The 60,948-nt window shown below is 41.9% G+C and overlaps 2 protein-coding genes, 1 long non-coding RNA gene and 2 other non-coding genes across 6 annotated transcripts; 3 read left to right on the top strand and 2 right to left on the bottom strand.

Annotated features, from left to right (window-relative positions):
* Window positions 1-1,105: 1,105 nt before the first annotated feature.
* On the top strand, window positions 1,106-26,673 carry CFAP97 (cilia and flagella associated protein 97). Of its 2 annotated transcripts, none has more exons than XM_005225961.5 (5): window positions 1,106-1,313; window positions 7,955-9,006; window positions 17,288-17,553; window positions 22,229-22,379; window positions 23,493-26,673. In XM_005225961.5, the coding sequence occupies exons 2-5, from the start codon at window positions 7,971-7,973 to the stop codon at window positions 23,621-23,623; spliced, it is 1,584 nt and encodes a 527-aa protein (XP_005226018.1). In that variant the 5' UTR covers window positions 1,106-1,313; window positions 7,955-7,970; the 3' UTR covers window positions 23,624-26,673.
* LOC112444631 (uncharacterized) lies at window positions 7,934-14,313 on the bottom strand. The gene is made up of 2 exons (XR_003032994.2): window positions 13,307-14,313; window positions 7,934-8,088 (listed from the first exon to the last, which is right to left on the bottom strand). It is a non-coding gene; the product is annotated as an uncharacterized lncRNA (long non-coding RNA).
* Window positions 26,674-30,674: 4,001 nt separating the features above from the next.
* On the bottom strand, window positions 30,675-34,538 carry SLC25A4 (solute carrier family 25 member 4). Its single transcript, NM_174658.2, is given in 4 exon segments — window positions 30,675-31,118; window positions 31,999-32,139; window positions 32,645-33,131; window positions 34,419-34,538. Coding segments are annotated over 4 exon segments (897 nt in total). The 5' UTR covers window positions 34,530-34,538; the 3' UTR covers window positions 30,675-30,960.
* A 12,669-nt stretch (window positions 34,539-47,207) lies between these two features.
* Window positions 47,208-47,279, top strand: TRNAC-ACA (transfer RNA cysteine (anticodon ACA)). The gene has a single exon. It is a non-coding gene; the product is annotated as a tRNA-Cys (tRNA).
* A 2,228-nt stretch (window positions 47,280-49,507) lies between these two features.
* Window positions 49,508-49,580, top strand: TRNAE-UUC (transfer RNA glutamic acid (anticodon UUC)). The gene has a single exon. It is a non-coding gene; the product is annotated as a tRNA-Glu (tRNA).
* The last annotated feature ends 11,368 nt before the right edge of the window (window positions 49,581-60,948 follow it).

Here is a 60,948-nt window from a genome sequence, read left to right as displayed (position 1 = left end):
AAACACGACTGAAGTGACTGGGCATGCATGATATGGCTTACCAGGCGTTCCTTTCTCTATACTTTTACGTAAAAAATATTGGGTACCTATTGTATTAATTTCCTGTTGCTGCTATAACAAATTACTACAAACTTAGTGGTTTAAAACAACATGAATTCATCTTACCGTTCTGGAGGTCAAAACTAAAATTAAAGTGTGACCTGGGCTGCTTTTCTTCTGGAGGCTTCAAGGGGAGAATCCTTTTTCTTCCCTTTGTCAAGTTTCCAGTGCATGACAAGTTGCTTCATTGGTGTCGGACTCTTGGCAACCCTATGGACTGTAGCCCACCAGGCTCCTCTGTCCATGGGGAATCTCCAGCTTCTATCAAATATACAGCAGGGATTAACTGTAGTCACCACGGTGTATACTACAAGCTCTTGCTTCCATCCATGGCCATGTTTTGTTTTTATTACTGTCCTCAAATCTCCTGTCTCCCCTCTTATAAAGACCCTTGGGATTACATTGACCTCACCTGGGTTAACCTAGGTTGATGTTCCCACAGGTTTGGGATTAGCAGGCCGGCATCTGTGGGGTGCCACTGCTCTGTCGCACCTACTATGTGCTTGCGAGTTCAAACACGAAAAAGGGCTGCATTCCATACAGTGGACGGAGATCATTTTTCTCAGATTGTTTGAACTACCCATCTCATTTACCGGTAGTCAGAGGACTTTCTCACGTGTTTACCAGCCCCTGGGCCACAGGGCTGTTTAAACTGAACTTTGCTGATATAAGCATATTTATATTAGCTGCCTCCATATTTATTATTACAGTTGCTGTTTGGGTACAACATCACAAGACCATCAAAGCGGCTTTCCTCGTTAGCAGCGGAGGCGGCAGCAGTTAACACCTGGGCGGTGCAGGGCACAGCCGAGGGTCCGGAGGTCACTTTCTTCCCGCGTCCCTTTCCATCCGAGAGGGGGCCCGCTGGCCAGGCTCGGGGGCGCGGGGCGGGCCCGCCGCGCTCTGTGACGCCCGCCGCGAGGAGCCTCCGGCACCGCCCGGTTCCCGCGGGACCAGCGGCGCGGGCGCAGGCGATCTCCTTTCCCGTTCCGCTCTCTCCGCCTCCGGAAGCTCGGGCGGCCTCCGGGGCCGCGTGGAGGGGCTGCAGGAGCGCGCGCGCGGGCGCACGGCCGGGACGCCGGCGGCGCGAGGAGGTTGCGGCTGCGGCGCCGGGTGAGCTGCGCGCGAGCGACCCTTCCTCCGCGCCCCCCGCCCCCCGTTCGGGATCCGTTTCCCCTCTCCGGGGCCCAGGCCGCGGCGAGCGCACAGGATCGGTATGCGGAAGGCGGACTGGCCGGGCCGCCCCCCTCCCTTCCCCAGTCCTCCGGGCCCCGCCGCCTCTGCGGCCCTGGCAGCCGGTCGTTAAGCGGGTGTAACCCACACGGAGGCGTCCAGGGCTGGCGCGATCGCAGGGCCAGCGCCCCTCGTCGGCCGCTCTGGGATGGCCGGGCCTGACCTCGGGGCGCGTTTGCGGGTGGCGTGGGGTCGGGGTCGGCAGTGAATTAAGATGTGATAGCCCCCCGCCCCCCGTCCCGGGAGATCCTGACTCAGGTCTCCCCCGCTCACCTCCGCGGAACTTGACCCTGAACTCAGAGGAGGGAGGGGGATGTCAGTTATCCGCTACTTCGTGGGGTCCGGAGGGGGTAGTGTAAGGAACCTCAGATCCTGGAAGACAGGTGTTTCCTTTGGGCTGAGATTTTCGGGTATCCAATAGGTTACCTTCTTTGGACCAAATCATATGTCTTAACTACAGAAACGTCACGTCCCAGTATCTAAAATGACAGTTAAAAATGCCGGATTCCTCTGTGTGTTTTCCTGATGTAAGGCGAAAGCGTTGGTATTTGTATTGCTGGTTCTGCAAGGGCTCTACGAATCATGGGTGTGTAAATGACTCCTGGGCAGCTTTGGCAAGTTCTTGTCCTCATTGAGTATCAGCAGGGTTATTGCAGCCTAATGAACTGTCATTTGATTTTTACGCTTTCCCAATATGTTATAAAGAGAAACTTTACTATCTTATTAAGTCCATATTTTTATTACTCTTTAATGTAAATTGAATCTCACTAACTAAAGTGAAGGTTATCAAAAGGACTGCTTAGTGGTTGGGACAGTTGGATATTTTTTCCTTTCATTAAGTCACCTGAATGTTTCAGTTCAGTTGCTCAGTCATATCCCAACTCTTTGCAACCCCATGGACTGCAGCATACCAGGCTTCCTCTAGCTTACTCAAACTCATGTCCATCAAGTAAGTTGCTGATGCCATCCAACCATCTCATCCTCTGTCATCCCCTTCTCCTCCTGCCTTCAATCTTTCCCAGCATCAGGGTCTTTTCTAATGAGTCAGTTCCTCACATCAGGTGGCGAAAAAATTGGAGTTTCAGCTGCAGCATCAGTCCTTCCAGTGAACATTCAGGACTGATTTCCTTTAGGATGGACTGGTTGGATCTCCTTGCAGTCCAAGGGACTTTCAAGAGTCTTCTCCAACTCCACAGTTCAAAAACATCAATTTTTTGGCACTCAGCTTTCTTTATAGTCCAACTCTCACATCCATACATGACTACTAGAAAAACCTGAAGTTTAAGTCCTTACAATAACCCATGTGTTGGATGTTAGGAACCTAAATCTAAACCTGAAAAGTCTCCCAGACACTGATCTCTGCACCCCTTCTCATGAACTGTGACCATGTAGGGAGACAGATGCTTACAATTGTTGGGGACTACAGGAACCTTGTGGGGCTTCCCTGGTGGCTCAGATGGTAAAAAGTCTACCTGCAATGCAGACCTGAGTTTGATCCTTGGTTGGGAAGATCCCCTGGAGAAGGGAATGTCTACCCACTCCAGTATTCTTGCCTGGAGAATTCCATGGACAGAGGAGCCTGAAAGACTTCCGTCCAAGGGGTCGCAAAGAGTTGGACACAACTGAGTGACTTTCACACTCACAGGGATCTTGTAAATGCAGATAAGGGGATAGTTGCTTCTAGTGTGTGGGGTAGGAAGGGAATGAAGGACAACTATGGAAAACTATCCAGGAAAAAAACTCAGGTGAAAGAGGTGATTTTTCTGCTTACATAGTTGGCTGTGCTCAGTCATGTCCAACTTTGCAACCCCATGGACTGTAGCCTACTAGGCTTCTCGCTCCATGGAATTTTCCAGACAAAAATACTGGAGCAGGTTGCCATTTCCTCCTATAAAGGGATCTTCCCAACCCAAGAATTGAACCCATGTCTCCAGTGTCCCCTGCATAGGCAGGCAGATTCTTTACTGCTGCGCCACCTGGAAAGCCCTACATAGCTGGCTCAATCTTAAATCTCCTAACTCCAAACTCCTTCATCAGATAAACATTATTTGAATATCTAATATTTGTCAGGTCTGACTTTAGGCGCTAGGATATAAAGATGAGCAAGGTACCAGGAGTTCCCAGTTTGGTAAGAAGACAGGAAAGGTGGGAAACAGCTATGAAAAACAGATTTCGAAGAAGTATCTGTAGTCATTTGTTTTAGGGATAGACTTTGGGATTTAGACCTAGCTCATGTTAGGGTTGGAAAAGGTCATATCCTCCATACACACAAATTCCCTCTGCAGCACCCCAGCAAATAGCCATCTGGTCTTTGCTCCAACAATATCTAGTGACTTGTGGCTAGATGACTTATGGCTCATAATCCTTGAAGGGAGCTCATTCCATTTTTGAGCAATTCTAATGTTAAACCCAGAACAGCTTTCTTATGCATTCTATTTGTTGATGCAAGTTCTGCCTCTGGAGCTGCAAATAATAGCTCTCAAGTCTGTTTCATATCACTACTCTTCAAGTATCTGAACACACCCTTTCCCTTAGTTATTTCTTTTATTTCTGTGAGCCTTTGGTCGGTAAACCATTAATCATAACTCAGATTCTAGACTCTGCCATAGTACTCAAAGCTAAGTGCCATCCAAAAGGTGGTTTGACCAAGCAGAATATGATGCAAGTTGTACGTTGCTACCCCAGGTTTGTCAATCTCCTTGCCAGAAATACCTGGGAAACTCTTTACTGTCTTTGGAAAGGTGGTTTGATCACAAGCTCAGTTTGGGATAGAGAGTCACAAGTCAGTTCAAAGTTCTGAATCCTTATTACCTAGGTTAACACTTAAATTTACCTAAGGCTACTGGTTTATGGCAGAAAGTGAAGAAGAACTAAAGAGCCTCTTGATGAAAATGAAAGAAGAAAGTGAAAAAGTTGGCTTAAAGCTCAACATTCAGAAAACTAAGATCATGGCATCCAGTCCCATCACTTATGGGAAATAGATGGGGAAACAGTGGAAACAGTGGCTGACTTTATTTTTCTGGGCTCCAAAATCACTGCAGATGATGACTGCAGCCATGAAATTAAAAGACACTTACTCCTTGGAAGGAAAGTTATGACCAACCTAGACAGCATGTTCAAAAGCAGAGACATTACTTTGCCAACAAAGGTCCGTCTAGTCAAGGCTATGGTTTTTCCAGTGGTCATGTATGGATGTGAGAGTTGGACTATAAAGAAAGCTGAGCACTGAAGAATTGATACTTTTGAACTGTGGTGTTGGAGAAGACTCCTGAGAGTCCCTTGGACTGCAAGGAGATCCAGCCAGTCTATCCTAAAGGAGATCAGTCCTGGGTGTTCATTGGAAGGACTGATGTTAAAGCTGAAACTCCAATACTTTGGCCACCTGATGCGAAGAGCTGACTCATTTGAAAAGACTCTGCTGCTGAGAAAAATTGAGGGCAGGAGGAGAAGGGGATGACAGAGGATGAGATGCTTGGATGGCATCACCGACTTGATGGACATGGGTTTGGGTGGACTCAGGGAGTTGGTGATCAACAGGGAGGTCTGGCGTGCTGCGGATCATGGGATCGCAAAGTCAGACATGACTGAGCGACTGAACTGAACTGAACTGGTTTATTCAGTTTGTGATGCCAGTGAGATTTGTTCCAGATTATTTTGCTAGAGGAAAACTACTGCATGGCAAATATATCCAGCAAAATGTGTGGCAAACATTAGCATGTGTATCTAATTTTCACTGGGCAGGCCATCCTTTTTTGTAAAGAACTGTTTCTAAAGCCGAACTGCTAAACAAGTCCCACTTTCTCTTAAAACTCCCTACCACGGGAGGGATTATTTTACTATCTTGGCCCCTGTTTACTGTCAAATAAATCATAGATATCACAACGATGTGTTTTATAGTTCAAAGAAGGAAGGTCTCAGTTTTTTTTCTTTCCATAAGGCTAGGACCACATTTCTAAAGCAGAGTAGAACAGTGGTTAGTCACGTGATCCTCAAAGCTGCCCGCTTTAGAATCCTGGTAGGCCACGTAACTAGCTGCATGGCTTCAGGCACGTTCCCACGTACGAGAGAGTGACAAAATATCTTAAAAGTTGTTGTCAAGAGTCAGTGAGTTAGTACTTCTTTTACACTTAGAACAATCAACCCTGAATATTCATTAGAAGGACTGATGCTGAAGCCCCAATACTCTGGCCATATGATGTGAAGAGACTCATTGGAAAAGATGAGGGTAGAAGGAGAAGGGGACAACAGAGGATGAAATGGTGGGATGGCATCACTGACTCAATGCACATGAGTTTAAGCAAACTCCAGGAAATAGCAAAGGACAGGGAAGCCTGGTGTGCTACAGTCCATGGGGTCACAAAGAGTTGGATGTGACTTAGCGACTGAACAGCAACAACATATAAGTACTCAGTTAATGAGTACTAAGTTAATGTTTTAACTATTATTAGTAGTAGAATAACAACACTAATACAAATGAGACTTAGGTTAGTAATTTTATGCCCTGAAAAATGTAAACAAGTTTAGTAGAGGGGCAGAAGTTGGAATAATTTGGATGATTCGTTTTTTAAAAGATTTGTGTTTTAAACTGGCTAAGAAAATTTGCTCTGGGCTGTGCTATGAAACTGTTTGATTTTAGAATTTGAAAAAACTTGTTAAAAATTTTTTTAATCCTTAAAGGCATTAAATAGTGGGATAAAACGGCTACCACAGTTCTTTTATTCCTTGACGTTTTAAAGTGTGAATTATCTTACAGAAAAGGATAGCTTTGGGGAGAATTTAATGACTATTAATAAGCACTGTCCAGCATTCAATAGCTTATTTGCTGTTTTTCTCTTTGAACTCAGGTGGGCAGAATTAGATTGAAAACGATCAGTCATACCTTTTTATATTTGTGATGACCCATGATCACAGAAAACCGATTCTTAATTCTTCCCCTTTGTCCCCTTTCCCAACTTCATTCCTCCTCCCACCTTTTATAGGCTCATACTCTTAGACATTTAATGCATGTCTTCCCAGGCCAGGCTGGTAGCATTTTATGTATATGTTTGTCCGCTTGAAGAGTTTAGTGTTGTTTTGTTTGTGTGTGTGTATGTGTGTTAAGTTTTTCGTGATTATGTTGTCATTCAATTCCACTCTCTTGGTAGACATGATTTTTATGGCTCTCAGCTCATCATTTCTGACTGATACACAGTATATAATACACAACATTTCTCTTCTCTGTTTTCCTCTGACTGGACATTGAGTTTTTCCCTCAGTCAGCACTGTTGCAGACAGGGCTGTGAAGCACCTTCTTGTCCATGTGCCCAGGAACACACAACTGAGAAGCAGGTGCACCAAGTTTTGAGCCTGAGTATCTGACCAGTTGGTTCTTTTCACTGTGCAGACTCCCTGTCATCACTTCCTTGCTTAGTTGATTACATGAACACTATCACAATAACAGTAGTGGAAATATTAAAAATGCAGGGGGATTGTTGATTTTTCAACTCTTCATTTTTTTGTCCAAATGTCTAAATTGTATTATTAATCCAGTATAGCCAACAATTTTATATTAATGCATTTTTCACACTGATAATAGCACCAACATCAGGGGGCCACAAAGGATCCATTGGTAAATATTTTAGGCTGTATGGGCCCTGTGGTATCTGTCACAGCTACTTAACTCTGCAGATGCAGTGGGAAAGCTGTCAGAGACAGTTCTTCAACCTGGGAGTGGGGCTGTGTCCCAATAAAACTTTTTTTACAAAACAAGTGGTGGGCCAGATTTAGCCCATTCACAGCAGTTTGCTGACCTGTGATTTAAATAATGATTTTAATGGGCTCAAAATATTCCTCTATTCGTTTTTTTTTTTTTTTTTTCAGTATTAAAAGTAATGCTGTAATTGCACATTCATAGCCACTAACCATCAAGGAAATGATCTCTCTCTAAGACTGAACCTCAGAAAAGTGGAGAAGGGCATGACTGGCTTTAAGACTGTGAGCCTGAAGCTGTGACCTGTGACTGTCACACGGGTTAAGCAAAAACTCCATAATCTATGGATGCCACACAAAAGGACAACAAAAAGTTTAAGAACTTAAGAGCAGTAGCTGAGACTGTTGCTAAGGCCTTAGATTTTGATCACATCTCTCATCTTTTAAACTGAGTCCGATTGAAAACTGCAAGCTCCAGGTGGAGTTCTGACTGCTGGGCCATCCCACCGAACTGGGGCTTTCATAACTAACCTTGAAGCTTCAGCCTCCCCCAGAAATGTGAGTCTTTAACCGGCCAGTCTACCAGAATGATGTCTGTTTGGGCTGGCTTAGCATTCTAAACTCTAGCTGTACTTAATTTATGGAAGTCAGTTTTTCCCTGGCGTTCACCTACATATCCACGTTTGTAATATGCTTGCCTTGATGATCTCCTGTTATTGTTCAGATCATTGGTATAACTTGTTATTACCCCTGTAGCCCCCATTATCATTTCGCTGAGTTACTGTTTTTATGGTAGGTTTTTTCTTTTTCATATTTCTCTGTATATATTACCCAGACTTCTCAGTTTGGGAAAATTTGCAATTACTGTATAAAAATAAAAAGAGTAATTTGGAAAATACTCTTAGTCTGATGGTTACACTTTCCTCCTTTTCAGATATATTTTTACCATCATGGATCGGTTTGACGATATATCAGAAGGTGAAGTGGACCATTCTTTCTTTGACAGCGACTTCGAAGAAGCAAGGAAAGGTGACAGCAGCTCAGTTTTTGACAAGCAGGATGATGACGCTGAAGAGAGAACAGACAAAGATACGGAAAATGTAAACTTGAAACTTGGACTACAAAGAAAGGAAGATGATCTTACTGAGAAGGGAACGGAGAGCAGTGGGAAAACTCCTCCAGAGGAACACCCTGTAGAAGGTGATAATGCACAAACTGGAAATTCCTCGTCCTCAACCACTTCTTCAAGATCAAAACTGGGTAATGCTAGAGTAGAACATAAAATACACTTGCCCACTCCAAATAGCCTTCCCCAAACTGTGAAAGACGGTGAGCACGACTACTATACAGATGGAGAGGAGAGCACTGATGATGAGAAAAAGCATCATGTCAGGTCCAAGTCAGCTAAGCTGCCGAATAACTTCAAGAAAAGCCTAAGTAAAAAGTATTCCAGAAGCAGCTCCTCTTCGTCTTTGTCCCTCTCATCTTCAAGTTCCGATACAGGCTGTTCAGATACCGGATCTGATGTCGGCCTGTCTGATTCATCTCCATCACCGAAGAAGCATCTCCCTGGCGCCACCCACTTGTCACCCAAACTGAAATATAAACCAGGAGAAAAATCACCAGGAGCCCACGCTTCAGGTACAAAACCCAAGGTTGGTGATGACACCGAAGAATCGGAAGACACCGTGACGGACGTCACTCCTTTATCGACCCCGGACATCAGCCCGGTTCAGTCTTTCGAACTGGGTGCCTCAAGCGACCGAAAAATGAAAGTTAAAAGGCAAGAAAATGTGAGGCAAGAAGTATATGAAAATGTTGAGGATTTGAAAAATAACTCGAAATCTTTGAAATCAGCCAAAAAAGGGAAGGAGAAACATGAACCCAGTCTCACCTCAAAGTCAACAGCGTTGGATTCCAGTTTAGACCACAGATACAAACAAAAAGTCTTACATGACACAATGGACCTGAATCATCTTTTAAAAGGTAATTTTAAACACTGTGTTTGGAATTTATTTTTTAAATCACTGCATCTGGAGATAGGGCCTTTATTTTATAATTTACTTTTGGCTGCATGGTCTTACTCTAGCTGTGGCAAGTGGGGGTGGCTACCCTCTAGTTGGCGTGCACAAGCTTCTTATTTTGGTGGCTTCTCGTTGCACAGCACTGGTTCTAGGTGCCTGGGCTCAGTAGTTGCAGCACATGGGCTTAGTTACTCCATGGCATGTGGAATCCACCCAGACCAGGGATCGAAACCCTTTCCTCTACATTGGCAGGTGGCTTCTTATCCACTGTACCCCCAGGGAAGTCCTGTGTATTGAATTTAAATATTAAACCTAATATTATATTGAGCTTAATATTAAATGCTATGAATTTGCCTTGATTTTTCTAGTAGGTGTGTTTTATTATTTGAGATCATGGATATATTATTATAATGTAACCAAATTATTTCATTTAAAGATACCTGGAATATCATTATTTATATTACTGCAAAACTGATCAACTGGGACTAGAAAGTACTTCACAGTGATTCTTAGAAACTCAAAATGCCTGGAGACCAGATAAAATAAATGCAAGAAGGGGAGCAGATGTTTTCCTATGTTTGATGGAGACATGGGTGTAAGATATATTTCACTTTCTTTAAGAAAGAAAGCACGAGCACCAAGTTTAAGGGAAGGTGGCAGGAATGCTGGCAAATTAAGAGAGCTCAGAGTAAACTGTAGGAGACAATTCAGATTTTAAGTTAAGGCTAGAGAGAATTACTGGAAAATAATTACCAAGTTGATGAAATAACATGATTCAAGTTTTAGTTACTTTTAAGATAGAAGGATTTAAGAATTAAGATAATCCTGACTACTATATTTCTGTCTCAATTTATTTATACCCATTATTTAGTTTGAAAGGAACAATATATTCCAGGTGAAGAAAAAGCAACCTCAAACTTCATTTTTGACTAGTTAATATAAAATTAGAAATATTGAGCTTGCAGGTTAGGTTTTAGGGCAATTGAAGATAAAGTTTTTAAGTTGTAAGTAAGACTCTCTTGTCTTCATTTGTTTGAAATGTTAGTTGAAAGAATAAATCTTCAGCTACATAATTTACATATGGTGGCCTGATAGAAGGGCATAAATAAGTCCCTTATTTGGTCAAATGAGTCTCATAGATTAATAAAATGTATTTTGGAGCAACTTATACTTGTGAATGTCCCCTCTTTTATAGGTTTTCTTTGATTGTTACTCATTGATTGTTTAATTATTTAAAATATCAATAGTATAAGGAAGAATACTCAGAAAGTAAAGTCTTGAAAAAGATATGCCAGGCTGGTAAGAAAGAGAAAATAAAGTATCAATCTTGTTAGTACACAAAGTAGAATTCCCAGATTCTTGGCATTGCCTGTTACCACCTAGTGGCTAAGCCTCCACTCAGCATACCTTTCCTGATAAATGCTCATTCAATCTCTTAAAATTTTCAAGACTGAGTTTTCTATTCTTGCCCATCTGCTTCTTCCCCTAACAATGGGAATGATCTTTAAAAAAGTAGATCAGACCTACAAGTTTCCTTCTTAACTCTTCAGAAGTGGGCTGACTCTTAGGTTAAAAATAAATACCAAATTTCTTACCATAGGCTACAGACTATTTCTTCAGTGACTCTTCACCCCAGGGAGTATGTGAGCATCTCTTGGAGAGCTACTCAAATTATTAAAACAAACTATTAAGTACTGATGCTTGGGCTCTGCCGTGGAGAGCCTGGTGCACTTGTCTAATATCAGTTAAAGTTGATGAGCCATGGCTCACCATCATATGCTGACTGCCTTCAGCTCCTCTTCTCTCATTACCTCTCAGTCCAGTCACAGTACTTCCTTACTGTTCAGAGAATGTTAATACTTTGCACTCGTGGAGTATTTGCGCTTGAGGTTGGCCTCTCTCTCTGTAGAGGCTACTTCAGTCTTGCTCGGCCCTCAGCTTATCCATCACCTTCTCGGAAGTACTCTTCCGAACGTGCTGTGGAGAAGTTTCATACCCACCCCTGCCTCACGGTCACAAAAGCCCATTTCCTTTCAGGAGACTCTGGAGTTAGTGTAAGCAACATGAGGGCAGGAACTTATTCCTTGCTGAAATCCCCACAGTAGACACTATTTGTTACCTAAAGGACTGTGGGACACTTCCGTCCACAGCGCTAACGGTCAGGAAGTATGCATCTTACGTTTCACTGAAATTGGATTTTGTAGCAGTTACCCACTAGTCTTAGGTTTGCCATCTGAAATACATACAGTAAGTCTTTGCCTCCTGTTTCTACCATATAATCTTATCCCGTTTTGACTCGGAAACAGAGCTAAAATGGGGCTCAGTCTCGAGCACATGGACTAGAGCTTTATTCAGTCTGCTGCCCCCCGGGGATCCCTGACCCCAGGACCTGCCCACACGGTACGTGGTGCTCAGGGTTAATACAACCTCAAGAACAAAGCGGCACTTCTGCCCCTTGATGCATCCGTTGTTGGAGTCACCAATATAACCCACCAAAGATTCTTTATAGCAGTAGAGTGTGTTTTAAATACTAATTGTGGCGACCAGTCTATGTATATGGTGTTTCTTGAGGTTTCTCAAATTATTATTCCTGCTGAATTTGCCCAGTGAAGGCTTTCAGATCCAAGAATATTTTTGTTTTTCTTGTTTTCATTTTCCCCATAGAGCTAAGCCATGGACATGTGAGATGTGACGTGTACGTGGCCGAGCTGTGTTGCTCTGGCTGTCTTCTATTAAGGCAGGCGGTAAAAGATTGCAGAAATGTTCAACTCTGCTTCTCTTCTCACTATGTTATTTTTATAAAATGTGATATTTTCATAGCACTAGTTTATTATTTTCAGATGAATTCACAGGTATCTTTCAATTTTTTACCATTAATTTCTAACATGGTAAATATTGATAGATATAACCCACATAAACATTATTTGGGGTCCTCAGTAAACTTTTGGTGTGAGGTCTGTTTAAGAACTTCTATTCCTGAAGAATAATCTATTAGATTTATAATCTATTAGAGAAAAAATAAATTAGCATAGTCTTCAAAAAGGGGGAAAATGGGGGAAAAGAACAACAAAAAAGCATTTTTTTGTAGATATAAAATTGTGAGAAGAGATCAAACAATACAAGTAAATTGTTTTGACTTATCAGAAGGTATTATCAGAGGGGATAATTTTTTTTTATCAAATCCAACCTGCAAAGATGTTTAAAATATCAATAGTATAGGAAGAATGAAAATAAAGGCTTGAAAAAGTTATGCCAGGCAGATACCAAGGAGAAAATAGAAATATCAATTTATTAGTACACAAAATAGAATTTGAGATGTGAAAATCACTGAAAGGGACAAATAAGAGTATTTTACATGAACAAACTGACCAAGTACACTAAAAAGATTTAACAGCCATTGATTTGAAGTGTTTGATAAAAGCAAAACAGAGCTAAATGATGAAATTGATAAAGCCGTAATCACTGTGGAAGATTGGTAGATGTTAGACCAAAAAAAAAGTATGAACTACCCACTTACGGGCTGCACTTGGCCCATGGGTTTGTTTTTGTTTGTCTATTACATAATATATATTTTTAAGTGATGAGATAGCAGTTTCTATTGCTACATAACAAATTACCCCAGTACTTAGGGTATAGTCATAGTTGCTCAGTCGTGTCCAACTCTTTGCGATCCCATGGACTAATGTGGCCCACCAGGCTCCTCTGGTCCGTGCAATTCTCGAGGCAAGAATAGTGGAGTGGGTAGCCATTCCCTTTTCCAAGGGATCCTCCTGACCCAGGGATCGAACCCCGGTCTCCCACATTGGAGGCAGATTCTCTACCGTCTGAGCTACAACTACCCACTTACGGGCTGCACTTGGCCCATGGGTTTGTTTGTGGGGTTTTTTTTGTCTGTTGCATAATATATATTTTTAAGTGATGAGATAGCAGTTTCTATTGCTACATAACAAATTACCCCAGTACTTAGGGTATAGTCATAGTCGCCCAGTCGTGTCCAACTCTTTGCGATCCCATGGACTAATGTGGCCCACCAGACTCCTCTGGTCCGTGCAATTCTCGAGGCAAGAATAGTGGAGTGGGTAGCCATTCCCTTTTCAGGGGATCTTCCTGACCCAGGGATCGAACCCCGGTCTCCCACATTGGAGGCAGATTCTTTACCATCTGAGCCACCAGGGAAGCCCCTTAGGGTATAGAGAGAGGCTCAAAAGTGGGGGTGACTTGACAGGTGGGGCCTGGAATCATCTGAGTGCTGGTGTACTCACACATCAAGTGTCTGGGCTTGGGGTGACTTGGAGACCAGGACTTGCTGAGCAGAGGGCTCGTGCGTGGCCTCTCCCTGTGGTCTGGGCTTCAGGTACCGCAGCCTCAGTGCAGATGGTTTAGAGTTCCAAGGACAGCGTTCCAGGAAACAAGGCACAAACCTCACCACCTTTTATGACCTAACATTGGAAGCCACATGGCATCATTTCTTCCATGTTCTATTGGTTATACACCTTCCCAGATTTAAGAGCAGGGGCATAGACCCTCCTTCTTAATGGGAGGAGTGTCAAATAACACAGACACTCTGCAAAACTTCTTCAGTCCACCCTGTGGCCATACATTGATTTACATTCCTCCCAAGTGCAAAACTCTGTTCCCACTTTTCAAAGATCCTGCCCAGCTGGTGATCCAGGGTTAAAGCAAGTCCCAAGGGCAGCTGTGGCTCCTTGGGTGTGGTTCCTCAATTATAGCTCGAGTACTTTGAGAATCTTCTGCCAGGAGAGACTAGGAAGCCCAAGTAGTAATAATTTTGAAGCCCAAAAGTCCCAACTCTGATATTCTCTATAAATTCTGCTTGAAAACTGACCGATCCCTTTTTTAGTTCATCTGTTTTCTATCCTGTCTTCTTATGATGGTAAAATAAACTATTAATACTTTAAAGATTCTTCCTGGAGATCTGCTTAGCAAAATCCACCAATGGCAGAAGGTATGTTTTCCATTTTCCTTGCTGTCATAGCCAACAGTGTTGCTGAAATTCTGCCACTTGATCATCTTCACCAGCAGTCTCCTCCAACCCTTTCTAGCTCCACTTACTATCTGGTCTCAAAGCTAGTGCTCCAGATGTTAGGTTTTTGTTGCAGTAATACCCAACTCCTGGTACTCTGTTTTGTGTGTGAGTTACTATTGCTCTGATGACAGATCGCAATCTTAGATCTGTAAAGTGGCAGCCTAGGATGACCTGAAGGCTGGGATCACAGTGCCCCCGCCACACACAGCCCCTCTATGTGGTTTTGATGTCCTCACAGGGTAGTCAGCCTCACAGCCTCAGGGCAGCCAGACACAGGGTGGCCCAGGGCCCCAAGCACAAGGATTCCAGAGGCAAGGGGGAGGGCGTGGTGGCCTGCATCTGTCTCTATTTTTGCCCAGCCTTGGGCTGTATCGTGTTGGTCCGCGCCATCACAGACCTGCCCAGATGCAAAGGAAGGAGACCGAAAGAATGTCTCAGAAGTTCTCATCTGACAAGATGTTCATAAAGAAGATGAAGGAACTTAGTAAATTTAGTTATTATTCCTTGAATCATCACCTCTCAGTTACAAGAGTTGGGATTTAAAAAAAAAAAAAACAACCTTTGAAACATCATTTTAAAAAGCAAATATCATATATCATTGATTTTTTTAATCGGGATCGCGAATATGCCTACAGGGTGAATTTTTTTAAAGAAAAACTAATATTATGTAAATAAAGACATAATATGGCTTGGGATAAATTTTCCATTAATAGTATGCACATAAACATTTTAAATGCTGCCTGTATCCCAGTTTAGGTACAAGTTAAGCTGGTACTTCTAGTAAATGGTGTTACTGAGTCAAGAAGTGGCTCTAGTGATAATGGACATATTGAAATACTGTAAAGAGTTTGAGCAAAATTGTTTCATTAACGAAAATTAGGGAAAAGCAGTATTTCTTAAATGTGTCATTTAAATAATGTACATATTTATATTAATATATTTTTATCCCTGAAATTTTATTCAAATTAACATTTTTTGATCTTAATTGGAAGACAGTGGATCATATATTGGAGGTTGCCTCGTACTAAAGTGTATAGTAGCCACTTTAGAAAAATGTGCTAATGATACCTGGCATCAGTATGTAAGCACTCAACATATACTTTTCCCATCAAGGGAGGTTAGAATGCTTTTTCATTTTGTTTTTTTTAAATGAATTAGTTTGAAATCCTTCCTTTATTTTATTTTTAGCTGTTGCCTTATTTTACTTATAAAAGCTTTTTATAAATGACATTAGGAAAATAGCTTACTTTTAATTCCCTCTAGAATTTAATTTTAAAGGCTAAATTAATCTAGAAACCTTATTCAATTCTACAAAATGGATATTTCTTGGAAGTAAGATAAATCAATTATATATAGTCTCTATATATCTCCTTCTAAATGTGTTCCTATTCAGGTTTCGTCATAGTTTGGTGTGCTTTTCAACAAATTACCAGTCATTATTCCTAATTTTTCCTATCAGGAAGTCACTGTTAATAATTTTTTTTAAAGTTTCCTTAATCTCTGATCATCTTTGGTTTAAGCATTGAGACGTAGATTTACGGTTTTGTGACCTTGTTCCAAGGATTTAACTTTTCTGCACCAGTCACATTTTTAAATGGGGTTAAAAATGCTTTTAACAGCATAAAATATTAAGCAAGTAAAAGAGTGTACTTGCTTAGTACAAGATGGTTGTTGTTCAGTCGCTAAGTGCGTCTGACTCTTTGCAGCGCCATGGACTGCAGCACGCCAGGCTTCTCTGACCTTCACTATCTCCCGGAGTTTGCCCACATTCATGTCCGTTGAGTCCATGATGCTGTCTTAACGATCTCATGCTCTGTCATCCTCTTCTCCTTTTGCCTTCAGTCTTTCCCAGCATCAGGGTCTTTTCCAATGAGGAGGGAATGGCAAACAGCACCAGTATTCTTGCCATGAGAACCCCATGAACATAAAGGTGCTCTGATATAATGGAAGCAAATAATGGGGGCCTTCCAGTGGCTAAGACTCCACACTTCCAGTGCAGGGGGCCTGGGATCAATCCCTGGTCAGGGAACTAGATCCTGTATGCCTCAACTAAGACCCAGTGCAGCCAAATAAATGATTAATTTAAAACAAATAATGGTTACTTTAAAAAGATATTGTTAAAACAAATGTACCGTACTGTTAATCTGATATAATACATTCATTTGTAGCAGAAACTTCAGGTGAAACAAGCTTAATATGTTTAGAAATTTCTGATAACTGTTCAGTAATAATTGTGACTTGCTGAAAATTTTTCTAATAATATGAAATATTGATAATTTAGCATGTTGATAAAAATTTCATTTGATAATCATAGTATACAAAATATTTTTCTTGGTTAAAAGCTCTTTTTATATAAGGTATTCATCTGGCTTATGTCTAGTCAGGAATCATAGTTTGACTTTTGTAGTAGAAGTATTTGTTACAATGCCAGTATCAAGACCATAAATCTTGTATAGTAAAATTCTTTCAGGTTAAGTTGAAAGTTTCAGAATATTCTAGGTTTCTTTTTGCCATTTTCTGGCCATTGTTTGCATTGCTGAGAACATTTTATTTTTTGAATTATGTGTGTTGGTGTGCTCAGTCGTTCAATTGTATCCAATTCTTTGCTACCCCATGGACTGTAGCCGGCCAGGTTTCTCTGTCCATGGGATTTTCCAGGCAAGAAGACTGGAGTGGGTTGCCACTTCCTACTCCAGGGGATTTTCCCGACCCAGGGCTTGAACCCACATCTCCTGCATTGCAGATGGAATCTTGTGCACCACTTGGGATGCCTTTCTGACTACTAAAACCCATCTCAACTGAGTATTCTGTCAATGCAATCCACCAGAGGTTTCTAACTTCTAAGCTTTCTTTAGGAGAACATACAATGAACACGACAAAAGCAGTTTCCATAAATTATATCTGCAGTCTACAACCAGTGCCTTGTTCATTTCTTATTAAAGTATTTTCATGGTTTTGTGTATAGCATTTATTCCTAAAGAACCCAATGAGCATAAACCTCTAAGCTGCCTCTGAATTTTTTTTCTACCCGGTTGTAGTCTGGATGTCATTGAAATGATTCCATACATCCGTTACCATGAATTAATGTAGTTTCCGTTTATAAAAGTTAAAGCATATACCATTATGCCATCGTATTGCTGTTTATTTAGCCATTTTTCCTTTTTTTGTTCACTTTTTTTGTTGTTCACTTCTGTAGCTTTTCTGCAATTAGATAAAAAGAGACCACAAAAACATCACTTTGATCAGCCTTCAGTAGCACCTAGGAAAAACTACTCTTTCACAAGAGAGGAAGTGAGACAGATTGATCGAGAAAATCAGAGGCTTTTGAAAGAACTGTCCAGACAGGCTGAGAAACCAGGAAGCAAGAGTATGATTCCAAGATCAACTGGTCCTCCCCCTAAGTTGTATCATAGTGCTCTCAACAGACAGAGGGAACAACAAAGGATCGAAAGAGAGAATTTGGTAAGTGACTGATTTACATTTTAGTCATCAAATAAAGTGCATTTGTACTGATTTGTAAGCCCAACTTGCAGCAAACCCAATAAGCCAAATTTTCTAAATGATACAAAAGTAGGAATAGGTTTGTGTGGCATAAAATATAGGATGAGCCATGAGCCTGGAAGATAACAGTATGTGCTTTTTTATCCAGGAAACTATATTTTAAGGGAGTATTAAATGAAAATACTGCAAGGTCTGTTATTTATTTGACTAGATCTGTTAAATTACTACAGCAATACAGGAAATGGTGTCCAAGGATTAGATAGCTACATCTGCGAAGTACTTAGTCACTAGCTAAATCTATTTTACTTCATTTTATCCTCAAAAGCTAAAATAATTTATATATCATTTATTTTAAATAATACACACATTTCAGGGAGGTGCCCTGCTGCTTGATGTATGAAAGACATTATTAAAAATGATACAGTAATAGTCCTTTGATATCCTAAGAAATATATATATGGAAACTGTTGAAAATCTTCACATTAAAAAAACTACTATTCATAGCCTATCATTTTCTTTATAAAATGCAATTCATAATTGCTGATATTTATAGAGCTTTTTAATGCTGGGCATTGTTCCAAGTGTCTTCTAAATATTAGCTAATTGAATCCAGACAATAATTCTTTCAGGGACGTACTTTATTTTTATCCACATCTTACAGGTAGAATAACTGAGACCTAAAAGGGTTAAATAATTAACCCATGGACAAGGAGCTGCTAAGCAAGTGACTGAGCCAAGGTTTTAAACCCAGGTAGCATCTTCAACTAAAGTTAGACCCTTAATGAACACATACATTCAGAGTTAAAATAAGTGATAAAGCTGTTATTAAAATTACCAGAACAGTTCCCCAAATTCACCCTTATTATGTTTCATCATCAGTACAGTTCTACTTAACCTGAATTTGCAAGAGTAACTCTTATGAATTTATTACTATCACTAACACCAAGAGTTGGTGAGCTAGGGTAGTATATTTGCAAAAAATAGTAAAATATTGGTCAAGAGAGTTACCCTGAACATGGCAGGGAGTAGATTGCAGCAGAACAAGTTGAAATGAGCTTGGTGGGTGGTGAACTAGATGGTAACTTTCTACGTATCCCTCTAGCAAGTTCAGGATTCATTTACATTTTATGCATTTTCATAAACAGCTACAGCAGGTGGTAGAATCATATCCAGGTTTCCTCGCTTTGGGATTACTTTTTTCTTTTTAACATCTTTTTTGAGGTATAATTTACATGCCATACCCATCTAAAGTATATAGTTCAGTGGGTTCTGATAAATAACATGATTCATTTTTTTAAGTTATATATAAAAGTAACAAAATTTGCCACTTTAACTTTTTAAAAATTTCAATGTCTTCTTCATTATTATTTTGATATGTGCACACTGCCATGTTTATTTCTGATTCACTCCTGGCGGGGCTGTGTCTTTGTCGCAGCATGCAGGCTTTCTCTAGTTGCGGGGACCAGGGGCTCCTCTCTAGCTGTGGTGCTTGAGCTTCTCACTGTGGCAGCTTCTCTCGTTGCAGAGCACACGGGCTCTAGGGCACAGGGGCTCATCAGCTGTGGCTCACGGGCCGTAGAGCGTGCAGGCTTCCGTCGTTGTGGCGCACAAGCCCAGTTGCCCCACGGCCCGTGAAATCCTACTGGACCAGGGATCGAACCTGTGTCCTCTGCATTGGCAGGCAGGATTCTTATCCATGTGCCACCAGGGAAGTTCGCCATTTCAACTGTTTTGAGTGATTGGTTCAGTGACATTAATTACATTCACGATGTTGTGAATTGTGAGTAAATACTACTTATTTCCAAAACTTTTTTGATCACTCTGTACAGAAACACTGTGCCAGACAGTAACGCTCTGTTCTCCCTTCCCCTCAGCCTTTGGTAACCTCTACTCTACCTTCTGTCTCTATTTGTCTATTCTAGATATTTCATATTAGTAGAATAGTAGACTGTTTGGTCATTTTGTCTCTGGCTCATTTCACTCCATTATGTTTTCAAGGACCATCCATGTTGCAGCCTGTATCAGAACTTCATTCCTTTTTGTGGCGGAATAATAGTCCATGTGTGTATATATATATATATATATATATATATATATATATGCCACATTTGGATTCCCCATTCATCTGATGATGGACACTTGGATTGTTTGCACATTTTGGCTATTGTGAATAATGCTGCACTATAGGTGTCTCTTCCCTGGGTCAGCTTCCCTGGTGGCTCAGAGGTTAAAGTGTCTGCCTCTAATGCGGGAGACCTGGGTTCGATCCTTGGGTCAGGAAGATCCCCTGAAGAAGGAAATGGCAACCCACTCCAGTATTCCTGCCTGGAGAATCCCATGGATGGAGGAGCCTGGTGGGCTACAGTCCACAGGGTCGCAAAGAGTCGGACACAACTGAGCGACTTAACTTTAACTTTAACTAACAATAGGTATCTCTTCAGGTCCCAGCTTTCAGTTCCTTCAGCTGTGTACCTAAGAGTGGAATGGCTGTGTCGTATAGTAATTCTATATTTATTGTTTTGAGGAACTTGGGTTTACTTTTGAGAAGTTGAAACCATTAATGTCTAGGGACTATTCTAGATACAAATGAGATGAAAACTGGTAAGCAGCTTCTGTTATACTCCATATAAATTGTAAATTTCAGCTATTTTAATAAGCAGTGGGAAATTACCACTATTTTTTTTCTTTTTACTTTGTTACTTAGTAATTTGTATATGTGAGCAATATTTTTCTCCATTTCACAGTGGAATCTTGTTATACTCGAGAACAGTCGAACATAAAGTGAACCACATGTTTAATTCAAATTTTCCTAACAGTTATATTAGAAATATCAAAGAGGTGAAATTATTCTACTATAATATTTACCTGACTAAATAAAAAATATTACACTTTAACATGTAATAAATATAAAAAATTGTTGAGAGATATTTTACATTTTTTGATACTAAGTCTCTGAAGTCAGTTGTATATTTTATACTTAGAGCATATCTCAATTTGAACTAGCCACATTTTAAATGTTCTGTAACAATATGTGGCTTGTGGCCTTGGACAGTGCAGCTCTGGATCAAAAGCTTAATTCACAAGAAGTAGAAAAAGTAGCTTAAAGCTACATGGTGAAATAAGCATAATTTAGTATAAAAATTATGTTATTGTAAGGAATAGTAATTGTCCAGATTTATGCTTAACTCTTCTTTATTAAGCAAATATTTGCTTTATTAAGCAAAATAAAACTAATTCTATATATTGTAATATTTTTTTCTTGGCTGGTCCTTTGCATTTATTCTTCATAATAGCTAATTATTTTTTCTTTATAAATTTTTTAAATTAAATTTTTGTTGGAATTGTGTTGAATTTACATTTTAATTGCAGAGTGTTGGGCACTCTTAAAATATTACCTTTTAATCTAGAAATATGGTATGTCCTTCTGTTTACTCAAGCCTTCTTAACACTCGACTTTAGTAAGGTTTTGTAGTTTTCTTTAAAACTATATTTTTTATGTTATTGCCATGAAATTTTTCATTTTGTTTTCTGATTGGTTATTTTTGTAAACCATCAACTTTTGAGTATTCATTGTATAACCAGCCACGTACCAAACCCTTATATAGAGCTGCATTGACTCAAATGTTTCTTCAGTGTGAGATGATACACTTTTTAAGCTGTTTGCCAGATTGTTTGTAGTCAAAACACACACGCAAGGGTGCACACGTGCACACACACTTTTGTGTCCAATGTACTGCACAACCAGGGTCCATTACTTTGTAATTTTCATGATTCATAATCCTTCACTTGCTCAATCTCCAGTGATAGAGACCAGTTCACATGGCTCACAGGCATGATGACTAAAGCAATTCTGTTCTAGTTCCCTAACATCAGCTCCTTAGCAATCCAGAGGCTGCAAGCCTCCAGGCAAAAGGAGTGGTGCTGTGCAGAACAGGTGAAGAGGACAGCCCTCTCCAGTAGAGGGCGCACTTGCTACATACAGACCCAACTGTATTAGAACTTTTACTTCAAAAGGGGATAATTTTTTTTAATTCATAAAATTTGGAACTGTTCTTGTTAAACCATGTTTCCATATATTTATTTGGACACAATATGAATTCCGTTTTTAAGAAAAATTTCAAGAATAATCTTAGCAGAAGGAGAAGGGAAGAGGTCAAGGAGGGTACTTTATAGTTTCCCATAGTATGGTTTATAGTTTCACTTTACTCGCTGAAAGAAATGACATTATTTCATGCTCTTAAATGTATGTATGTCAGTTCCTCTCTAAGCATATGTTCACGGTCATTTCTAGGGTTGAACACTGGGCTCTTAGCATTATTACTCCCATAATATCATTTCTATGAGAAAATAAGGTTTAATGTTTTTCACCTTACAGCATCTTTTCTAAGATTGTAACCTGATAAACAAGAGAGCTGTGCCTACAATCAGTTGTTAAAATCATAGTGGTTTTGGTTAGCTATAGGACAGGTAGAAAATTTTAGGTTTTCCACATTATTATTGAAATAGTTTTTCCGCAGTGAGTTGAAGTCTTTTCTACTTTATTTTGTGAATTTCAGGTTCTAGAAAGTGTTTGCCTTTTAAAAAAACTATTGCGGTTTATCTAACGTTAGCTTTTAAATTGTTCATTTAAATGCAGGCTTTTCTGAAAAGGCTTGAAGCTGTGAAGCCAACAGTTGGCATGAAACGCTCAGAACAGCTGATGGATTATCACCGCAACATGGGTTATCTCAGCTCATCCCCGATCTCCAGACGAGTGAGGTCCACTCTCAGCCAGTACAGCTCGCTAAGTAAGCACACGCACACGGGTTTTGTACTTGTTTGTACCTTTTTCCCGTTTAAAAGTATATGACTTAGGTTCTTCTGACAGAGTTTTAGATGCTGACTTCTGGGATGCAGTCTGCTCTGTTTCACTGGCATGCCTTGCTTTGTGTTGGTTCACTTAATTTCAGGTTTCATTTTTTACAGTGTATAATGGCAACATAGGAAGGAAACCAGGAGGTTAAACAACTGAAAATATCAGTAGTCTCTTAGGTAATGGAGGGAGAGACTTTTAATTTCAGTGTGTTTATTAAAGGAAGAAATGGACAGATAGACTGTTTAAAAGTTGCCGAAGCAGTCTCTTCAGCCGGTGAAGAATTTTCAGTAGTATCTTCCGGCCCTAATGCATGCTGCTGCTTCTTCACTGGTAATTAAGACGAGAATTAGTGATCTGTAGTCCTCAGATCAATCCCTCTTAATGCTCAGTATATGATCCGTTACACACCCAGAGAATACAGGTGGGCGTGACCGCTGAGTGTTGGAGTGTACGACACACGGAAAGGCCAGACCGTTTTCCCTACAGAAGTCTGTGCTGTTACTTCATGTATATGTGCTAAGCTATAAAGTCTGTAAAAGCTAGTCCTAACAGAAACTTGGAACCACTTGTAGTCTTAAACACTCAGATAACTAGTTTAATTCCATTCATTCATCCGCCACACATCACTTCCTTGGTAGAGTAAGTGACTAAGACAGCGTCTTATTCCAATAACTCACACTTAATATCATGCCTTGACTGTGCAAAATTATTTGTTGAATAAATGTATAAATGGTTATACAAAGAGATTTTATTTTTCCCACTTGAATTCTTTGAGAGGCTTTTAAAAACACTTACTCCCACCCCAAATCTATTGCATCAAAATGCCCTTGTATAGAGTTTGGTTATGTTTGTTATTTTAAGTTCCACAGGGAATTCTGAAGTACATTCCTGGTTGAGAATAGAATTAGACTATTAAAAACACATGTGAGATAGAGAAGGCAGTTTTATTTTAATCTGGGCTTCAGATGAGGAAAGGAAGTGTATCAGATGATGATTTATGTATTTAGTGAGTTCAGATAATTTCTTGCTCTTTGTCTACTTTCAGAAGGCGCTTCCAGGACATCCAGCGCTACCAGTGGCCTCAGCTGTAAGAGTGAGCGATCTGCTTTTAACACAACTGGTGGTGGCCTGTTGCTAAGACCTAAGCCCCCGAATGTCCGTACAGCTTGGTTATAAAAACTCTTTTTACCTTAAGCATTGTTCATCCAGTTCTTAGTTGAAGTGCTCTTGTATAACGCTGTCATTCTCTGTGTAGACATCTAAATACTGGTTTAAGCAATTTAAGGTATTGTAATTAGATGCAAAATGGTTTTCAAAAAGACAATATAAAAATCAGTGTTTCCTGTGAGGAGGTGTTTATATGAGACGTGTATATATTTCATAGAGAAATGGTAGCATACCTGTGTCTTTTCTCAACATAGAAATCGGTTCAACTGTCGGACTGATGAGGCAGTTGTGATAGCATCCTGCACATTGGACCGAAATGTTAGCTATATGGTTCTCATTTAATGTGTTTTTTTGTTTTGTTTTCATTTTCTGTAAGTTTTATATAGTGAGCGTAGCTCCTGACTGACTTGGTTTTCTATTTGCTTCAGAACTTGGGTGGTGTGACTTATAACTTGATTGTAAGATAGTTATTATGAAACTAATCTTGAAATTTGTTCTCATTGGTGGCACTGATTTAGATTTGAGGAGAAGACAGAAGCTTGCTCTAGGGCAGTCCTTGTGATTCACCAGAGGTGCCTACTACCTCTGTAGAAGTGTGCACTGAGTTAGATCTTAAAAATTTTATCAACCATTCCAGACCATTTCAAATTGTGAGTCTGAGAAAGCTCAACTTAGAGACTCCTCTTTTGTGTTTTTCAGGGGAAGTAGGTAAGGATTCTGAGAAGTTGGGTTTCTTTAGAGCTCCTGTGTTGTGAATAGTTCATCCAAGGACCAGATCCTCATAAGCAAAAGCAAGTATTTGTTGAATTAGCAAACGAGCTCCACCAGCTTGAGGAACCAAGAAGCAGATCCCAAGTTGTGTCAGGACAGCGTTTTAAGGGGTGTTGTTAATGGGTTGTGCTGTATTCAGCGTTTATTGTTTTAAGTGAGAGGAAATGTAAGAAACAAATGCTTTGTTCTACCCCTTTAGAAGTTCTAGCTACTGTTTTTAAGGGCTGACAAAGAAAAACTAAAAATATGAATGATAAAGGAGGAAAAAAATCCCGTATTTGTTGAAGCTATTTTATAAATGTCAGCCAATTTTTTGGTTTTGTTTTGGCCTTTTGTATTGAATCCTGGAAGTACCATTTTTGCCAGTTTCACTTTCAAAGACCTTTTGAAATTAGTGATGTGTGTGTAGGGTGTAATAGAGTTGACTCTTGAAATCAGAGTATTTTTTCTGTCAATCTGTAGGCTCTTGTACAACGAAGTATATCTCAGTCATGTTGCTTCTGCTGTTCTAGTTATCACTGTTTTCATTACTGGCCTTTTATGCATACCTTAAAATGTATTGGTAAGTTTCTACACTAAATGCCAAATCTGTCCCCCCCCCCTTTTTTTTTTTTTTTTAGTGTGAATTTTTGATCTGTAAACACAGTAAGATTTGTTTTTTGCTTTTCTGGGTTGCTCAAGCTCTGTAGCGTGGACGCCAAACTTAACTTTTCTTAAACACCTCCGGTGGTAAGCCAAACTGCATTTTGCTGAACATCAATTCAGAATGTCTTGGTCTTAGTTTGTATTGATAGATTTTGTTTCGGGTAGGGCTTGAGAAGGGTGGGGAGAATGGGGTTAAAAAACTCATGGGAAAACAACCTGACCGTGAGATTTTTCTGCTGCTTTCCTTGAGTTATAATGTTCATTTGTTGTTGGATATTCTGGTGTATAGGTTTTTACATCACTTAGTGCTTTACTTCATACACTTTAGCTGTACTAAACCAAGATTTTGTTTTTTAACTTATTGCACTTTTCGATGTTTGTGTAACAACCTGTCTTTAAGGAGAGATAAGATAATGCTGAATTTAAAATTCAGCATTTGAATATATTCCCAGTAGTGAGTGAATTAGCCAATTTTTTAAAATTGGTTTTTAAGTTGTTAGGGGGAAAAAGAAACCTTTTATGTAATAGCATTAGTCTCTGAATGCATTTTATAGTCTTTGCTGCCATATGTCATATGCCATATGGTACAATTTTAATTTTATAGATAAAAGCTGTACTTTTTTTTTCTTTGATCTTTAAAAATTTTTTTTCTCTGTACTTTGATTTTAGATACTAAATTAACGCCTTCAGTTTCTACTACTTAGGCAGGGGAGTTTCGTTTAAGTATTACTGATAACAGGGATTCAGCATGAAGCAAAAGTCAGAACAACAATACTCATCTTTTCAAAGAGAAATTTACAACTGTTGTCATGATTAGTTTACACTGATCAGTATAAGCAGAGGGATAGGAGTTGAAAAATGTGATATTCTCCGATGTAAGTCAAGATGCCTTTTAAGTTGTTACGATTTAAAGGGTATTTTTATGAAGAAATCAGAAGTATATTATTTTCATTTTCAAGAACATAAAAAATATGAAGGACTGTCTAGCACTACTTTATATTTGGTTCACTTGTACCTAAGATATATATTTTTAAGATTTACATGTGCAATTAGAAAGGATACTCATCCAAGGTCAGCAATTACTAGGCAAGGTTCTTACTGAGAGTGACTTTCATGTCTGTTAAATGTTATACTGGTATTACATCCTTCTTGATAAGATCCTATGAAAAATTTTGAATTATTAAAGTTATTTCCTAAGGGTAGCAATTACTCTCATACTTCCCCTACTTCCTTTTCTTTCAGTCTCCATAAAAAGCTGCTTTCTTAGCTACTACCCCAAATAAAAGTTTTCTCGTTTGCTTGTAAATGTAGTGTGTAATGCAGTTGTTTTCAGCCCATTAACCCAAATGTCCAAAATGGATATCTAGGTAACTTTAAAAAGAGGTCACTGGGATAGATATCTGTGTGTACTTTCATCTTCAAATTCAAATCCTGCACACTATGAAAAGTATTATGACCAACGTAAAGTTGGGGACACAAGTTTAAGTTACTCTATTATTTTAATAATTAAATTCATAAAATGTTTAATATCTTAAATGCCAAAGTTGGAACCTATATAAATGATTGTAAACCATCCAAGAAAATGTGCTTCATGCTCATGACTACTTTATTTGTATGAATAAAGATAGTAAGAAACTTAAAAATCAACGTTCTTTTTTAATTTCCGAGTCTACCATAATGTCTTTTAGGCATGAAGAACTCATCCTGGGCACAGTGAAGAAAAGAATCAAAGATAACTGAGTTTTGATCCTGTGTCGGTCTCTCAAATGCACTGTCTTCCTGTTCCCATTGTAAAAATTAGAATAATAATTTTTACATGCCTCCATGACTAAGAATTAAGTGAGAATGAAATTGAAAAGAGGATATTAGTTATTTATATCTTTGGAAGTATGATGTTTATGTGGGAAAATGCTTAAAATTACACTCTCGATCATCTCTTTAAACCACATCATAATTGTTATGTTGCTACAAGTGTTGTTCAGTCGATAAGTCGTGTCCAACCCTCGGTGACCCCGTGGGCGGCAGCACGCCAGGCCCGCCCATCCTGCTCTATCTCCTGGAGTTCGCTCAGATTTATGTCCCATTGAGTCTGTGGTGCTATCTACCCATCTCATCCTCTGCTGCCCCCCTTTCCTTTTGTCTTCAGTCTTTCCCAGCATCAGGGTCTTTTCCAGTGAGTGGGCTCTTTGTATCAGGTGGCCAAAGTATTGGAGCTTCGGCAACAGTCCTTCAGGAAATCACTCTTTTATAGCTTGAATACAGTAGACACTTATAGCTTGAATGAGTGTTTTTTTTAAAGTTCACATCAACATTCCATATGTATGATGTGTATTATGAATGATAAGAAATACTCTGTTTAAAACTTGCTGCTAAACCATTATGAATTTTTTTGATAAGGGTTAAATAACAATAGTGCCATTGGAGTAAATCACTGAGTAGTTCCTGCTGGTAGTATATTTGAGCTCTAGCAAATCAGACTACATTACAGCAGAAATTTGTACTTGGTTTTAAAATTCTGCTGACTGTTTTAATCTACTTAGAGATATTTCTGGAACCACCATAATACAGTCTTAATGTTCTGTGTCTCTATTCAGAATCCAGTTTGTCGGTCTTTTCTTGCATGATTAGTACTTTTCTAAATGTTGGATTTTATAAATTTTCATTTACCTGAGGACTTGAAAAAATGCTGTTTTATTACCTTCTGGAAATTTTACCTTTCACACTTAGATATGCAGTTCACCTGGCATTGTTGGTTGCCTCTTTTTCACTAATTCTGTTATTTAAGTTATTTAGTTCCAGCTTTATTCTTTGGGCTTAATTTGGTGTCATTTTTTAAAACTTGGAACGGACGTATAGTTCACTGATTTTCAGCCCTTCTTTTCTAATGTTGTTGTTGTCTTTTCTAATAAATGCATCAAAGGCTGTAAGTTTCTTCTGAGCATAGCTTTAGCTGTTTACCACAAGTTTTGATAACATGGTATTTTTGTTGTTTAGTGATTAAGTCATGTCTGACTTTTGCAATCCCATGGAGTGTAGCCTGCCAGGCTCCTCTCTGTCCATGGGATTTCCCAGGCCAGAATACGACAGGATTGGGTTGCCATTTCCTCCTCCAAAGAATCTTCCCAACCCAGCAATCGAACCTGAGTCTCCTGCAATGGCAGGCAGATTCTTTACCACTGAACCACCAGGGAAGACCCCATTTTTATCAAGGTCAAAACATTTTTGAATATCTCTTCTGATTTTCACATTTTACTCTGTGGCTCTTTAGAATGTATTTTTATAGGCTGTTTTAAATTTAATTTGTGGTTTTGGTTATGTTTATATGAAAAATTGTAGGAAAAATGTGAAGCCCTAGATCAGGGTACAGAGAGTTACAGCCTGTTGGCCATATTCAGCAGCCCAGAGCCCATTTTTGTGGCCTTTACAAGTGTTTTTTTAAAATCAAAAGAATATTTTGTGACATGTCAGTACTCTAAGAAGTGCACAATTCAGTGTCTGTACATGAAGTTTTGCAGACCAGCCACCCTGGGTTCGTGTCTAGTCCAGGGCGCTGTCGCAATAGGGCAGAGCTGCCCTATCAAAGACCATCTGGTCGACACAGCCTGAACTATTTACTACCTTGCCCTTCAGAGAAAAAGTTTGTTGACCCCTGCTGTAGGTGGTATTTTCTTCCAGAGATTTACTTTTGCTTTTGACGGCAGGCAGCAGGGGTGCTCACAATCTCCAGTCTCCTATATCCAGCTAAAGGGATGAGGTAACTGAAAGCCGGCCTCCAGGACTGCAGGGGCTGCCCTGTCCCTGGTTCTCTCTTCCTGCTTCGGGAGGCTACCCAGAGGTGTGACCCTTCCCTCCCCACCCCCCAGACACTCTCAGAATCACTCTCCAATTCTCAGCCTTCCAGCTGCATCTCCACAACTTTCACACACCTCCTGGGAGAATGGACCCTCAGTGAGGGGATTGAAAAGACAAGGCAGTCCAGGGAGGTGCTGCCCATCCAAGGTTGAGGGGCCTGGGGGCTCCGGGTCGTAAAGGAGCTGGGGTGAAGGCTGACTGCACAGGCTCCTTATACATCCATTCCTGAGGGCACGGAGGTTAACACTCATGGGAGAGGCTGACTTGTGGGTCACACGAAAAAGGGAGATAATCACACCATTAAGTAAATGTTGAATCCCCTTCTCCACTTCCTGTTCCTGCCAGAGAGGGCCCAGGGGTCTTCCACTGCTCGCACTGCCCACCTGCTTCCATATCGGCCCCCAACACCCCCACCCTCCCTCCCCCTGCGCTAACTTAGGGCTGACCTTCTCTAGAGAGCCACTCCACAGAAGCATTTGTCCTACTAGCCTGCCCTCTTTTCTCTCCATCAGCAGCAGAGCTTGGACTTTTCAAATCACCTTTAGGATAGAAAGCCAATGAGACATGTATCTAAAGGCCCCTAATGACCCATACTTGCGACTTGGCTTTGATGCGCTTGAGAGGCTCTCTGTTGGCCTTTTCTGTTGGCAGAGACAACTGCTAGATTAAGATGGATGTAACCTTGGACGTGGCAAAACTCAGACCTTAGCTACTGGAGGAGAACAAGGCAGCCAATTTTTTTTTTTTTTAAACCGGGGAGGCAGGAATGAGAAGGTGGGAGAACTTGGGGAGGAGGCGGGTCAAGAACAGAGCATGCAGAGGCACCCCTCAGCCACCTGTCAGGACCGCGAAGGCACGTGCCTGCCCTTCAGGCTTCACCCGACACGTAGGGGTTTGTGTACGCAGGTCACTCCCAGCAAGCGAGGACCCTATGAACCGTGTGGTCTTCTGGACGCAAAATGCTTACTTTCCATTGTGTAATTGTCCTTGTTTTCCTCTGGCTCACAGACTTACCAGAGTGAAGTCCCAAACTGACTTTTCCTCCAGGTCTTGATAAATTGTTGCAGAAAAGAAGTGCTGGCAGAGATTTTCTACACCCATGTATCTGAGTCTAGTTATTTTCTCTCAAGGCCTATTCTATCCTTCAGCCCAGCTCCCTCTGGCTTCTAGTTCTCCTCAGCCAAGATTCATTGTACTGCTATTAAATGTTACACTATGTAACAATGCCAAGTCCCACCTCTCTCCTAACCCCACTTAAGCTTTTTTTTCCCAATGGACTTCTGCCTTTTTTCCCAATGGACTTCTGCCTTTTTGTATCTTCCACAGGATCCAACAGATTTCAGTGCTAGCTTGCTAACTGATTTCAATGACTACTGTCCACCTGTCATAAAATTCCAAGTATCACAGTTCTCTAAAGGCACTGATAGCACTTCCTAACCATGCAAAGCTCCTGAAACTGTGATTTAAAGCTTTTAGTGGAATCTCAGAATTCCTGAAGACTGTGTGAAAATTGCATAAAATATGGTGAGATTATGGAAGCCACAATCCATGTTACCACTAAGAGGCTGTGCAGTATGGTGTAAGGTAAAGAGAAAGAACATAACCTATTTCAGTTTTAAAACCATAACTCTGAAGTACTCTAGGTGTTCACATGATAACACAGTGTAATAGCTGATATTTAGAAGCCTGTCCACTGAGTTATATAAATGAGTCATGCTAGAAAATAAGATTTATGGTCTTATGCTTTTAATCCATTTGGCAGTTAATAAGAATTCAGTAAAATAGAGAACATGCATTAAGTGGTCTTTATTGACATTTCACATTAAGTTATTCATGATCAGTTCTTCAGTTAATTATATAAGTATGATAAGTTATCTTCTATTGGCTGTGGAAATTTAAATGTAAAATAAATACAAAATACATTTGTGGTTTAATGAATACTTAAGCTTTTTTTCCCCCCTCTGAGGTATTCCTTTCAATCTGGTTTCATCCCAGATCTTTCTTTTTACTTCCCCTTAGGAAGAGTCTATTAAACCACACAATGGATCTGGAACCAATGAAATCGAGTTTTAATCACATTAGACAAACTTTTTGATCTCATCATACAATACCAATACAAAAGCACCGCCCATGCCTCTCAGTACGTTGGACCAGGCACCTTTGAAGAAAGCCTTGGGTCCTTCATCTTTTGCAATCTTCCTCCAGCAGTCCACTGTCCCAGTGTACATGATATCAGCTGTGGAAACAAACATTGTTGGTAAGGGCTCCATGATTCCGGAGGAAAGAGACTCTTCCTCTGAAAGACACCTGCAGAGTTTGTTTTCAGTGTTATAAAAGGTCACTTTGAGTCTTCTGCCCAGCTCTAAGCACATTCAATGGGACAGCGCCTCCCCTCGCATAACCACTGGGGAGGGTCTCTAGATTCCTAGTTCAACTCAAGATCAAGTGAAGAACTGGGGCAATGAACCAGCGAATTCACATAAGTCAAAAAGAGAAACAGGAAGGGAGCACGGGGAAGCAGAAGTATTAAGCTGGGGGGTCCTGTTTATTATTGATGAGAACACTGAGATCCAATCTCAGATTATACTCTTACAAAGCAAGAGATACAATTATTAGGTTGAAGCAAATGAAACTAATTATACTCGGTGTTTCTTACTGTTACAATGGCAATTTCTTACGTTTCAACCTATTGAAGCCAAAACTTTTCCTATTGCCACAAACTTCTGGAGGCCATCTCTCCCCCAGCTAAATCACTCTCCCCAATAATACTTGTAAAACCAGGTAAGAAACATTTTAAAATAAACCAGCTGATTACTTCAATTTCTGCACCCAGGCTCTAAGGGAAAAAGGCCTAAGGCCTCTATGATGCTAGCTACCTAGTTAAGTTCACAAACCAGGTGAACCAAACCATATCCCATTTTCAGTGTTCTTACTTCTTTGATAAAAACAAACCAAATCTTTAAAGGAATAGTTTAGAACATTAGGGAGGATTCATCACAATCTTTCTTAAATTTTTATCTCAATTCTAACAACTGAGAAGAATGCAGGCTGTAAAGAGCACTGACTAGCGTTCTCCTTGAGCAGAAAAGTAAGATTCTCGTGGGTCTCGGGCTTACCCCCTTTCCGGCCAGACTGCATCATCATCCTACGGCGGACAGTGTCAAAGGGGTAGGACACGAGCCCCGCGACCGCCGTCACAGTCTGGGCAATCATCCAGCTCACGATAATGTGCACATTCTTGGGGTCAGGCAGCATCCCTGTGGGCAGAGCCAACAAGCCAAATGGCCATGACGCGATTCCTCCTCCGAGCAGCTGAGCAAAAAGCAGGTGGGGACGGAGAACAGGGCACCGCAACTCCACGCCCCACCTTTCCAGAAAAGCCTGCCCCGCGAGGGGTGCCTCAGGAGTAACCAAGCAGCCAACACAAGTTGGTGCTGCCAACCCTCCCTGGACCCGCAAAGCCCGAGTGGTGCCCCGCGCACAGGACGTGTTGAAGTGGCTCCAAGTTAAACTTGGTAACTGATAAAAGGAGCCAAGCACCCCCTTTGCCCTCTCCGAGTAACTCAAGCCCAGGGTAGTTCAGGAGAGGACAAGGAGAGTCCCCCAGCTATTGATCCCCACCTCACCACCTCCACAGTTTAGCCCAGGGACTAGGGGAAAGTGAGATTAACAGGACAAAGTCCTTTATGAGTTAGACACCCCTCAGGATCCTCTCTGCACACATCCTTCTCAGCTCTGCGCCCCCTGACACCCTTCTCTCACCCTTGGCCGTATCATAGACTCCAAAGTAGGCGGCTCTGTAGATAATGATGCCCTGGACCGAGACGTTGAAACCCTGGTAGAGGCCCCTCAGGCCATCAGACTTGAAGATCTTGGTGATACAGTTGCCCAGACCAGTGAACTCCCGCTGGGCGGCACCCTTGCCCACGTCGGCAGCCAGCCTGGTCCTAGCGAAGTCCAGCGGGTAGACAAAGCAGAGGGAGGTGGCCCCAGCTGCCCCACCGGAGGCCAGGTTACCGGCAAAGTAGCGCCAGAACTGCTTATGCCGGTCCACGCCCCCCAGGAAGATCTGCTTGTACTTGTCCTTGAAGGCGAAGTTGAGAGCTTGGGTGGGGAAGTAACGGATCACGTTGGCCAGGTTACCCCTCCAGAAGGAGAGAAAGCCCTGCTCCTTGGGGATTCTCACCACGCAATCAATGATCCCTTTGTACTGCTTCTCAGCACTGATCTGTTTGCTGGCATGCTGGACCTGCAACGGGAGAGGGGCGGGGGAGGAGGGGGATGGGGGGGACAGGGAGGGCCGAGAGAAGAGGGCAGGAGAACAAGAAGGTTTGTGCTTCCTGATTTCCTTGTTTAAAAAGTATGGGGAAATCAAATGAACAACTGAGTAAACTGAAGTCTTAGCTACTTGGACACTGAGTCCCCTAAACCCAGTCTTGCCTCAATTACCAGGGCATTTGAGAGAAACAGTTCTGCTCCAAAATACACTGAAAAGGATGATTTGATTACGTAAAGGGAGACATTGATTTGCTGCATTTTCCCTAGGTGCCAGAACTGTACTAGGGGTTTATTACTGGGAGACAGAAATAATTAAAGATCCCTGGCCCAAAGGACACCTGCTCTGATCTGACAGATATGATGGGCAGGAGGTGAGGATTTCTCCGTCTCTCTTTAGTCTCCCTGAAGACACAGTCTCTGAGTAGTAGGTGTTCCAACAGAAGAAGAAGGAATCCACTCAGCATTGGAGCCTGACATTTTCCAAGCATATCCAAATAATCAAGTATTGAGGGGTTTGTTGCTGAGGGCCATTTGTTGGGGTTTTTTCTTGTAATAACAAGATCATTTTGACTCCCAAATTGAGAATGCCCAATTCCTCATGGAGGGATCCTTGCTTTTTGGGCAAGTGAAAAAAAAGGGGGGGCGGTGAGATGATGAGAACAAGCCATTCAGAGATCAGGGCTGGGGAGGAAAAGATTTGGGGAAAGGATGAATAAGGCCATCTGAGTTTATTTTGAAAAGTGTTGGTCTCTCAAGACCTGTTTCTTTATGTGCAAAATGGGGGAAACAGTATCTGTCTTACAGAGGTCATAGCAAGATGAATGAATAATAGAATAATGGCTACAGCATGGCACACTGGACACCGTAATAATCTTGAGTAGTTAATTATTTCGATGTTGTTAATCGTAAAAGGTGGATGCTGAGAAGAGGGTGCAAGGGGCTCTGAAAATCAAGAGGTGAGGCCGACCCAAGAGGCCTGAGTGCCCGCGCTGTCCCCGGAGCAGGATCTGGCTGGCTGCAACCTACTCGGGGTGGGTTTCCATATATAGACACCCGCACGCGGGGCGCCACCCGACACCAGGAATCCGCTACTGACGCTGGACCTGTCTGCGCAGAGGGCACCTTCCCCTTCGTGCAGGCCGTGCGCCGGGCTCGGGGCCTAGCGCGGATCTGGGGGGCAGCCCCGCGGCTCGCCAGGGCCCCGCGCGCCCGGTCTCGCGCGCCCGCGCCCCGCTCACCGCGCCCGCAAGGTCCTCACCTGCAGCAGCAGTTTGACCCTCTCGATGGGCGCGACAGCAGTCTTGGAGATGGCAGCGGCCACGCCGCCGGCCAAGAAGTCCTTCAGGAAGCTCAGAGCCTGATCGCTCATGGTGACAGCCGGGCGCACACCGCCTCCGCGAGACGCGCTCTCGCTGTCTCCGCCCGGGCAGCCCCGGCTTCCCCTGCTCCAGACCCTGCGCGACACGAAGGGGCCACTCGCCTCGCCCCGCCGCCCTCTTTATATAACCCGCCCAGGCTCTCGCGAGAGGAGGCGGGGGCCCGGGGCCCCTCGCGCCCCTTTCATTGGCTGGACAGATGCTCGGAACCCCGCCTCCTGGCCCGCCCCCTCTTCTGCAGAGGGCAACGGGGGCGAAGGCGCTTCCGGGAGGCAGGGGTGGGCTAGGGGCTGTACCTTTACTTGGGACATTTAAAGGGCAAATTCATGTTATCTGTCCCGCGAGTGCAGGGAACACCGTGTCTCTGCAGCATGTGGGCCGCTGTATTTATAGCACAGGAGGCCTAGGCCGACCTGGACGCGGACACGGGACCCGCGGCCTCCAGCCCCGCTCGCCTTAACCCCGGGTCTGCACGCGACCCGCCCCCGGCCGAGGCGTGGAAGGCTCTCTTTTCTTCTTTGAAACTGTGTCCAGAGCTTCCTGCCTGTATGAGGGCCCTTAAAGAATAGTGTGCGCTCACAAATTAAGATCCGCCAGAATAAATACACTAACGTCACTTGATGCTGTGATTGCTTCATCTAATGTGGCAACCTGCTGAATCCCTTCTTCTGTCCATTCAAATCGTTCAATCATTCATTCCGCTAGCAAGTGTTTCTGTGCCAGGCACTCAGCGCCACCAGGGCAGGCCGAGTGGTAGGGGTGCCACTAGGTGAACACTTATTTAGCAAGTATTTAGTATGTGTGTGTCGTTTGTCTGTTCGATCTGTCTGTCACCCCATGATACACAGCCCCTGATAACTCAAATAAGGAGGACCTTATAGGTCTTTTTTTTTTTTTTAATCCCTTAAGGGTTTAATGTTCCACTCTGTTCTCAATAGAATCTCAGCAAATATTCTGGGCAGAATGTTCGCAGGCAGCTGGCAGCTTCTTGAGAGTCGGTGCTGTTACCCTTCCCATCAGAGCAGCTGGATGACTGGGGAATGTTAAGTAAGAGAAGGTCGAATGCTTGACTGCTTTTGCCTGTTTTTTAATAGACACCTGGCTTTGGGGAGATATAGTCTGTCTAGTCCTGGAATTGATTGCAATTAGTTTTTGTATTTAAGAAAATAAGTTAGTATGAGCTTTGATTTCCCTTAACTTATTTTTTGACAGTTCATAGAATCATACAACTTTTCAAATACAGCTGTTCCTTCCCCTAGAATGATTGATCTAAACTCTCTTCACTATCCAATCTCTTGCCATGTTTGTTAACGTTCCTTTGTACACTGGACAAAGTTTATTCTTTTTTTTTTTTCCATGAGCTTGGTGCAGACAGACATCATGCTAGGCACTGAGTGAGCTGCAGCCATGTGTCATCCTGGGTTTGGAGGCTTCAGTAGAGCAGAGGTCACTTAGCTGGGTGCCAGCACCATAAAGGGTACACATTTATTTGAGGATGGAGCAGGCTAGAGTTCAGAAACCAGGTGAGCTGTATGAAAGTGCACATTTACCAAGGTCAGGAAGAAGGTCAAGAATTCAGCATAAACAGAAAAGTCATTTAGGCATGTATTCAACAAATACTTGAGCACTTATTGAGTACTAGGAACTAAGTTTGTCCCTATAGATTCAATATGGCTCAGTACCCAAGAACCCCAAAATACATCCATGGCTGAAATAAGTTCAGCCAAGGACATATGTGTTACTTGTTCAGATTTATCACAGCTTCACATACAGATTTCCATGGATCAACATAATCCATATATTAGTCATTTTAATTAAATAGTGTAGTTAATTACCTTCTGTTGATATAGAGCAGTTGTCTAAACCATTTTCTTTTAACTATGCATTAGAGATGTTTCTTGTTTTTATTATGAAAAGTAATGCTGCTATACAGATACTTCTGCACAGATTTTATTTTCCCCTTCAATTTTTTTGCTTATCATGTATCCCCAAGATGAAATTAATAGACTGAACATTTTAAACTTTTTTTTTTTAGCTCCAGCTATAGATTGAGAAATTGCTCTTCAGAAAAACTGTACAATATGACTTTTATGTAGAATCTAAAAGTTACAGCAAACTAGTGAATATAGCACAAAAGAAACAAGCTCACAGATAGAGAACAAACTAGTGGTTACCAGTGGGGAGAGGGATGGAGGCGGGGCGAGAGAGGGGTAAGGGGTAAGCTACAAAATATGGTACAACATGGGGAACATAGCCAATATTTTATAATAACTGTAAATGGAGTATAACCTTTAAAAACTATGAATCACTATGTTGTATGTCTGAAACTTACATAATGTTGTACATCAAGTATATTGCTGTTCAGTCACCCAGTCGTGTCTGACTATGACTCCATGGGCTGCAGCATGCCAGGCCTCCCTATAATTCAATTTCAAAAAAGAGGAAGAAGAAATGTGGAGTCCACCAGCTATGTAAACAGGATCATTTTCCACAGATCCTCCACCAACAACGACTTAAAAAAATAAAAGGATCTTTTTGCTATTTGTGACATTTTATGAGTTCTAATTTGCACCTCTTTAATTACTATGAACCTATACATATTGCACATGATTCAACTTGGTTTGCTAGCATTTGTCTTTTGTTTAAAATCTTAATCTTCCTTCACTACTTATGGCATGAAAGCAGAGTATTTATACTTACAACTAATCTTTATAGATTTGGGACAATAAATGTGTTTTGAGCATTTTTCATTTTTTAAAATATTTATTTTCTTGCATTGTTTTAATCACATTATTTATTTAAATAGGAGCAGATCCAGAATGTGATGATATACTTCCTGTCCTGGTGTAAATTTATCTCTTTTGTATATATAGTCTGTTTGCCCTAAATCATAATTAATCTATCTTCTACTTCTTTTGGTAGTCATTTTTTAAAAATATAACACTACATTACATATTATAAAGTGGTATAATCCAACTTCATTTTTCTCCATACATGCTTGGGTAACCGAACACTGATTTTCAGGTAGGTATTTTCTCCTCCCCATTATTTGTCTTACATCACTAATTCTAGTTTGTTGTATAAGTGCTTATAATAGCTTTAATTTAAGAAATCACCATACAGTCACTTATTTATTTGATCATCAGTCTTTAAAAACAACTGTTTTTTTAATCTATTAAGAACAACATCAGCCTATTAAGAACAACTTAATAGGTGATTCCACAGCCACTTAAAACACAAAAAGTTTTATCTGCCTGTATGCCTGGATTTATTTTTTACTGTCAGGGTGTTCAATTATTTAAATATAACAGACATTTAAGTTAAATTAGCATATTGATTCAGGAAGTTTTATCATCTTCGTTACACTTCATCTTACTGATGAGAATTTTTTGTATTTTCTACATGGGAGATACCGTATTTCTCCTTGGCTTCTGTCAGATTCTCCTGTCACCTCGGGGGAACTGTATCTGGAATCCTTGACAGAGGCTTTTCCATGGAAATCCATACACTGTCCTTTCCCTCCATGGACTTTCTCAGAAAAGAGAGGCCTCAGATGCCCCCAGGAGCATGAGCTGTCTGTGGTCACAAGGTCTGGGTATCACTTTACACAGGAGGGGAGAGAATGGTGCTCAGCAGAACATGTGTCTGCCCGCCAATCCCAGTACGTGGTGGCTTTCTGCCAGCCTGAGAATGGACACGGCATCTGAGATAAGAGAGAAAAGTCTGCCTTCAAATGTGGCATGGTATCCTGGAGATTTGGGTGGGGTTGGGGGAGGGTTACATAGAAAAGAGAGTAGGGTATTGAGAGAGTCTTTTGGATTTTAGTGGCAGCTTATACACACACACACATATATATTTTATATATAATATTTATATATTATATATAATATACAATATATAATATAAAATACAATATATAATATATATATTTAAAATTTCTGTCCACACCACATAGCACATGGGATCTTAGCTCCCTGACCAGGGATCGAACCCCAGCACCCCCACTTTGGAAGCACTGGAGTCTTAACTACCGGATCACCAGGGAAGTCCCGGTGGCAGCTTTGAAAGAATTAGTCTTTTCTTTTTACCAAACTGGAGCTAGAGTCTGGGAGCTACTAAAGAGGAAAAGGACACTAGAAACAAAAACACTTAAGGACTTGCTGACGATGGGGCTAATGAATCGCCTGTTTGTAGGTATATCTCTAAAACCGCTAAGGATTAGAACTCCCTATTACTATTTGTTCACGTGGTAAACTTCAGCCCTAAGCAAAGAGGAATGAATTCTGAAAATTTATTTTTTGACCAAAAGACCATACATGAATTGCTGAATTTCAGTCGAAAGTATTTAGTAGAATTTCATAGCCATGCATTGATCCATTGTTTCAAAAAGACCAAACAAAACAAATGCAATATTTCTCTACCATTCTTACTTAGGGTAGCTCCATTAATCAAAACAATACCTTAATTAACAAACTCTTTATAAGAATCTTAATTGTCAAGCCCTTAACGAAGGGCACACACACATCACATGCCTTCAGAAATCATGTGTATTCATGCAAAACACTCCAACTACCAGTTCCTAGTTAGCTCCTGCCAAGAAAATTATGCAACTACAAAATGTGTCTTTTTTTTTAACCCATTGGTTCATTGTAGAAACTTTTAACCCTTTAATGATAAACTCCCTTGGGTATCTAACTCTTCTCCTACCTTCATCCATCAAAATAGAAATTACCTGAACCATTCACACATCATTCATTCAAATTCACTTCCTTTTCATCTTTCGACAAGCATTTTTGCATGCTTAGTCTAGACACCAAATACTGTTGGGCGCTGGTGATACAAAAATCAGAAAGGTAAGATCACTGCCCTGAAGAAGCCCACTTGGCAGACGCAAATGTACATGTGCTGCCTGCAAGGCTGTTCCGACGTCATGGGACAAGATCCAAGTAGGATTTCTGAGTGAATGACTTTCATGTGCTACCCCAATCAGACTTGTGTTCTTAACATTTTAGGAATGCTTATGACACAAAAGTTTTGTTTAAAAAGATATTAGGCATTGTTATTTTTTTCCTAATCCATTCTAACTTGAAAACAGTTATTTATTTATTTGTTCTGGCTGTACTAGGTCTTCACTGTTGTGCATGGGCTTTCTCTAGTTGCAGCGAGTGATGGCAACGCTGGCAGCGCACAGGCTTCTCATTGCGATTGCTTCTCTTGTTGCACAAAGCACGGGCTCTAGGCGTGCAAGCTTCAGCAGTTGCAACACCCGGGCTCAGTAATTGTGGCTTACATTCTTAGTTGCTCTGAGGCATATGGAATCCTCCCAGACCAAGGAGTGACCCTGCATACCCTGCACTGGCAGGCGGATTCTCAACCACTGGATCACCAGGGAAGTACCAGGCACTGTTACTTAAAGAAGGTAATTTTGGAGGCCGAGGAGCTCCTGAATCATGAAAAAAGATGTTTAGAGGGATTTCCTCTCCAGAAGGCCCTCCACCCTGGAGAATCTGGCTTAGCAGTTGCTGAAGGCAGGGAACTTGCATGCTTTTAGCCCCAGCAGCCTGCCCCCCACTAGCAGGGGTGGGTATCCCCTTGCTAAAGAGATCCATAATTTCTTCTCACCCAGCCAATCATAGTTCCTTTCCTTTACTTTATCCATGACCCCAGTAAGCATTTTCAGTCTTCTGTAGTACAGTTAAACTTATTTCTATGATTGTGTAATAGTGTCTTCCAACCATAACCATCCACACTTCATTTTTCACTGACTTCTGGTTTCACCGAATTACGGCTTCTATGAATAAAGCCGCTACTCACCTAGAGTTGACTTGATGGTTTTCTAAGTACATTTGAGCTTGTTTCCCCAGTATTTAGTATTTCCTTATCCTAGGATTTTTTTTTTCATAACACTTGCTTTACTCCTGTTATTACTTAAATCAGTGTTTAATAGATGTTATCCAAGAGACCTTTTTTGTTCATCTGTACTATTGAATAGCAATATGTTGCTATTTTAATATAGGATGTCATTTTCTCCATATACCGACTTTTACCGACTCTTTCCTTTTTCAGTCAGCAAGACATTCTGCATTGTTACCTCCAAAAAAGAAAACATTCAGAAAGCAAAGAAAATAAGGAGTCTATTGTTAACATTCAGATTTCCCAAGGAAGAGAAAGAAATCGCATCTACACAGGAGATTTGGTAGAGTACCCAAAGGAAAGCAGAACTTCCTGCCCATCCCACACCTTTCCAAAAATTATATCAAGTTCCCAAACCTGGGGAGAAAGGAGGCGCTAGAGAGAACGCAAGGAGTGAGATGTTCATCTGGGTCTTGAGAAGACCGGGCCATGTACACTTCCCAGTCCAAGGAGGCAGCGAGCAGCCAGGGAGACGTGGCTGGGTGGAGTTTTAGGACACAGGTCAGAGACAGCCTTGCGGAGTTCATCCAGCATGAAACGGAACAGGAGAACACATTCCAGGCCCCTGCAGGTTAGCCTGCGTGCGTGAAGGACTCTAGAAAACCCCAGCGTGTTCCTCCTGCCCCTGCGTGGTGTGGGAGCAGCCCCAGAACATTCTGTAACCAAGGACACCAAAGTCAGCTGAGGCAGAGCCAGACCGGAAGAGCCCCGGGGCTGGAAATGAGGCAAGTGTCGGGCGTGACCTTGAGGGGCAATGACAGGAGACTAGAAGGGAATAAGGAAGGGCCTGGCAGCTGGGGCCAGTGCCGGGAGATCCAGGCCACACACCCTTCCTCCGCAGCGTTGGCGCTACCGTCAGACATCCCTGGAATGTAGATGGAATCCATCCAAGGGCGGTGGAGAAATAAACGGGGACCCAAACTTCTTCCACCGCTCGGCAGAATGGAGTCCGCTGAGTCTGTGGGGCAACCTTTATACCTACAATAGTATTGTCTTAGTTTTAAAAAACAATATACTAAAGGCATATCATGATTTTGGAAACCACTGAGGTTCATCTCGTCAAACAGAGTTCTTTAAGAAGGAGATGCAGAAGACTTAGTTGGGGGAGAGAGGACCTTCAGGGTGGTTTACTGTATAAATCTCTGCAAAACTCCAGCTTATGCCTTCCTTGTTCTTGTTGTTGTTTCGTCTGTAACTCGTGTCTGACTTTTTTGACACCCACCGGGCTCCTCTCTGTCCATGAGACTTTCCAGCAAGAATCCTGGAGTAGGTTACCATTTCCATCTCCAGGGGATCTTCCCGACCCAGGGATCGAACCCAAATCTCCTGCATTGGCAAGCAGATTCTTCTCCACTTCTCCATAAGGCCACCAGGGAAGCCCTTATGCATTTTCGTTATATGGCTAAACTAAATAAGTGCAGTAACTGACTCTTTTTAACACATAAGCTCCATGATGTGTTAAACATAATAATTGTTCAATAAATGGTTAAATGAATAGGGAAATAGCACACCTCAGTTTCTAATCCACTAGTTCTTTTATTTTTTTTACAATGAACCTGTGTGACATTTTATTTATTTATTTTTATTGAAGTATAATTGATTTACAATGTTGTGTTAAGTTCTGCTATACAACAAAGTGATTTATATATATATGAATCACTTATATACATATGTATACATAAGAATACATATTCTTTTTAACATTCTTTATACATTCTTTTCCATTATGGTTTATCACAGGGTATTGAATATAGGTCCCTGTGCTAGACAGTAATACCTTGTTGTTTATTCATTCCAAGTGTAATAGCTTGCACGTGTGTGTGTGTGTGTGTGCTTAGTCGCTCAGTCATGTCCGATTCTTTGTGACCCCATGGACTGCAGCCCATCAGGCTCCTCTGTCCATGGGGATTCTCCAGGCAGAAATGCTGGAGTGGGTTGCATACTCTAACCTCAGACTCCCAACCCATCCCTCCCCCATTTTTCCCTCCTTCTTGGCAACCGCAGGTCTGTTTTTTCTCTCTGTGAGTGTTTCCATTTTGTAGATAAGGTCATCTGGGTCTTATTTTAGATCCCACGTATAAGTGATACTGTATGGTATTCACCTTTCTCTTTCTGTCTAGTGCACTAGCTCTTAAATTGGTCAATAATGGAGCACCTGGAGCCCACCCTAACTTCTGTGGAGCACTATGAAATGCAGTAGTTGAAATTTCATCAATAAAGCAGGAGTAAACCAGCAGAAACACAATGTCTACAATGTGTGTCTGCTGTGCAAAATCATCACCACTTCAGTGGTTGATTTGTCAGTTTCTCCTTGTAGTTCTGTCAAATTTTCCTTTATATATTTTCAAGCTTTGTTCTTAAAGACATACAAAATTTGAATTGTTATACCTTCTCAGTGAATCTAGCTTTTATCCTTAAGTTTCAGTCCTCTTTATCTGTAGTGATATTTGTCTCCTAAATTCTTCCTCTCCTATAGGAACAGAGCATTGACTGATTCTCTTTGGTTTGCATTTGTCTAGTTTCTCTTTTTCTACTCCTTTTCTTTCAACCATGCTGTATGTTTGAGGTATATTTTCTTTTTCCTTTTTAAAAAAAGTCTAAATTGATACTTTTATCTTTTGGCTGGAGAGCCTGGATCCATTTCCATTTGTTGTGACCACTGGTATTTTTAAAATTTTATTTTGAAATAGTTATAGGCTCAAAGGAAGTTGCAAAGGAATCACTACACATATTTTAAATTTTTATTTCTGCCATTTTATTTTATAATTTTTATTTGTCCTCCTTGTTCATGTCCTTGAAAGTTACAATTTACATTACTTTTTACCATGAATGTTGTATGTCAACCATTATATATGCATCTGAGTTACATCAGTTCAGTTCAGTTCAGTTCAGTCGCTCAGTTGTGTCTGACGCTTTGCAACTCATGAATCGCAGCACGCCAGGCCTCCCTGTCCATCACCAACTCCCGGAGCTCACTCAGACTCACGTCCATCGAGTCAGTGATGCCATCCAGCCATCTTATCCTCTGTCGTCCCCTTCTCCTCCTGCCTCCAATCCCTCCCAGCATCAGAGTTTTTTCCAGTGAGTCAACTCTTCGCATGAGGTGGCCAAAGTACTAGAGTTTCAGCTTTAGCATCATTCCTTCCAAAGAAATCCCAGGTGCTAATAACACTATGCTGCTACTGCTAAGTCGCTTCAGTCGTGTCCGACTCTGTGTGACCCCATAGACCGCAGCCCACCAGGCTTCCCCATCCCTGGGATTCTCTAGGCAAGAATATGGGAGTGGGTTGCCATTTCCTTCTCCAATGCATGAAAGTGAAAAGTCAAAGTTAAGTCACTCAGTCGTGTCCGACTCTTAGCGACCCCATGGACTGCAGCCTACCAGGCTCCTCCGTCCATGGGATTTTCCAGGCAAGAGTACTGGAGTGGGGTGATTGATTATTTTAGGTGGCTATGGTTTTGCCAGGTTCTGAGAGTGCCAAGTTTCCATTCTTGGTCTTTTAGGCACTGAGTATCTCTCTGGACTGTGATGCCAATTTACTACCTGCTGCAGGAAACACTGAAGTAAAATAAATAAGGAAGTGACACAGTGATCAAATATGTATAGCTTGCCATGAATAATAAACGCTCAGGAAAAATAGTTTGAATGTCATAGCATTACTCAGTGTAGCCACTAGAGAGCGATCTCATACAGCTAGTACACCATTATGTTTGTGAGGGATGGCATAAGAAAATTCTTAACGCCACAGACTGCTTGGCTTAATGGGGAGAGGAGGGGAGGACGGTGGGATGGGGAACACATGTTATACCTGTGGCGGATTCATTTTTGATATTTGGCAAAACTAATACAATTATGTAAAGTTTAAAAATAAAATAAAATTAGAAAAAAAGAAAAGAAAATTCTTAACGCCACAGACTGCTTGGCTTAAATAATAAATGGATTTTCTCACAATTCTAGAGTGTAGGAGTCTCAAATCCAATATATCAGCAGCTTTGGTTTCTGATGGCTGCCTTCTTGTTGTGTCCTGATCACATCTCCCCTGGGGGAGGGAGTGGGCTGCACTCGGGCCCGGGGCGGCAAACTTACAGCCAGGGGTGCCCGGAGCCGACCTCCTGCACGCTTCGCTCCTCGCCGCCTTGCCAGGCCTCTGCCTCCGGCTTCTGGAGAGGCGATCCGCGAGGGCATGCTGGGGCTGGCGTGTTGCCGTGGCAACCCGATCCCTGCAGGGTAGCGGCGCTCAGCGCCTCCCGGGCTCCTCGGAACAGGAGAGGGAACTCCGGGGAACCTGCGCCCGGGCCGTGCGGCTGAGGGTGTGTGGTCTAGGGGCGCGGCGCGGCCGAAGAGAGGCCGGGAGGAAGCCGGTGAGAGAGACCAGTGCCTCCTGCTTTCTCAGCGCCTGGCTTTCAGCCCCAGGAGCCCGGCGCGCCCTGACTCCCGGCGGCGCCGCCTGGCCGCTGGAGAGCGCGGGTCAGCCTGGAACGCTGGTCCGGGATGCGCGCGCCCCCTTCCGCTCCCGCAGTGCGGTCTGCGCGCCGGACCCGAGCCGGAAGACTGTGCCCGGAGGGCCTCGCAGTGGCTCCAGCCCTCCCTGGGGTGGGGGGAGGGTGCGGGGCTGGGGAGGCCCCCGCTGACCCCGGTCCGCAGGTACTGGCGTGCAATAGGCATCCCAGGGTCAGCGCCGCCGAGCTTCCGCGGCCCCGCACAGGATGCTCGTCCTGCATCCGTGAGACGCGGAAACACTCGCATCACGAACTTGCTAAATCCAGCCTCCTATCCACTCCAGTATTCTTGCCTGGAGTGTCCCATGGACAGAGGAGCCTGGCAGGCTACAGTCCATGGGGTCGCACAGAGTCGGACATGACTGAGTCGGTCGCACTGAGTCGGATACACACACACACACACACTGGCCCCTCACTCGTCCCCAGAGGTTCCTTGATTCGGTTGTCGAGTCTGCCACCCCGCAGGCCACTGATCTCCCCCTAAACTTGATTTAGCCCTGATTTTGTGCAGCACACCTTACCTAAGCCTTTACAGCCATCATGGCATTTAATTCTTTCAGCAAAATCCAGGTAGGTGGTTCAGTTCATTACACTCGCTCAGTTGTGTCCGACTCTTTGCGACCCCATGGACCGCAGCTCGCCAGGGCTCCCTGTCCATCACCAACTCCTGTTTTTACCCAAACTCATGTCCATCGAATCCGTGATGCCATCCAACCATCCCACCCTCTTTCGTCCCCTTCTGCTCCTGCCTTCAGTCTTTCCCAACATCATGGTCTTTTCAAATGTGTCAGTTCAGGTGGCCAAAGGATTGGAGTTTCAGCTTCAGCATCAGTCCTTCCAATGAATATTCAGGATTGATTTCCTTTAGAATGGACTGGTTGAATCTCCTTGCAGTTCAAGGGACTCTGAAGAGTCTTCTCCAACACCACAGTTCAAAAGCATTAATTCTTCCAGGCTCAGCTTTCTTTATAGTCCAACTCTCACATCCATACATGACCACTGGAAAAACCATACCATTGACTAAATGGACCTTTGTTAGCAAAATATTGTCTCAGCTTTTTAATATGCTGTCTGGGTTGGTCATAACTTTCCTTCCAAGGCTTCATGGCTACAATCATCAACTGCAGTGATTTTCGAGCCCCCCCCCCCCACAAATAAAGTCAGCCACCGTTTCCCTATCTATTTGCCATGAAGTGATGGGACCGGATGCCATGATCTTAGTTTTCTGATTGTTGAGCTTTAAGCCAATTTTTTCACTCTCCTCTTTCACTTTCATCAAAAGGCTCTTTAATTCTTCTTCACTTTCTGCCCTAAGGGTGGTGTCATCTTCATATCTGAGGTTATTGATATTTCTCCCAGCAATCTTGATTTCAGCTTGTGCTTCTTCCAGCCCAGCGTTTCTCATGATGTACTCTGCATATAAGTTAAATAAGCAGGGTGACAATATACAGCCTTGATGTACTCCTTTTCCTATTTGGAACAAGTCTGTTATTCCATGTCCAGTTCTAACTGTTGCTTCCTGACCTGCATACAGGTTTCTCAAGAGGCAGGTCAGGTGGTCTGGTAGTCCCATCTCTTGAAGAATTTTCCACAGTTTATTGTGATCCACACAGTCAAAGGCTTTGACATAGTCAAAGCAAAAATAGATGTTTTTCTGGAACTCTCTTGCTTTTTCCATGATCCAGCAGATGTTGGCAATTTGATTTCTGGTTATTCTGCCTTTTCTAAAACCAGCTTGAACATCTGGAAGTTCACAGTTCATGTATTGCTGAAGCCTGGCTTGGAGAATTTTGAGAATTACTTTACTAGCGTGTGAGATGAGTGCAATTGTGCGGTAGTTTGAGCATTCTTTGACATTGCCTTTCTTTGGGACTGGAATGAGAAGTATTTTCATTCCAAAAGGTAGGACGTGTTACCTCTATTTTGAGGGGAAGATGCTGCAGGCTGGGAAGAGACCCCTGCCCCGTATAACCTCTAGGCCAGGGCGGAAGTACCAAGCCCCTCCAGCCGTGGCCTGGTCTCCATTGCCACATGAGTGCAGCTCGTAAAAAATCCCAAACACTCATCCTCAGGGAGAATTTCATTCAGTTCAACAGTTGAGACCAAGCAGAAGCCTATCTTTGTAGGTGGCTCTCTCCTTACCCTCCAAGAGGGGACTGGAAACAATCTTTCTAAACTCTGTTCAAACCAGAGATATAATGTGTCATGGATTATGGCATTACACTTTATTGACATATAATAACCAACTTTTAATATCTTCCCGGGTGGCTCAGATGGTAAAGCATCTGCCTACAATGCGGGAGACCTGGGTTCGATCCCTAGGTCGGGAAGATCCTCTAGAGAAGGAAATGGCAACCCGATCCAGTATTCTTGCCTGGAGAATCCCATGGATGGAGGAGCGTGGTAGGCTACAATCCATGGGGTCGCAGAGAGTCGGATGGGACTGAGCGACTTCACTTTCACTTTAATAACACTTTATCATTGGAAGGATCTCTCCCTACTTTATTATATTTCATGTCATAATCACAATTTACACCATGAAGCGAGTGATTGTCTTTATTTTACGTGGATGTAAACTGAAGCCCAGAGAGGGTCAGCAGTTTTGCCCAAGGTCACACACCTATTAGGCAGTTGGTTCCTTATTTCATGCCCCCCATACCTGCAGTAATACAGATATTCCTCTAAAGTAGCCCACATTCCAGCCATCACAATGTACACAAATGTTGTCCCACGGATTATACAGTAGGGAGGGCCCAGGGGTAGAGACCATCTGCCCTCTGCTCTCATTCCTCCCTTCTCATTTCTGACCCCACCGCCCAGCGTGGCACCTGGCATACGGTGGACCCTCAATGAATGCTTGTTGAATGGATGAATCCTAGCCTTACTTTGTAATCATCTCTCAGCTTTCCCTTCTGTTAGCCAGGCCCCTGTGTTAGATCCTCTTCCAGTTCTGGTAAGCTTCAACACAGATGTGATAAAAGCCATTTGTTGAATTGCTACACTCTGTCCTAGGCTCTTTATACAATGTACCATTTATTCCTTGCCTTCCCTGGTGGCTTCCCTGGTGGCTCAGATGGTAAAGAATCCACTTGCCAAAGCAGGAGACCTGGGTTCCATCCCTAGGTTGGGAAGATCCCCTGGAAGAGGAGCAACCCACTCCAGTATTCTTTCCTGGAGAATGTGGACAGAAGAGCCTGGCGGGCTACAGCCCATGGGGTTGCAAAGAGTCGGACACAGCTGAGAGACTAAGCGCATAGAATTTACTCCTTAACAACCCTGTGAGGTGAGAGTTATTTCTTCCATTTTATAAGAGAAGAGACAGACTTAGAGAGAGAATTAGAAGTTACAAACTGTAGAGTCACAGAGTCTATTCAGTGTCAAACCCCAGGGCCTGTCCTATTGAACCACCATGTTGGCACTGTTTTTTTGGATATTGCATTTCTGATCTCGACCTTGAGCCAAGAATGAATCATATATATATATGTGTGTATATATACACACATATATATATAGATGATTATGATTGCTCTAAGGGCAAGGAAGGAGCAGTTACTTGGTGTATTTCTTCATAATTGTGTGTTAGTCGCTCAGTTATGTCTGACTCTTTGCGACCCCATGGACTGTAGCCAGCCAAATTCCTTTGTCCATGAAATTCTCCACGCAAGAATACTGGAGTGGGTTGCCAGTATATAATGGGTATATGTGGTCCTGCAACAGAAATAATATTTTTTTCAAGCCCCACATCAAGACACATGGTCTGTTAAAGAATTTTTAAATAATTATCCATCTTTTAAATTTTTTATTTTATTTTTTAAATTTTATTCATCTTTTTAAATGAAATGAAGAGAGAACTCTCTTAAACTTTTATTTTCTACTCAGTAGTTAGCTGTTTAAAAATAATTGTGTCTTCTAATATTCCTTTTCATCTTTGAAACATGATCACCCTTCCAGGTTATTTCTTTGTTCAGAAGGTACCCAGTACTTTGTTAGGGATTCTTCAGTTTTGTTTGGAAGATGCATTCCACATGTGGCCAAGACTTTCCCTTCCGGGAATGGGGCTTCTATTGGCGGGATGAAAGGATTCTTTAGGTTAATGGGGGAATTTGATTCCTGGGCCACACAGATCCAATAAGGTGGAGTTACCAGCAAAGCACCGACGAGATTTTAGTTCAGCTCCTGGCTGTTATGTAGCATTCTCATCTCCTAGTTTGAAAGAGGATGTCATCAGTTTATAATTCATCGAATAACCACTAATGAAGAACCTCTTGATCTTAGTGCCCAAATTAATTAATTAGTTCAAGGAACGTGTATTATGAGTCTACCATGTGCCCTATTGTCACTTAGAGACACTTTTAATACACATAGCTCCTGAACTGGTGGGAAAAAAAAAAAAGAATCAGTGATTTTTAGAGCTAAGGGTAATGGCCCTGAGCAATCATGTAGTGTTTTGGTTTTGGTTTGGTTTTTTTTACTTCTTATTTATGAGAAACTGAAGCCCAGAAGGGGACTCAGAGTCAAACAGCTAGTTAGTAATCGCTAGAACTGATATTCCTGGAACTCCCTGGTGGTCCAGTGGTTAAGACTCTGCACTTTCAATGCAGGGGACATAGGTTTGACCCCTGGGCAGGGAACAGAGATCCTGCATGCCACAAGACACAGCCAACAACAAAAAAAGAAACATATATATAGAATTGAGATGCCAGCTTCTGACCTCCTGACCCAGGGTGCTGGGGCAGTAGTCCAAACAACAGAACGTTTGTCAGGGAGTGTACCACACAGTCTCGGATTATATGTGGGTTTCGTTTGAAGAGGGACACAAAGAATCCCCCTCAACTTGCTTTTTATTCATGTTTCATTTTCCCTAATTTACTTGTCAGCATGATTTTCAGTCTTCATACCTGCCCTGGTTTTGAATCAAGGGAAGAAAAGTCCAGAGATTTCCAGCCCAAAGTTGTCAAGCTTGACAGCGTGTTTGACCCTGAGGGATTATTTTTTTGGTCTCCAAGAGCTAGAACCAGGAAAGGAAATCCCAAACCTTGCTTGAGACTGGGCCCTGTGATAGATCATGCATGTCCCTTGGTTGATGTGAAAAGATGACTGAAACCTGCTCTGGGAGGGACCTCTGGCTTGATGCTTTCGGTTTTGTTTATGACTGGAAGGTAGGAGTTCTCTAAGTGTGAAGTTACAGTACCTTGTGGCATTTTCTTTCTAACATAAACACAGCGTTTCGCATGTTAGGATTTGAGGATAAAACATTATCCCCAATGTTTTACTGTGATTTCCTCACAGAGGCCTCTAAGGCACAGTGAAAATGACTTCAGAAATTCTTGTTAGATGGGAGACTGGTTCACACTTAATACTACTTTATGACCTTGTCAGTTTGCATTACTGATATGGAACTTGGTTCCTATATGTACAAATAAATGATCACAGTTGTCTAAAATGTAGGAAAATATTATATCTTTATAATACCTTGTTCTGTGAGGTTCCAAAAGACCAAATAACATTCTTTGGACAAAAAAGTATCCCAAACTGGACTGCAGAATATCTGTACTAAGGAGGACTATGTATACATTTATGTAAGTTAATTTAAGGAATCATGCACGGTAACATTTGTAAAATATTGTTCTGTAACTAGTACTGTAGATTTCGATGCTCAGCAAAGTAATACAAGCCATTGAGAGGGCTTAGCACTGCTGAGTCCCTGTCACCTTTGACAAGAAGGTCCCCTTCCCTGTCACGAGAATCACCCAGAAGGTTCTTTCCGCTGGGATCAGCACCCTCCCCCACCCCTCAATCCAGCCCCAGTCAATATAGCAAAGGACTTGGGTTAAGGAATAATTGCAGTGTCCGTGATGAGGGTCGTCCCATCACCCCATCTCACCTGTTGTGTCCATGAATGGCCAAGGAAATAACATGTAGAGCTTTGGGGGTCCAGGAGCAGGGGGACCCCAATATTTCATTTCCTGGGGAGGAAGTAGCTTGGCCAAGAGAAGGGAGGAGATGGCCTGGTGTGACAGAGAGGGGACAGCGAAGCCAGGCAGCTCCTGGCTCTGAGAAGTGGGGACGGGATCCTGCTCCTGCCTCCAGGCCCCTTACCTGGAGCAATAGAAGGCAGGTGCAGCTGGGGGCACGATCACCCTGAGCTCTAGATGAATATGCTCAATTAATTGGAAAAATAAAATAAAGTTTGAGAATCCAGTGTAAATAGACCAAGTCAAAAATGCATTCAGTGTTTACGCAATTTACAGTTTAGACACAATTATAATAGAGCATGTAATGGGCTTTATGAAAGAGTTATGGGAACACAGAGGAGGGCATCTAAATCAGATGGAACGATCCAAGAGAGCTTCCTGGATGAGGTGACACAAACTGAATTTACAGGATGAGAATGCACTAACTAGAAAAAGAAGGGGCTAGGGAGAGTATTTCAGCAACAGCATGTGAAGAGACGTGGAGGAAAGACAACATACGCTGCATTTTAGAACTGACATCTGGCTTCGAGTGGCTGAGAGAGAGGGTGAATGTAGGAGGGATAGAGGAGCCTAGAGAGGAACCCACACCCAGATAACGCAAGACCCGGTGTGCTAAACCGAAAGGTTTTAAATTTACTCTGAAATCAGTGGGGACTGGACTTCCCTGGTGGTCCGGCGATTAAGAAACCACCTGCCAGTGCAGGGCACCCAGGTTTGATCCCTGGTCCAGGAAGATTCTACCTACCTCGGGGCAACCAAGCTCGTGTACTGCAATTAGAGACGAGCCCCCACTTGCTGCAACTAGAGAAAGCCTGCTCACAGCAGTGAAGAACCCAGAGGAGCCATAAATAAATAAATAAATCAGTGGGAAGTGACGGATTTTGAACAGGGAAGTGAGACGATCACATTTGCTGTTTAGAAGCATCATACACCCAGTGCCATGCAGGCATCCAGGGCGGAGCTGGGCAGAATGGAGGCAGGAAGGCCAGCTAGGAGGCTACTGCTTGGGGTGATGGCAGACCCCAAGGTCTGGTACTTCTGCGAGCTTAGAAAGTGGAAGACTGAGCACCTTCCACCGCAACCCCCAATCAGTTCCAAACATAGCCGTGACAGCAGATGCTAATTTCATGCCAAGAAAAATTTTGAGTGCTTTACACTGAATCCTTCAGCAACCCTATGGTGACTATATTATTCTTATTATTCTCAATTGACATATGAGGATATTGAGGCAATGAAACGTTAAGTAACTTACTTAACGTTAAGTAAGCTGAACCTGGCGTCAGACCTTCCACCTGACCACAACCAGCTAGTAAGTGGTTGCCCTGATTAAGCCAAAAGAGAGGGTGTCCAAGTTCACTGATGCTGCTGACCCCGCTACGCCTCCTCCACCCTAGCCTGTGAGGTTAGAGGTACTCACTCCTGCTGATGACTGTCCAGCTTAGCTGGTGCGTGGCAAACAGGAGTCCCTCCCTGTGCCCCGGTGACTCGATGAGGATTTATGGTGCCCTCCTTCACCTCTAGTTTAGTTTTACCTGCTAGGTGTGATTTTCATGTTATATAATCTCTTGGCAGGTCCACTATGGCTTTTAAAAAATATTTCTATAAGAAAGAATGATGCGTTATCTACTATCTATTTACAGTTTTCATGCCATTTACTTTTTTGGTGGGGGCCACGCTGCACAGCACGTGGGATCTTAGTTCCTCAATCAGGGATCAAACCCATGCCCCCTGCAATGGGAACATGGAGCTTAACCCTGGACCACCAGGGAAGTCCCATACCATTTACTTTCACTGGTTTTTTACTGAGGACTCTTTTATTTTTTAATTGAAAAAATAACATAGGCACAGAAAGATATTCAGACTGCAAAAAGTATTCAGAGGAAAGTAAGCCTCCTCCTTTACACTCCCAGACTCCCAGCTCCTTTCCCCCAGGGCCACTCTTCTAGGTCTTTTAATGAAATGCTGTATGAAGCAAGCTCATACACTTAACTCACGTTAATGAAACGTACGCTTTTTGTTTTTGCCTGTAATGAATCATGCCTTCCTCTGTACCCGCCCTGGCCCCACCTTTCCACCACCTCTACCCGTGGGATAACGGCAAAAAAAAAAAAAAAGTCCAGGATCCAATTTCATTTAAGCCCTGGTTTATGACTGAAGCAACTTAGCAGCAGCAGCAGCAGCTACCTGGTAATTTAAGCTGCTCGTTTAGAAGAGGTTTCAGGCTGGCTTGGATGAGAAGGATCAGTCTCCCTAGAGCCTGTCCTTTGCCCTGCCCCTTTCAGGATGAGGGTCAAGCGGCTTATGAGACCTTCAGCCGATATGCCCGTGTCCACTTTGTGCACATCTACTGGCCTCTGGGTCCCTGCCTCTGGGCCATGCGCTTCACTCCTCTGGTTAGGGCTAACCTTCAGACCTCAGTGGAGGGTCAGGGGTCTGCCGTTGGGACATGGCTCCTGGTGGCTCCCCTGGGCCGAGATGAGCGCCGTCCAGCTTCTGATGGCCGTGTGGCCCCTCTGGGTTTGGCTGACAGGCCCGTGGACCCTGCTCAGCCTTCTTTCTGCAGCCTGCCCCGCAGCAGGCCGCCCTTGCCTGGCAGCTGCTTCAGCATGGCTGGCCAGCCAGGTTCTCAGTTACCTCTGGAGCCTGTCAGCACGTGAGACCCAAGAATGGGTTGGCAAAGCTGAACCTGGCGTCAGACCTTCCACCTGACCACAAGCACGGTGACGTTTGTCCTGGTGTGGCTGTGCCAGGCTGGAATGGGGCACCCGGTGAGGTGGCACGTCCCAGGCAGAGAATTGCGGAAGGGCTGCAGCTTCTCCTCCTCCCTCACTGTCACCAGAGCTTGTCTAACCTCCTCCCCCCACCGCACAGAGGCCATTTATTAAAAGACAGACACATGGTCTGACTGCCCCTGACAGACATGCTAACTTCTTCACTCTGTGGGGACCCAATACACGTGGGTCCTCTGGCGTCTTGGGTGCTGATACATTCGAGGATCAGGTGAGGGAGTTTGAATCACCCTTTTCTCAACACAATTCTGTTTTTTATTATCAGTCATGGCACATTACCTCAGTCATTTTTGTAGACATTCTCCTCCATAACGTAGACGTTAGAATGATTTTGGCCACAAGTGATAATATCCAACTAAATTCGGCTTAAACAATGAAGGCATTTAATAAACTTACAAGACAAAACCTTTGAGGGTTAAGGGGTCCAGAGCTGGTTTGGCAAGTCTATAATGTCATTCAGGGCCCAGACCTTGTACTCTGCCATTCTCAGCATACTGATGTCTCATCCTTAGATTTCTCACCTCAAGGTCACAGGGTAGCTGCAGCTGCTCTGGACATCACTTCAGATAGCCCTGTTGAAAGGCAAGAGAAGGGAGGGCTTTCACAGTGGAGAAACATCTCTCCATGTCTGTCTCTTTTTTGTCATGTAAAAAAAAAATCTTTCCAGAAACAGTTTCAATAGATTTCTCTGTATTCCCTATTATCTATTACCATGTCACATGGATACCCACAACTGAAAGGAAGACTAGGAAAGAAAGTGTCAGACATTTCCACAGCAACTATATTGGGAATATCTGCTCCTTTGGAAGAAGAGGAAGATAAAGTGTAATCGGTTAAGTCACAAAAGCAACTACCCCTGAAAGGAGATCTTGGGCAAGTAGATACCTTAGATGTCCCAGGCCCGTACTCAGAAAGACAAAAGAGAAGAATCTACTAAAATTTTAAAAATATCATTCCCTTTATATAGCAACACATACACAAGTGGATGTGTGCCAATATATTTTTTATGCTTTGCTTTTTTCACTCAACAATGCTAATGCTATCATGCACTAATTTCCACATGTACTGCACATGTACTTTGCTACAGCTGCTAAGGCGTCTAGTCATGTGTAGCATGACTTTTACTTATAGTACCTTTATGTTTTAGTATCTGGTAGGACTGGTCATCTTCATTACTCTTCCTCAGAATTTTCTCAGTTCCTTTTGCAGGTGTATTTTTGTAATGTTAGCTCCATTTAGTGCTGAGCTATACCTTCAAAACCTGTATACATTCACATACTCTATGTGTCGCTGTATATATACACATATACTAAGATACCATTTTATTAACATAATATGTCTAAATAAATTGGGCTTTTTGTTTTAAGAATCATCCATAATGCAAGCCCCAAACACAAAGCAAATAAACCAAAAAACTACCACTAACTTCTAGAAGAGAGTTCTTGTTTTCATTAAGAAATCCAAACAATGGAAAAATTAACCAAGGTAAAGCAAGGAACTGAAAGAAAAAAATCATTTAAAATTAGTGAAACAGAGAAAAAAGCTTATGCTGGATTTCTGACTTTCTTATTTCATATCCTCCTTTCATCCTGAGACATGAAGTGATCATTTTAGATTTTGTAACAAGAGAAGATAAGCCCCACTTCCACTTTAGCTGGAATAGAAATCAGGTTGGCAAATGTGTTTCAATCTGATATTCTCTCACTCTTGACCACTTGCAAGTATTTAATGAAGGTGGATATCCTACTTGTTTTTACAGTTCCTTTCTCCTCTAAGGGGATTACAAAAACTAGTCATTATTTCAGAGAAGACAATGGCACCCCAATCCAGTATTCTTGCCTGGAAAATCCCAGGGACGGAGGAGCCTGGTAGGCTGTGGTCCATGGGGTCACTAAGAGTCGGACACGGCTGAGCAACTTCCCTTTCACTTTTCACTTTCAGGCATTGGAGAAGGAAATAGCAACCCACTCCAGTGTTCTTGCCTGGAGAATCCCAGGGACGGGGGAGCCTGGTGGGCTGCCGTCTATGGGGTCGCACAGAGTCGGACACGACTGAAGCGACTTAGCAGTAGCAGCAGCAGTCATTATTTACAGAATTAAAGTAGAAATATTTTTGGACAGAGACATCATAGAAATACATGTCAACAGGCACTTTCGTTAATGTGATGGTGAGTTCTAAAGTCATCTGCAGTTCGGTCTGAATATTGAAGATTGTAAAGTTACTTCTTGAAGACATACAATTTTCTTTCTGCTTATTCCAAGTTATCTAGAGACTATGGTAGGAGAAAACATAAAAATTCAAATGACATATCCTATAAATTTAAAGTTCTATTATGTTATAATTTTGAGAATGATTTTCCAGAAGAAATATAGTTACTTGATTTACTGTGACAAAGTCCATATTTCTTTGTTTTCACTTATTTTTTACAGAAATATTTACAAATTAAAACAGCATTAGTCAACAGGCATTGAAAGCAAGTGATAAGAATTACATATATACTTTTTCAATAAAGTAGAGAATCTTTGGTAATTTTAATTTTCCACAGTGCACAGAAATGGATCAATTTTTTTTGTTTCTCCACAATAAAACAACAGAGAAAAGTTGCTTTAATCAAGTTCACAAAAGAAAACTATATGAACTATCATTTTAAGTATTTCTGATATTAGTTGATCTTTGAGAGATTTTACAAATTTTCCTACCTCATAAAAAACTACCAATGATAATTTTCTGGCTTTCTTCTCTGTATCATATTTTGCCATCAAGTAATTCATCTCCCTGATTCTGTGTATTATGAATCAGCTCTTCGTCTTTTCTGATCTGAGGAGAGGTTTTTATTCCTGTCTAGTAAAATTTCAAAGCCCAGGGGGCTCAACGAGTAAAGAATCCGCCGGCAATGCAGAAGATGCCGGAGACTCGGGGGAGACGCGGGTTCGATCCCTGGGTCTGGAAGATTCCCTGGAGGAGGACATGGCAGACTACTCCAGTATTCTTGCCTGGAGAATCCCATGGAAGGAGGAGCCTCGCTGGCTACAGTCCATGGAGTGGCAAAGAATAGGACTCGACTGAACATAAAATTTCTAAGCCACTAGGTGGCAGAGTATCCTTGGCTTAGATTAAATAGTATTGCATTTTCCCACTGATCCCCGAATGTGAATGGCCTTCGAAGCTCTCACTAGTGTACGCCTAAAATATTTTTTAAATCATATACACCCTCCACAAACTTTTAAGTTTATGTATAAAGTTATTCAACAAAAGTTTAAATAACTAAAGAGATGTACTTCTGCCGTACTGTAAATACTGAAATTTTAAAATAAAATTTATATCATCCTTTTAAATAAATATAATTGAATACAAAATATCATAGGGTTTGGTAGCCATCATCATTTAAAAATTCCAAAATGAGCTTGTCTTTTATAGTGGGATACTTAATATCACTCCTTTTCCTCTTTGGCATCTTATTTTTCATTATATTTTCTTCACAGAATTTTATACTGATAGAAAAGGTTTTACGCTTAAAAGGTTTGATCACTATCTTTTTCTTCTCTGTAACAAGACTATGTGTATAAACGAAATAAATAGTTTTATGTTTCCTGTGACCATAAAATAGTAAGTGTGAAATTCTTATATTTCTGAATTCCTAATATACATACATTTTTCATACATATATATATTTCTAAATTTGCCCAGAATATGCTTATTTTTCATTAATTTGAAAAATTCAGAAAAACATAAAAATGACTCTTAATCGTACCACTTAACAGATATTTATAGAGAATAAATGGCAATGTTGTCATCTTCTCTCTCCCCACTTCACCTAGATTACTTCTGTTAAGCAGTTGATGCTAATTTCCCCATATTTTCCCAAGTTTATAAAGATCTACTTTCAAAATTTGGAGTACAAAATATTAAGATGCTTCCAAAATTTCCTTTTTTAAGAGATTCTCTCTTTCCCAGCATTGAAAGCACTGTGTTCCATTGAGGAGGGGGTATATGTGTGTTAACTGGATTACATACACAGACACGCAAATGTATACACACACATGCATACATAGTAAATGAGGAAAAAGTGCCACTTTGAAAAAAAAGTCACATTTATGATATTGCTGAAGTTTAGAGCTACCTCCTTGGGAGTTTGGGAACTGCAGAGTTAGCAGGAACAAATTATCCTCAGGTTCCATAATTTGCTAGCAGGACTCAAAAAACAAACTGAAAAGTGGTTATCCTCATGGTTATAGCTCATTTGGGGGAAAATATACAGGTTAAAATAAGCCAAGGAAAGAAGAGCATAGGGCAGAATCCAGGAAATCACTAAATATGGAGCTCTCAAGGTCCTCTCTCTATTTCCCTGGTGCCTGCGTGTAACACATGAAATATTGTCGCCAGGGAAGCCCACCCAAGCCTCATCGGTTCAGAGTGCTTGCTGAAGTTCCATTTCACAGGCATGACTGGTTGCCTGTGTGGCAACTGTGTGTGTATGTGTGGGATAGTAGACATATAAAGGCCGATCAGGAAACTTAACAGTAACAATACTGGTACATTCTTCTGCAGGCTATATTCCAGGCACTGAGCTAAAATAAATACTCTTTGTGGTGACTCTGTGAAGTAGATATTTTTGTCCTCCTTATTCAGATACTCAGATAAGGAAAATGATGCTCAGAAAAATTAAATGTCTTGACTGAGATCACACAACTGGTAAGTAGCTGAGCTGGGATTCTAAGCGAGGTTTGTCTAACCCCCAATCTCACGCTCTTCATGAAGGCTCTGTCCATGTTCTGGAGTCTTTTGATTTTTAGATACGCTTAATATAGATTTTGGCAGGTCGTGGAGAAAGCAGGGGCTGGGGGAATGGGAGGGGGGAGAGATCATTTTGGCAGGTCCTGTCCATGCCTTCGGTTCCTAATTCCTAGACACACTGGGTAATGTTGTGGAGGGTCCAGGCTAACTAAGCCAAATTAGACCAATGTAAATTGGCCAACAAAGGCAGAAGCATCACAGCCTCAGATGACCTAACCAGGTAGCAGGCCATTCAGCTTAGCCCGTGACTCTGCCAACATTTCATAAGATCCTCCTTTCATTAAAGAATATTAGAGGGTGACTTTCTGAACCCTTCACTATGTGAAGACTTGATGTACATGTGTAATCAATTGTTTTGTTGGTACCACTCATTTCAGATCTCCTCCTTAAAGCCATGTAGTTATTTGGAACCTTACCGTAGTGATTAGCGCTGCTGCTGCTGCTGCTGCTAAATCGCGTCGGACTCTGTGCAAGCCCATAGACGGCAGCCCACCAGGCTCCGCCGTCCCTGGGATTCTCAAGGCAAGAACACTGGAGTGGGTTGCCATTTCCTTCTCCAATGCATGAAAGTGAAAAGTGAAAGTGAAGTCAGTCACTCAGTCGTGTCTGACTCTAAGCGACCCCATGGACTGCAGCCCACCAGGCTCCTCCATCCATGCACTGTTTACACTCAACTTCCTTCTGGAATCTTTAATACTCTGTTCTCTTCCAGTTCAATAGATGGGAGGTTTCCATACTTTACTGGAGCTGTAAGCTTGGGACACTGGCAGGCTCCTGATACTGGTCACAGATCCTAAGGTCCTTTCTTCCTCTTGGTGGTCTGAGTCTCTGTAGTTTGTACAGCAAACATGAAATGCTCAGTGGGAATGTTAAATTATAATCACTTTAATCAGCAATACAATATTCACTGCTGTATAGTTTTGCATGTTGAGTCACGGAGCTCTCTTTTATTACAGTGAAGTGTTACGTTTGAAAACTCAGATGATCTTGATTATTCAGACTGAGATGAATTATGAGATTGTGTATAATTTATTAGAAGTTATATGCTTATAAATTATGGACAAATTTGCCTTTTCCCCCTTCCTTAAGAATCAAAGGCCAAAATAATAATTTATTGTTGGAATATGTTGACATGGTATTAAAATGTATTCGGGAAGGAAGAACTAAATTAGAGAGGAAGTGATAGTAATATACGCTTAGAAATGGGCTATTTTTAACGAAGGGGAAACAAGAACACATACATAGATAGCTAAGGCTGTTTTTCTACAGTTGAAAAAAATTTTTTTTTCATGACAGTTAAAACAGAATTTCTTATCCTTGTCTTTTACCATAAACTATGACAGGAGATGAGAGCTGCAATTTTCTGAAATTTTGTCCCATTTAAACTCCTAAAATGTTTATTTTAAATCTGGAAAGCATTAAGACAAATTTCTCCTAGGGTGTCTTCAGTGTCATTTAGATTTAGACCATCCCACAATCCGTCGTCTGATAATTAGAAGGCAGTTGGCTTTGGCATCAAAGTTCCACCGATGTTACAGTTGGAAGGTTCAGATACAGAGAGATTAAGACGTTGGCCCAGAGTCTCTCAAACACCGAGTTGGTTTAGGGTTTTGTTTTTTTCTGACCAACTTATCTACGGCTTAGAAGAATTAGTCTAATTTTCTAAGCACTTAACTTACCATCAGACAGGAGTTTAGTCTTCTTATAAAGTTTTTATGCTTGTTTGAATGTTGTCACTTAAAATTAAGGCCTTAATAATCATATAAAAATTCCAGAGAATGTTTCAAATATAAAAGTAATAGGAGGAACAAAAAAATTTTAGCTTAAAAAAATTACAACAGCCATGACTTTCTCCCTTTCTGAACCCACCCCATACTCCCTCAAAAAAAAAAACACAAAAACCTCTGCTGAAAGAAGATCACACTGGAAATATAAATACACTGTTTGTGTTTCATAAATAAGAACTAATTCATGGGGAGGAATAGGTATGAATTATAGGAAAACCAAAAATGAGTTGCAGATATAAACAAAGGAAGTCAATTAAAATATAGGTACAAAAAAAGAAGAGACTTAAAATAATAAACTATTTCTTTGGAATCTTATTTTCAAAGTGCTTTACAGATTTCCATTTTTATAGTATTCTGTGAGTTGAGTGGAGAGTTAATATTCTTAACTGGTATTTGATAACCAAGATCACAAAAAGATAAAATATACTAACTTTCTGCACAGTCTCCGAGCCTGCAGCTGAAGCAGCAAGAGGACCTATGTCCTAAGACTGAACCTTGTACTTTGTCCTTGTTCTACTCTGCCTGTGGCAGTCTGCCTAGGGGATGGAGACCCTACAGGGGTTAGCTGGACCAACTGAGCAGGGGCCATGACAAAGAATAGCATAGGCCTCACTCCACGTCAGGCATAGAAAGGGAACAACTAATGGGTAAGAA

The sequence above is a fragment of the Bos taurus genome, chromosome 27 (genome assembly GCF_002263795.3).
Source record: "Bos taurus isolate L1 Dominette 01449 registration number 42190680 breed Hereford chromosome 27, ARS-UCD2.0, whole genome shotgun sequence".
In the NCBI taxonomy this organism is placed as follows: Eukaryota; Metazoa; Chordata; class Mammalia; order Artiodactyla; family Bovidae; genus Bos; species Bos taurus.
The sequence above is the reverse complement of the archived record's forward strand: the minus strand, read 5'-3'. Positions and strand labels throughout refer to the sequence as shown.

What these genes read in the sequence shown, in the direction of transcription:
- CFAP97 (XM_005225961.5), top strand. Translation starts at nt 7,971, where the DNA reads ATGGATCGGTTTGACGATATATCAGAAGGTGAAGTGGACCATTCTTTC. An exon ending in GGATCGAAAGAGAGAATTTG is followed by an intron (nt 17,554 to 22,228) that starts GTAAGTGACTGA and finishes ATTTAAATGCAG; the next exon opens with GCTTTTCTGAAAAGGCTTGA. An exon ending in CAGCCAGTACAGCTCGCTAA is followed by an intron (nt 22,380 to 23,492) that starts GTAAGCACACGC and finishes GTCTACTTTCAG; the next exon opens with AAGGCGCTTCCAGGACATCC.